Source organism: Nicotiana tabacum, chromosome 6, assembly GCF_000715075.1.
Source record: "Nicotiana tabacum cultivar K326 chromosome 6, ASM71507v2, whole genome shotgun sequence".
NCBI lineage: Eukaryota > Viridiplantae > Streptophyta > Magnoliopsida > Solanales > Solanaceae > Nicotiana > Nicotiana tabacum.
In genome coordinates this window covers 137,582,066-137,644,674 of record NC_134085.1, presented here as the reverse complement: position 1 = coordinate 137,644,674, position 62,609 = coordinate 137,582,066, and the positions used below count along the sequence as shown (strand labels likewise).

Sequence of the window (62,609 nt, the reverse complement as noted above, 5' to 3'; positions counted from 1 at the left end):
GGTTCGATCGAATCATTTTTTTATTTATTAAAAGGAAAAAAACAACCAATAAAAAGAGATGAGATCATGGGATGTGAGAAATGAGAGGGAAGAAAAGAGCATAATCAGAAAGAAAAAAAAGGAAGGAAAATGAGCGAGTTAAGAAGTGAGAGCAAAAAAAAAAGAAAAGAGAAGATTCAAATGGACAAATTGGGATGATGCCAAGTGACCTTATGATCCTCAAAGTCATTCTTGAACCGTTAATTGTTGCAAGGTGCATTGTACGAAATGTGATATTTTTAGCTGTTAAATGCCCTAACGCTATCATGATGACTTCATTTTGTTCCTCTTTATTCTCCTCATTATAGCAGTAGGGTGGTTGGTTTGTGGTTCTTAAGTCACTTATACATACAACACAAGGTCAAAGAGCAAGGTAGCCATGGCTAGCAAAGACTGGGGCATAAGAGTTGTTGACCCGTCGAGGAAGTTTGTGGAGTCGGAGTTCTGAATTGAAAGAGGAGGTCCAAAGGGTGAAACAACAGATGGCAGAAATGTATCAGTCTTGGATCAGAGGGCATCCTCTACCTTCATTCCCTGCTAACTACACTGAAAACCCTGCAACTATCTCACCACTATCCCAAATCCAGATTCTCACTGCTGCTGATATCACCCCACAACCTTTTTACACTCTACCCGCCAAAACCACCTCGTATCCCCCTCCTTTGGCCACTCATGCTCTTGTAGCTCCTCCCCCACCTACTTTTCCTCGATCCTCTAACGAGGCTGTGTTCAAAGTCCCTAATGCCCAACACTATGCTCCAGAACCAACTTTCAAAGTCTCAGATTCATACTCTCCCGCTCCTCATTTTGAGCCTCCCGGTGAAACTGAAAAGCCTGCTAAGACAGTGGAGCAAGATGAGATATCCAGGAAGGTGAAAATCTTAGAGCAGTCTGCAAGAAACATGCAAGGGATAGGGAGCCAGATGAGCGTGGCTTACAAAGACTTGTGCTTGTTTCCTAACGTCCAACTGCTTAATGGGTTTAAGATGCCAAAGTTCGATTTATATGACAGACATGGAGATCCTGTGGCCCATTTGAGAGGCTATTGTAGTAATATGAGAGGCGTCGGTGGGAAAGACAAATTATTGATGGCGTATTTTAGTCAAAGTCTGAGTGGGGAAGATCTGGAGTGGTACACCCGCCAAGATGCTAGTAGGTGGTACACGTGGGATGATATGGTTCAGGCCTTTGCCAGACACTTTCAGTACAATATAGAAATTGTCCCAGATCGCATCTCCCTCGCCAAGATGGAAAAGAAGCCTAATGAAAGCTTTAGGGAATACGGGCTCAGATGGAGAGAGCAAGCTGCCAAAGTCAATCCTCCCATGGAAGAAAAAGAGATGGTTGAGTACTTTCTTCAAGCTCAAGAACCAACTTACTTTGGGCATTTGATCACGGCTGTGGGTAGGTCTTTTAATTATGTGGTAAAAATGGGAGAAATGGTAGAAGATGGGTTGAAGTCTAGCAAGATCATGAGTTATTCTGCTTTAAAAGCCACAACACAAGCAATTCAGAACGAAACAGGAAGCTTGCTAGGTCAGAAGGAACATGATGATTTTGCCATGGTTGTTTTAGAGTCACGATGTGGACCAAAAGGTCCGACTCACCAATATACCCAGCCTCAACTCCAAACCCAAACTTGTCCCCGAGCTCCATATAATCCACCTCAGTATTATCCTCCGAACAATGTCTGGTCATATGTCCAACCACCAGGTCACTCCATATGGCGAGCGCCAGCACCGCATAATGCATTCTTGCCTTCACAACATTTTCGAGCACCCAACAACCCTAGAAAACAGGGACAGGGAAAGGAACAAAGGCAAAGAAATAGTTTCACGACAATTGGGGAGTCCTACACAAGCTTGTTTGAGAGGTTAAAGCATTCTGGCCTGATTGAGCAGCTCCTCGGCTATACTCCAGACCCATATGCAAAAGGCTTTGATCCTACAGTATGATGCATGTACCACTCTAATGTCCAAGGGCATAGCATTGAAGATTGTCGTTCTTTGAAAAGGGAAATAGAAAGAATGATTCAAGAAGGGGTAATTGTGATCAATGACAGTGACAGGGAGCATATGAATCCTCTTGGGAACTTGCTGACTGAAGTTAATGATATTGAAGTTGTTAATGGTTTTGGCAATATTGATGTAGAACCCAGTGGCTAAGATGTCGTGCTTGGTAATTGGAAAGACGCTTCATCTCATGGCTAGCTGGAAAGAAGTTTTGGTGGTTTATTTTGTTGTCATTTCTGTTGTCCGGGTTATTTTCAGGGTTATAATCTGGATATTGTCTTGTTATTCAAACCCTTCTATCCTTTTATTTTGCCTAGTTTATTTTTGTAGTAACTCGTTTAGTGTTGTCTAAGTTTGTTCTAGGGTTGTAACCCAGTTTAGTTTGCTTGTTTTGTTGTTCAAACCCTTTCACCATCTGTCTAATGCAATTTTCTATTTTCTGTTATTTTTAATCATTTTTGTTTAGTTCTCTTTTCCTTTTATAGTCCTTTTCCTGTTGACTCTAGTGACATGACATGCACGCATAATTCTCAGCCTGGTCTTAAAAAGTTAGTTTAGTCATGAAGCAATGAAACAATTTTGAAGATGATAGGGACATTTGAGGAAAAAAAGTAAAGGCATTTTGAGATCACTTCAAGCCCGAATTGTGAAACTGGGGTAGGTAGAACAAAAAGAAATACTATTGAAACGCATCTTGCCGCGTCAGGTTGAAGCTAAAGGCAAGTTTGCCCCAAATTGGTAGGGGTCGTTCATCGTAATGAGAGTGTTGTCCAATGGTGCTTCGTATTTAACAGATATAGAAGGCAATTGTATGGATATGGTTATCAAGTCTGGCGCAATCAAAAGATGTTAAGAATGTTTTCCTTGGTTTATTTAATTGTGTTGTTTGTACTTAGCATGTTTTGAAGATTGGAATGATGAAGACATTCTGTTCTGCTATCTAAACACCTTATCCTTCGTTACCCCTTTTAGCCTTGTTTGTTTTCTTTCATACCCCTCTTTCGGAATCAGTAGCAAAGATCAGAAACACAAGCGTGAAAGATAAGTAAAGGAAAAGGAGAAAAGAAAAGAATGAAAAGGTAGAGAAGAAAAAAAGAGGAAGAAGAAAAGAAAAAAAAAGAAAAAGAGAAGAAGAAAAGAAAAAACAACAAATCAACAAAAAGAAAAAAAAAGAGTAAGAAGATAAGAAAAAAAAGAAGAAAAAGAGAAGAAAAAGGAAAAAAACAACAAAACAACAAAAAGAGAAAAGGAAGAAAGAAAAGAAAAGAAGAGGAAGAGGAAGAAAAGAAAAGAAAAATCACAACAACAAAATAACTTCTATGACATGAACTACGTTCGACCTGATTCCTTTTAAGGATATGTAGGCAGCCTCATGGTTCGGTCTCATCGAAATAAAAATCCAAAGTCCCCAAGCAAGAAACTGGGGCAGAAGTTGTGGGCAGAAATCTGATTCCGAAAGTTGTAATCTTGAACCCATTCGAATTGTTTTGACCCTTTGATATCCTTTCTTTCTCACCCTATCCAAACGCCTGTATTACGGTCCAAAGAAAGACCTTCTGATCAGTCTTCGAGAGATGCAAAGTCAAGCAAAAGGAGGTAATTCATATTAGGGGCAACACTCTGGTCCAAGTAGAAAAATAATGAAAATGAGAGAGTCTTATTGGTGAAAACCGTCACGGGAACCGTAAGGCGACGGGAGCTGAGAGAGATCAAAAATGAGAGAGTCTTATTGGTGAAAACCCTAGTGGGCACCGTAAGGCGACGGTAAGTTGAGAGAAATACCAAAATGAGAGAGGCTTGATGGTGAAAACCCTTCGGGCGCTACAAGTCGAGTAAGGATCGTGAATCAGATTGGAAAATCGGAACATTGAAGCTCAGTTTCATGGCGAAGAGGTACAATAAGAGTTAAACATCAGACTTGCTTGGTAGATTAGGCCATTTAATCCAAAGGTGCATGTCACGGTCATTAGAGTTGGTATCTACATCTGATAAGTGTTTAGTTTTCTTGTTAGGAATCATCTCTTTCCATTGTCCTTACTCTGTTCCTTTTGTTTTGTTTATTTCCCAATCTTGAGTCTATTTGGTTAGAACAAGTGAGAAATGATTTCAAAATTTGCTACCAACTTTCCAATTGTACAAAACGGAATTTGGCTAGCACATCAAAGTGGCATAAGTCAGGAAAGAACAACGTGTGCACTGAGTTATTAACAATCAACATGCTTTGGGATTCATGTGAAATACAAAGGTTTGGTATATATCAATTCACGAACAATGCAACAGATAGAGGATGTTGGGTGAACGGATCAAAGGTATTCTCTGTGATGAGGTTGACAGAGAAAGTGGTTAACCAATGACAAGCAAGGTCTTCCAAGCAGAAATCAAAGTTATCATGGTAAGTGAAGGAGCAATAGGCCTCAAGGCCAAGGCCAGTGGTTTAAGTCAAGAAAGAACAGCATACGCACTGAGTGGGTGACAATTGACGTATTTTGGGATTCATGTGAAACACAAAGGTTTGGTAAATGTCAGTTCATGAGCAATGCAACAGATAGAGGGTTTTGGGTACGAACGGAGAAGAGGTATTTTCTGTGACAAGGGCGACAGAGAAATTGGTTAGTCAATAAGCAAACAATGTCTTTCAAGGTGAAATCAAAGTTGTCATGGCAAGTGAAGGAGCAATCTCCACAAAGTCAAGGCCACAAACCAACCACCATGTTTAAACTCACAAGTTTTCTTTGTCTGAAATAGGGACGGAAACTATGTTCATATCAAATCTTGGAAGTTTGAAATTTCAGGTGTAATGCCCCAATTCTGCTTACGCAAAGGCTATTGAGAAGATCACACATCACCACTAGGAAAAGCATTTCCTAGTTTGGGTTTTCAAGTTATTCTTTTAGGAGACGCACTTCCTAAATTGAGAGTTCATTCAAAGGAAACGCACTTCCTAGTTTGGTTCATTCAAGTTTCACCCCTAGGAGACACACTTCCTAGTTTGGTTCATTTAGGTTTTATTTTTAGCAGACGCATTTGCTAGCCAAATTTTTTGGTTTTACTCATAGGAGACGCACTTCCTAATCAAGACCTTTCAAGTTATTCTTTTAGGAGACGCACTTCCTAAATTGAGAGTTCATTCATAGGAGACGCACTTCATAATTTGGTTCATTCAAGTTTCACCCCTAGGAGACGCACTTCCTAGTTTGGTTCATTCAGGTTTTATTTTTAGCAGACGCATTTGCTAGCCAAAGTTTTTGGTTTTACTCATAGGAGACGCACTTCCTAATCAAGACCTTTCAAGTTATTCTTTTAGGAAACGCACTTCCTAAATTGAGAGTTCATTCATAGGAGACGCACTTCCGAGTTTGGTTCATTCAAGTTTCACCCCTAGGAGACGCACTTCCTAGTTTGGTTCATTCAGATTTTATTTTTAGCAGACGCATTTACCAGCCAAAGTTTTTGGTTTTACTCATAGAAGACGCACATCCTGGTCTAGTCATTAGTTTACTCTCATCATTGCATCAATAGTATAAGTGGTTTATAATATTGCTAACAACTCACAAATCTTCCTAGTAGTCCCAGCTACCAGATATTCCCGAACTACACTGACCTGATTCCTTTATAGCCAAGGATATGTTGGCAACCTCGGAAGCAGGGTGCAGTCAAATCTTTTAAAAAATACTTCCCACGAAGTATTCAAACAGGCAAAAATCGCTCGTATCCGCTCACTTTATCTTTGCTCGAAAACTCTTCGTGTTTTCGAGCAAAGATGGGCAGCTGTGAGCATGTGATTTTTGCCCTACCTGAAAATAACTCCTAAAAATAGACTAAAAATAATATTTTATTGATTTTAGGAATTTTTCATTACTTATTTGCATTTTTAATATTTTTAAATCATAGAGAAAATTCTAAAAATTATCATTTTTACATATTTAACTTTTAATCTTTTAAATTAGCATTTTTTTCTTTAGTTTTAAGTTAACTAGTTGTTTTAATGATAAAAAATCAATAAAGAACTTTAATTTCTACAAAATAGATTAATTTAGGATTTTAATTAATTAAATAAAAGAAAAAAAGAGAAAAGGAAATTAGGAAGAATGTATTTTTGGTCTTGTTTCTTCTCAAATTGGGCCAATTCCTAAAATGACCCAAATTAATTGTTAACCCCAGCCCAATTCAAATACCCATTACCCTTTACCCTACTTCTTACCTATAAAACAAAATTAAAAGACCTAAGTAAAAAAAAAGGGATCAGACCCCTACTATTACGAAACGGCGCTCCTGAACTTCCTCCTCCTCTCTCATTTTTTCCAGAAAACAACAAAGCTCCCATGGTGTCCCCTTCTTCTTCCGTATTCTCTATAGTTTAAGCGTACACACACACACATGGAGACTCATAGAAAGAAGCCATGATTTTTGAATTTCATATTCTAGATCTATAACACAATAAGCTCAAAATCAGAACAAAAACCAAAAGAAGAACGGGATTCAAAAGGGAATTTCATTAAAAAATGTTCTGGGTTCAAACTGTGTTGATTGCTGTTGATTTTCGCCGCTGATTTAGATCATGGTTGAGCTCCAGATTAGCCGTCGAGATCCTTGTTGTTCAGATTTTTTTGAGGTTCTTTTGATTATTGGTGACTAGGTACACATCCGCGAACTTGTATAATTTTTAATTTTAATTCTAGCCTGTTTAATTTTCAGTGCATTTCTATGAAATCTAGATTTGTTTTCTTTTGTTTTATTTTACATGATGACAGTCTTCTGATAAAAAAGGTTTGATTATGATAACCCATTAGTACGTAAGTTTGATTATGAAATTTTCTTAAATCTTGCCACTTACGCGTCCATTGAAGGTTCTTGCTCGCTAATTTGAGTTTTGAGGGGACATCGATTTGGTTTTGTGCAACTTGAGCTAATGGTAAAAACCAGGAGATTTGAATAAGTTGAGGAGAACATTTTTTAATGAAATTCCCTTGTTTGGATTCATAATCTCAATTGTCTTGTTTTGTCTGGTACGTGAAAATGTTGATATTAATGGGTGTTTGTTTGTAGTTTATTTCAGAATGTTGTTGTATATTTACATATCTGTAGCAGTTATTCGTTAACAAATCTATCCATCTATGGTAGTCTTGTGAGAGCACATTTAGATAATTTGAACTACCCCATAAACGGCTTACTTACGCCCGAGAATAGCAATTGTCGAACTGCAAAGTTAATGCAAACACACTGCATATCTAGAAATGCCGAAGGTGACGTGCTTCTGATGACCCACGCCATGTGCAATTGTTATATTTCATGTGTCCCTTATTAATTAGCTTCTTTTCATTTTTATCACATTAGACAATCTCTCGTTTTGGTGCAAAGTACTATCGCAATTACCCACGCTATGCGCGATTGTTACCATGCTGTAGGGATTTGAATCTGTTACTAAATCAATGGCTAACCCCATTTCCACAAATGACTCTCATAATTCATGGCCTTCACAATAATCTCAAGATTAGGAAAATAATTCAAATGTGCTAGTTGCTTTAGGCATGATTAATAAACCATTGTGACTATGGGTACGGTTCCCGTGACATAGTTACGATGTCTAATTCCAAAATTCGGGGTGCATTTCATGTGACCTGATTGTAACGACTTCGAATAATAAAACCCTTTAGGAATAATTCTAGGCGTGCTATGCCAAATAAAATCTCAAAACCCTTGGCCCTCCATTAATTATTTTAACTGTTAGAAATCGAGGTGAGCCATTAGTTGAATTTTCCATGGCCCTTGCAAACTTGAAAGTGAGTAGTTGCTTTCGGTGCGCTATCTTAAAATTACCTTCCTAAACTCGGGTGCTCATTTATGTGACCCAAATCCAAATCTCAACAATGTTAGATAAAATATGTCGAGGACCGCGGGTGCATTTATGTGACGTGGTTCAAGACGTGTTTTAATAACGTTGAAATCTTTCTTAAAAATAATTGAATATAAGCGGTTAAAGTTAAAATGGAACCATATGCTAAAACATGTACTAAAATCAGATAATAGGTCAATTATAATAGTTGAGCGACCGTGCTAGAATCACAGAACTCGGGAATGCCTAACACCTTCTTCCGGGTTAACAAAATTCCTTACCCAAATTTCTGTGTTCGTGGACTGTAAAATAGAGTCAATCTTTTCCTTGATTCGGGATTTGAACCGGTGACTTGGGACACCATAAAATTATCCCAAGTGGCGACTCTGAATTTAATAAATAAATAATCTTGTTTTGATTGTCACTTTAATTGAAAAAACTCCCTATACATCCCTTTACGTGGGTGTAGGAAAGAAGGAGGTGTGACAATGATAATCTTTATTAATTGGGTACCTGGTACCCTTCTTCACCTTACTTCTTTTACTTGCTGCAACTTGCGTCTAACTTTCGATTCCGTTATTCCTTTTTTACCGCAAGAATGGATAAGTATTCTTTCCTAAATACTCCTTATCAAGAACCATGTACCTTTGAGTACACGCATGATCTGCTGAAAACCTCGCATTTACTTATAAGATGCAAAATCGAGTTCCTCTAATTCAACACTTCCACGGTTATATCTCTTATCGATCATCTTTCTGAACATAGGCATCGTCTTATTACGAATAGAATAGAAGTTCGGAATTTGAATTCTTATAAGTGAGCTCTACCACACGGTCTAGAGTAAAAAGAAAGAGTGACAGTCCTAAATGCCATGTAGCCTCTTGCTTATAAGTGTGGTGCATGACACACCTATAAACAAGACTCTACTATACACGGCTTGTATACTCCCTAGGACAGAACTGCTCTGATACCACTTTTGTCACGACCCAAACCGATGGGCTGCGATGGGCATCCGGTACCTTACTCAACCGAGTACCAACATAACGTATCTTTTCATGTCATATTATCATAAATAACTGAGCCAAAGAGGCTGCCGTGAAATAGGTAGAATACAATAGGTAATGTCAACTCATACATAAGATATATGGGCCTCTAAGACCAAAATAACCACTTGAACACTGAACATACACCGACAAGGCCATACAATCTTTTACATACATGACATCTGTCGACAAGCCTCTAAGAATACATAATTTTCATAAAGGTCGGGATAGAGTCCCGCCATACCAAATAATACACATCTAACTCATGCTAACCAGACAAGCAACTCCAAAGCAAATGGAGCGCACCAACATCTTCCGTTGAGCTGATAGCCTATTTGGAGGGCTCTCGACTTGTCTATCGGGACCTGTGGGCATGAAACACAACATCCCCAGGCAAAAAGGGATGTCAGTACGAATAATATACTGAGTATGTAAGGCACATAAATAAGTACATAACAGACGTGAAGGAGATATAGAGTAAATGAATCCACCTGTAAGTCTGAATAATTTTGTAAATCATGAAATAATTATAGCGTCATGCATATGTGTATGAATGTCATGTCGTGCATAGGTACATGTTTCATAACATCATCAGCCTCTGAGGGCATCCCATCATATCATATCGGCCACTGTGGGCAAAATCATCAACGTATATCAGCTGATCAGGTGGTGGTGCGTCTATAATGTCATAACCTTTTCCATATATATATATATATATACATATATAATGCCATCTGGTCACGGGTCAATGCACATATATGCAATGCATGAAAAGTATGTTAATAAAATCTTTTGAATTGTCATAAGACCATTTTGCCTTTGAGTAATATCATAAAATAAACTCTTCTCAACTTTCGTATTTTTTTTAGACCCATGAACAGATGATAAAATATTATGACACATGGAAATTCAAGAAAATAGATATCTCTAATACTTCTATGAATAGAGTCATTTATGGAATTTGTGCATTTGCACATTTCATTCGTATCGTATGGATCATGCCGAAAAGAAAGAAGGGATAGCCTTAACATACCTAGAGTAGGGAAAACTCCATATAATATTCTTGGAGAAGATTGCACCGTACTCTTTTAGACCCGGAAAATTTTACGTTGCTACGATTCTTAAAAATTATCATTGGAACCTTGTAGGAGAATTTGATTGCAAGAATTTTTGTTAATCAAGCGTTTAAATCAGAACTTTGTTGTTGAATAATTATACGTTCTGTTTGTTGTAGAACTTCTTAAATATTCATTCATTTCTAAGTTCAGATTGTAGGAAAGAAGACTAATATTTTGATTTTATCCCTTTTTATTCAAGACATGTTAAAAGCTTTTGTGAAAGTGGATAATTATTTGGTTGATACCTAAGATCATATGACCCTTAGTCATATGTTTGGTTATCTTATTTAATGCCACGTTTTGGGGGTGTTGGTCTTATCCCATAATTTAATAGTTAACTAGGTAATGTCCCTCTATCTGATAATTAACCAATTACCCATATAATTAAGAATTACCTCAAATTACTTAAAATACTACTCACCTTTCACATACCTTATACACCTTACTATCATGGTCATGTGGTACCTTGTACGGCACTAGCCCATAAATACCAAGTATTTTAGCTCAGGCCGTATTTTATCCCAACATGCCAAATTTGGACGAAAATTCATTTTCTTTGACTTGCTTCTCCCGAACCTTCACGAATTTACTCATTACTTGTTTGAAATAACATAATACTTATAATCTCCAAATAATCTTTTTCTTGGACTGATGTCAATTACCTTACGACAAATTCAACGTACAATACTACATGGTGTAACATCATCGTAATTTAGTACTGCGAAGCGTAACATTATCGTAATGTGATAATGCAAAGCGACACATCATCGTAATATAATACTGGGGGACGTATATCGACGTAATATTGCGGGGCATAACATGTAGGCTGCGGGATGGGTAGGATACATTTAGATATAAGAGTGACTACACCTCCCTAAGCATTTTAATAAATATACTTTAACATTCAAACCCCATACTTATGTCAAACCAAACTCCACCTTCACCTCAATGTATATTACCCCATACTTCTTTAAACACAATTACATCAAGAGTCACCACTTATCAAGGAATACTTTTTTTTCACATCAATACAACTATTTTTTTTTAATACGAGTGGCTCTTACTTGTTCAAAACAATGCATCTTTCTCCTTATTTTATTAGTTCCACTCAAAAGTCAAACCAACCACCCCACACTTTAACTTTTACCAAGTTCATAATAATTCAAGTGCTTATAAGAGGTTAAAAGGTTCAAATAGATGGTTAATTCAAACAAATAGGCAAGGCTTATAATATGGTTGCCAAAGAAACAGGATTATAGGCTCAAAGGGGTTAACTACGATACATAACAATTAGGCGGGTAAAATGTACATATCTGACTCAACAAAGAAACGCCTATATCACTTCCCAGACTGAACAAAACTACGATTTTGCTTTGCAAACACACGGGGCAAGTTCTAGGCATCAAATGCAATGCACAGAATAACACCCAAACCTTACACACACATGGCACATAACTCACTCAAGATTAGATTCATCAAGATACTCTAGTCAAAGCAATTAAGTAAAGTTAAAATCATACAATTTAAGGTACTTATACAAGAGTCAAAAGCTAAGCCTAAGCGTCACACCTAAAGTACTCACTATTCTCAAGACATAACAAAGTCAAGAGATATTGCTTCATTTCAAAACACAACACAATGGCTCATATTCCTAAAAAAAAGACTAACTACACCCGGTTCAAATAAAACCATTGGAAAAGAACCGCGGCACAAAGAAAAACCAAAGGGGAATTGCTACACTACCTAACAAAAAAATCTTTTTGTTTTTTTCCTCTTTAGACTTAAATCCCTCAAGAAAATTGTCTAATAGATCCATCGTCGGGAAAAGTTCAATCTTTTCTATTTATAAAAAATATTCAATTAAACTAATATAACTAAAATAGCATAGAAAGTCACCTAGACAATCTCCTCACCCCACACTTAAAATTATGCATTGTCCCCAATGCACACCCATACATACAAGAGGGTAAAAGAAACTCCCTGGTAGGCCAAAGGCCTAAGCACTAGCATCTCATAGGGTACTCAGACGTCTCCCAGGCCTGGTGTCGCGACCCAAATTCCACTAAGGGTCATGATGATGCCGGACACCGCTGTCAGGCAAGCCAACCAAAATACTTAATTAAATTCTCGTTTATATAATTTTGAAAACTATGATTTTTCCTTCAATTTTACCAGTAAAAGATAATCGTTTCAATTCAAATATGAATGTTAAGAAGTTAATACAAGATATCCCATAATCTTCCCAGAACCCGGTGTCACAAGTGCATGAGCATTTACTAGAGAATGCAATAAAATACAGTAACTATCCGGAATACAAGTGGACAGAAATGAAAAACACAGTAAAATACTCTGAAGGGGACTCTGTTGGCTGTGGGTCGTCTCGATAAATGCAGCTCACCTAAGTCTCCATATCAACCATGCCGATATGCCACTAAGCCACTAGCCACACTTGAACTTGTGCAACAAAAATGCACAGCAAGTGTAGTATGAGTACGAAAACAACGTGTACTCAATGAGTATCCCATCTAATCTAGAAGAAGTAGAGACAAGAGGTCGACTTCGACACTTACTAATGGTCCAATGATAATATAGAAAAAGTGTGAGGAATTCATGGTTTCATAAAGCAAAATTAACTCATAAAGCCGAAAAGCAGGTAAATAACTTCTCAAATAATAAAGGATTTCTAAAGGTTTACTTTCCATTATCTTTATCAATTTATCTCTGGCTAGGAAGGGGTAATTATCAACATTTAAAATTCTCAAGCAAGCAATACAAGCATGCGCATATCATGCTGAGGTCGTATGGCCCGATCCAATAATATTTAAACTGTGCACTGCCAAAGGGTTGAATGGCGCGAACCATAGATGCATCTATTTAATCTACCGAGGTGTTTGGCCCGTTCCGAAATTAAACACATACAGACAGTCAATCAAGAAGTCAACAGGGAACAATTATCCAAAGAAAAGCCAATTCTCTTTTAATAATTTCATAAAATAAGATTTAATCCTTTTAGAAAGCATTTACCAATTCGATAGGATTTAAGCAATTCAACTGTCAATAAGATTACAAATATTCCAAGTATAGCATACTTTTGAGTCCTAGACTACCCGGACTTAAATATAATAGTAGCTACGCACGGGCTCTCGTCACCTCGCGTGTACGTAGCCCCCACAAATAGGAGAACAACTCCAATTAATTCACCTATGGGAAAAATTCCCTCTTACAAGGTTAGAAAGGAGACTCACCTCGCTCTGAAGTTCCATAACTGGCATTCCACGCCCTTCCGAAGACTTAAATTGATGCACAACGCTGCAAAACTAGCCAATAATTATGCAAAATCCATTAATATATGTTCAATTACTCATAATAATCCAATTTATAACAATTCCTAACCCCGATCGAAAAGTTAACAAAATTGCCCTCGGGCCCACGTGCCTGGATTCCGAAGTTTTTCGAAGATAAAGTTTACCCACAATCTCACGAACTCAAATACATAATTTACTCCCAATTTTATACCCAAAATTGTGGTCAAAATCCAAGAATATCAATTTTCTTGGTTTTCCCTCAAACCCCAAGTTTCTACCAATTTTCATGCTCAAATCCATGACAAAACCATGTATCTAACTCACAGGGGATGAAATTAACTTACCTCATGTTTGATGATGAAATCCCTCTCTTGAAGCTCTTCAAAAAATCGCCCAAACAAGAGTAAAATGGAGGAAAATGGCCAAGATCCCCTATTTTAAAGAACCTTACTGCCTCCAGCAATTTCGCACATGTGGTCACCTGACCGCTTTTGCGGTTCTGCAGGTGCGAGCTACCATCCACTTATGCGTTCCTCCTCCTAGCCTTAGCTTTCGCATCTGCGCTTCTCCTTTCGCAGGTGCGGTCATGCATCTGCGATAAATCGACCGCATTTTTGATCCCCACTTGGCCGGCCCATTTCCACTTCTGCGACCCAAGCCTCGCAGGTGCGGTTACACCAGAAGGCAGCTGATCTCTTCTTCTTCCAATTCCAAAAACTGATCTATTAACCATCTGGAATTCACCTGGGACCCCCGGAACCCCAACCAATCATACCAACTAATCCCAAAACACATTACGGACTTGTTCGAGGCCTCAAATCATATCAAACAATGCTAAAATCATGAATCACACTCCATTTCAAACTTGAAGAACTTTAGAATTTCAAACTTCAACATTCGATGCTGAAACCGTCAAATCACGTCCGATTTATCTCAAATTTTGCACACAAGTCATATTTGACATTATGGACCTACTCCAACTTCCAGAATCGGAATCTGACCCCGATATCAAAAAGTCAACTCTCGGTCAAACTTCCCAAAAACCTTCAAATTTCTATCTTTACCCAAATGACTCCAAGATGACCTACGGGCCGCTAAATTCACTTTCGATCGCGCTCCCAATAACAGAATCACCATACAGAGCTATTCCTAGACTCGGAATCCCAAACGGGCATTGATAACAATGAAATGCACTTCAACCCAAACTTATGAGATTCTTCCAAAATGCTAACTTCCACAATAGGCGCTGAAACGTTCCCAGATCTACCAAAACCTAGTCTGGACATACGCCCAAGTCCAAATCATCATATGAACCTGCTGAAACCTTCGAATCCTGATTTTGAGGTTGTTTACTCAAAACTCCAACCTTAGTCAATTCTTTCAACTTAAAGCTTCCGAAATGAGAATTCTCTTTCCGAATCAATTCTGAACTTCCCAAAATTCAGTTCCGACCATGCGTACAAATCATAATACCTGAAGTAAAGCTTCTCATGGCCTCAAACTGCTGAACGACGCGCTAGAGATCAAAATGACCGGCCGGGTCGTTGCACCTGGTCCTTCGTGCGGGTACCTTACACTTTGTTCCAAACATCTGGTTTGCTGTTGCATCCTTCTAATAGCTTTGCTTTCCATGCTCCTAGAAAATCAAAAATCGACACTACAAAAATAATATAATAAAAAAACAAAAAAAAAACAAAAAAAAATAAAAGAAAGCAGTAAAGTTGGGTTGCCTCACGAAAAGCGCTTGATTTAACGTCGCGGCACGACATGAATCACTTTTTGCCTCCACTTCGAACTTATAAATTGGACCCCAAGTTTTGATTCTGCTCTGTGATCATGCTCCTGGGGTGGTAGAATGAATCTGACGGGCCCAATAAAATAATGTAGTATTCTGCATTTCTTGGACTTTGGATGAGATGTGTATTCCCGACTTTCTGGCACGAAGAATTCCAGAATGTAGGCATCTTGTTCCTTACTCCTTGAATCCTCAAGTGGCTCGGACGACTCTATTTTCATATCATCATCCATACAAAATGTGGAAAAATTCTTGGAGTGTGGACCAATGCGCTCAACTACACAAACATTGGGATTGTCAACATCCTTAACACTAATGACACTAGAGTCAACTAAATATGTATCCTCAATATCCTTGGTTGACTCTAGTATCTCTTCTACGACATCGGCATCCTCAAAATCTAGTTCGATTGATTGTTGGTGTTCTACTCTGGCCTTCTCCTCTAGCTCATCCTCGTATTTTTTTTTAAATCCTCCAATATAATGGCAATTTCTACAGCCAATCCATACTTATATTGGCTACTATCCACAATGTCAACTTGTTGTGCTTTACAAGGTTCAATTAATTTATTCGCTTGAGCCTCCAAGTTGTGAATAGTTGCCCCTTGCCTTTGTACCCGCAGTTGTATCTCATCATATTGTTCCATAAGGCATTTTAGCATATCCTCAATCTCTTTCAGGTCCTCATACCCGGGTTCTTTATTCCTATTAACTTCACAAAAAAAAAAGAACCATTAAAGTAAGGGGTTGGGGGAAGATAAGAAATATAAGAACAACCATGAAAGTAACCGTCTTGACCACCATACATATAACACACGTTCCACACATAAGATTGAGTTGGTGTACATAACTTGCTCTAGGGAATATTTTGATAATTTTTCCCTACGTGGTTTCCTCCACAATATGCATAACGAGGATCAAAAGTAGAATTACCAACATCAAAGCTCTCATAATTCCAAGATGTCATGTCTTACAGATGAAAAATAAAAAAAAATTAAAAATAAATAAATAATCAAATACACAAAAACAAAAATAACAGTTCAAACTTGCAACCTAGAAATATGTACATCTACAGCTACACCGTTAGTTCCTCGGCAACGACACCAAAATTTGATCACGCCCAACAATGCCTTATAAAAAGGACAAAGCGGTCGTTGCAAATATAATCCAGTTTACAAGTCTGGAGTCGAATCCCACAGAGAACTAAGGCTTAGCTACAGTTGTTCACTATCACCAAGAATACAAGCTTGAACAATTTCTAACTTATAGATAATAAGATTCTTGTGTTTAACTAACTAACTAACAAATTAAAATAATAAATTAACACTAAAGATACTGCAGGTTGGAGAAAAGATTAAGGAGGTCTAGAGTTATGATTTCCCAAATTGTCGGAATCCTTCCCGCTATGTCTTTTATAATTTCGCCTAAGTATTCTCTACTGATCATGAGCGCTCTACGTGTTGTAATTCTCTTCCGAGTAATTATGACAATTTACTAGACATACTCTCCCGAGTTACACTAGCTGGCTTTAATTACAACTCACTTAGATCGCACCCAAGATTTCGCTATCCCTAATCCCACCTTTAAACCCTTGGTTATTGATTCCTCACATACGTCGGGAGTGATGTTGTTAAACAACTACCTAAATATGCACTCTCTCCCGAGTAATACATACTAAATAGGGAAAGCTAATTGAGGGCCCTTCAATCAATCACAAGAATAATATAGTTGAACAAATAGAGAAAATACTACGGCTCAATTATATAAAAACATAACAAGAATTTATCCTACAAAAGGTTCCATCAAAACCCTAGATAACAAATTAACTATTCATAATAGGATGTAAAACTACAATACTAAAAGTTATAACCAACAATGAAAAATATGAAGAGGAAGGAAAAACTCGAAGAAGAATTCCCGCCTTGCTCCTATTGTGTCTCTGCCTCCTTAAGTCAAATCTGTGTCTCAAATCTGTCCAACCTCCTCAAAATACCATTTTTCCATGTACATATACCAAGTAGGGTTAGGCCCAAATAATTAAACCTTCTCCTACGCGAAAAAGGACACATTTTCCAGACAGGACCGCTTGGACCGCACATATCCACTTTGATTCTGTGTGACGAGCGCGGCCTGAGCGCGTATGCGCTATTGACTTGCACTCTTCACCCTGTTCCGTTTGGAATTTGGAAAAACATAAAACAGGAAAGTTGTAGCTCTTTGAGTTACCTTTCCAACCATATATTATGAAGCACAAATGGAGTTTTGAGAAAAACTATATGTGCATTTTATTAGACAGTGCACAATATACCTACTCGAGTCTTCGTTTGTTCTTAACTATCAAATTTGACCCCTGAACACGATCCCGACTTAATTACTTGGGCTTTTACTTAGACTTCAAAGCACCAAATCACTTGAATTCATTCCATATCATTTATATAGCTCAGAATCACTCCTACAAGGCATAAAATACAAAATTAATGCAAGACACTAGCGATTAAAGCGCAAACTCAACTAAAGTGCAGTAAATTAGAGTGTAATAAGCAACTAAAATACGTAATTATAGCCTATCATCAAGTAGCTTACACAACAGCTTCCTTTCTTCTATAAATAAAGGAGATTTCAGTTCATTATGTACATGAATTTGAAGTTGAATAATAAATCTCTCTCTCTACTTGTCTTTGATTTCTTTACTTTAAAGTCTTTATTTTATAACAGACATTAGTTTTTGTTTCTTTTTTATAACTAAACTTTCATGGATCCTTTTTTTTTAAAATAAAATAAGTTTATGTTGGATTTTTGACCATCTCATTCTCTGTTAATCCTGTGTATTTTTGTATTTGGGTTAATCAACAAAAGCAAAGTTGTAACTAAATTTATGTTTTCGGTTTTTTTTTGTTGGACAGATTTTGGTCATGTGATGTGGTTTCATACCTTTGATTTTTTTCTTTATATCATGAAAGCTTATAAGAATCAGATTTTTCTTTGGATAACCATTATCTTGTCAGAATCTTTCTTTACTGTTCTTCAATTAACAACAACAACAACCACCTAGTATAATCCCACTATTGGGGTCTGGGGAGGGTAGTGTGTACGCAGACCTTACCCCTACCCTGGGGTAGAGAGGCTGTTTCCAATAGACCCTCGGTATCCTTCCCTCCAAGAACTTCCCACCTTGCTCTTGGGGTGACTCGAACTCACAACCTCTTGATTGGAAGTGGAGGTTGCTTACCATTAGAGAAACCACCTTGTTCTTCAATTACTATGGCTTTATATATCTTTTGTTTTAGGGTTTTATTTTTTTTGCATGATTTTGGTTATTTTTCATGCCTTGGAATGTTATTTTAGTTATGAAACCTTTTATATATGATATTTTCCTTGAAGAACTGGTATCAGGTCGGGAAATTCATTATTTTAGTTGTTTAGTTAGCCTTATTTTGGTTATTTAGTTTTGTTCATGCGTAATATATTTGTCTCTGTCATGAATCTTAGTGGTAGACTAGCTTTCCGGATCTGTTTATGATGAAGAATTCATCTTGTTATTTATTTATAAAATCTGTATATTTTATGGTCATTTTTTATTTCTATAGGTCAGAGGACCTCTCCTTTTTGCGTTGTTTTTCTAGCTCAATCTTGTTACTTGCCGTATTTTCATGCCTTTGCTTGTTGTCTTTGTCCAGAAATCACGGGGGGTAGGTGGCTTTCCCAGGCCTGTTAGTAATGAAGGATTCTTCCTCAAATTTCATCAATTCTTTCTTTGATAATCATTGTTCAAAATGTGTACTTAATAGGAGAGAGAAACATATGACTATCCAAATTCTAAAAGATTCAAAACGTTGCAAAGTGGTAACAATGTGTACAATAAAATATCAGGTGGGACCCATGTTTCTCTAGAAAAGCAAAGCCCTGGGATAATGTGATGATGAATGATGAGATAAGCAAGGGACAATTTATCCAAGTCACTAAAATATTTATGCGAGAGCTACGATAGGGTTTCTTTTCCCCCTAATCATGCTCCTCTTTTTCACTTGAATTTATCAGAATAGCCTCAAAGTGCCAGACATGCATGTTGATGATACATTCACCTCACTGTTGCTTCTAATATAGGAGAATTTATATTTTTCTGTGGGTATTTTGCTTTCATATGTAATAGATTAAAATCTAAAAAATACCAATTACGAGAAATTCCGATGACGAGGCGTGCCACTTAAGTAATATAAATATTTTTTCTTATTCTCTTTTCCTATTAAAAATTCTAATTTTCCAATTGGTAACAAAAGTTATGCTAAATATATACTCCCTCCGGTCCAAAATAAGTGATTTTTTAGCTATTTTAACACAAATTAAGAAATTCACCTTTTAACATTAATTAGTAATGAAATTGATCCTATCAACCTTTACTATCTTTTCACATAAATACTCCTAACACATACTCCAACACCATTTACTCCAAGGACAAGGAAAAAAATAATTAATTCATTCTTAAAATCTGGAAAAATCACTTATTTTGGACCACAAAAAAATACCAAAAATTACTTATTTTGGACCGGAGAGTATTAAAGATTCTACTTTTCCAATAACTAACAAATTTATGGAAAAGTTTCCATATTACTTTTTGTTTTCCTATAACAGCATTACGTACTTCCCAAATTAAACAACAACTAAAACGAGAGTAAACAAATCTTTTCTGATTCTTGAATGGTAAAAATCTTTTATTCATACACCATGTAACTCTTCTATAAATTATACATCAACAAGTCCTCAATTTACGAAAGCCATAAGAATTAATCTTCTTCTCTCTTCTACCATGAACACTACTAATAACATCGTGAAGAAAACTCAAGGACGGAGAAAAATTGCAATCAAGCCAATAGACAATCAAAACAGTCGGCATATTATCTTTTCCGAAGAGAGTGACACGTGGAACTTAAAGGCCGGTGACAGTTAGAACCAGAGATAATTATCCCATTTGTTATCGGAAGGAATGATGCTCATAAAAATACAATAAATGTTTGCCACCCGAGAGTATTTAATGGAGAATATTCTACAGTACTTAATACATTGGCCGTTTACAAAAGGATATGGCATTCATGTCTGCCGTTACACATTCTTCAATGGCCCTCATAATTGACATTGATGAGGGGCTTGATTCTAGGTCATTATTCGCTAGGTGTAACTATAAATAATATGATCTATTATCATTGTAAGGGGAGGACTTTTTGGGCAAACTTGAATTATTATTGATCAAAAGCTTTATACAATTTTACTTTCTTGTTCTTTAGTTTCATCATTGTTGTGCCCAGAAGCTCTGCCCCTGGAATTACTGTTTTTCGTGATTTCATCTTCATATCAAGGCCAAGTATTGCACATTTTTTTAGTTATTTCATTATTTCAGGATCAAATTAATTCACTTGTCTAGAAACCACGTATAAATTCAATTGTACCGTTTTACAGGTAAACAGTTTGGCACCCACTGTGGGGCCTAGATTATCGTATAATAAAGTTGATCCTTGCCTCTTTACTAATGTGTTTTGATTATTTGTCTTAGAAAAATCATAAGAAATGACAGATAACGGTGTTAACTACACACAAAATCCTCAGGTTAGAGGAGACCAGCCTCATTTCAAGGATTTAATTAGTGACACCTGCAATGAGGGGAACGATGCCACACCAGTACATGACAGGCGATACCCATGACACGTTCGGGAGACAACTCCCGATGATGCTGAAGAGGAACATGTTGTTGATGCGGTAAGGGTCATACAAGAGCAAGAAGCGATTATTCTTGGCCACCTCACATGGTAGGATAAGGTTATCACGGAGTTGAAACAGGCGTTACGGGGGGCTTCCAATAATGCGAATAGACGAGATCCGGTTCCTACCAGTGCTCCCGCAAATCAAACAACACAGAGGGTCGACAACAATACCCCCAGGGGCGAGGTTGGTTCTGATGGGGCTGGGGGGAGCAGATTCGGACCCAATAACAAAAATGATCCCTTCAAGAATGAACTCTTACGATTTATGAGAGAAGTGAATGCTCGCATGGACCAAATCCTGGGTGCATCGCAGGTGATGAAAGGGCTGGACTCAAAGAAGTATACTTAGCTGTCGTACAGACCAAGTGCGACACCAGAATTAAACCCGAAGCGGTTTAAACTGACCGACTTACCAAAGTATGATGGAACTTTAGACCCTTAGGAGAACATTACCACCTATATAACGTCGGTGAAGGGGAATGATTTAGCTCCCCATGAGATTGAATCTATTTTGATGAAAACGTTTGGAGAAACTCTCACGAGGGGAGCCTTGACGTGGTATTTGCTGTTACCCAATCATTTCATAGATTCCTTTGAGATGCTTGCATATTATTTTATTAAGGCTCATGCCAGGGCTAGAAAGGTGCAGGCCCGAAAGGCTGACATATTTAGAATTGCACAAGGAGAATACGAGTTGTTACAAGAGTTCGTTACCCGGTTCCAAAAAGAGAGAATGTTGCTCCCGGTTGTTCTGGACGAATGTGTGGCTGAAGCATTCACCAAGGGCCTGAATCGGCGAACTTCAGACGCTTCCCGAAAACTGAAGGAAAGCTTTCTTGAGTTCTAAGCAACAACTTGGGTGGATGTCCACAGCCGGTACGAGTCAAAGATAAGGATCGAAGATGATCAGGTTGGCTTCCCGTCTTTGGCAAAAGGATGGGAGAAGAATAAAGAAAAATCAAAAGACAATTTCGACACGGACAAACGGTTGTCAAAGGGCCAGGTTTTGCCCTACGAACGGATCGAAGGCCACGACAGAGGCTTCCGGCCAGCAAACAGGTTCGCTACCGATAGAAGTACTGATCGCGATCAGGATATAGATCATTACAGGACAAATAAATGTCAGGTACACGGGATCCTTCCTACCCCAGGCTATCAGAATACAATTTCAATGCCAGTGTAGTAGAGTTGGTATCAGCTTTGAGAAACATCAAAGAAGCATGGTTCCCAAAGCTGATAAGAGTCGATCCCAGCCAAAGGGATCCCAACTTGTGGTGTGAATACTATGGGATGAATGGCCACCGGACTGGGGACAGCCGACATATCCGAAAAGAAGTGGAGATAATATTGAAGAATGGGCATCTCAGAGAATTCTTAAGTGACCAGGCAAAGAACAACTACGGTCACAACCGGGATAACATGAAACCCTCGAAAGCAGGAGAAGATCCCTCGTGCCAGACGATCAAGTCAGCTCCGGAAAGTTGTCGAAGACGACATCACTTTCACAAAAGAGGACGCACATGGATTGCTGCTACCGGACAATGACACACTAGCAATTTCTTTAAATGTGCTAGATTTTAAAATCAAACGTGCTCCAATGGATCCAGGGAGTTCGGCTAATATCATATAATGGAGAGTATTGGAGCAAGATAAAGTCACCGAAAGCATCATTCCGGTCATAAAACTCCTCGCCGGATTCAACCTCGCAAGCGTGACAACCCGATGAGAGATTTTTTTGCCCAAGAATGTCGAATGAGTGATGAAAATGACTCTTTTGAAGTGGTAGATGGTAATATAGGATATAATATTATTCTGGGAAGACCATGGTTGCGCGAGATGAGAGCTATACCATCAACATATCATCAGTTGCTGAAATCTCCAATGCCTGAAAGTATTAGACAGATATAGGGAGACCAACTAACGGAAGGGAGATGAATGCGATTTCGGTTTTTAGTAGCAAAGGGAAGGATCACACAGCATAGCAACTACAAGAACCGTCTCCCACTCCCGAATCGAACAAAGTTAGCTCGAGGTAGAAGCGTCAGAATCTTATTAGGTACCAAGGTATTTCCAGGTACCAGAAAAGACGGATGCAACAAAATCCAAGGCCGAAGAGCTCGAGCAAGTTGCATTGTTCGAAGAGTTCTTAGAAAGGAAGTTCCACTTGGGGACAGGACTGCACCCCGAGCTCAGGTCTGGCTTTATTGAATGACTTAAATATAATGCCGATTGTTTTGCATGGTCACATGTGGATATGACAGGTAACGCAACGGGGGTGGCCATATACAAGTTAAGTTTGGATCCTAACATACCTCCGGTAAGACAAAAGAAATGCCTTATTGAGGGGGCCAGGAATAAATTCGCCAAAGAAGAGGTAATACTTGATATCGGTTAGATCCGAGAGGTAAACTATCCAGACTGGCTAACTAATGTAGTAGTAGTTCCTAAGAAGAACAATAAATTTCGTATGTGCGTATATTATAAGGACTTGAATAAGGCATGACCGAAAGACTTCCCACTGCCAAACATTGATCAAATGATTAATGCGATGGCCAGGCACGAGTTAATGAGTTTCCTCGATGTTTATTCCGAGTACAACCAAATTAAGATGAACCCGGTGGATCAGGAAAAGACTTCGTTCATAATGAATTTCGACACATATTACGATAATGTGATGCCCTTCGGGTTGACGAACACTGGAGCCACTTATCAGCAGCTTGTAAACAAGATGTTTGAAAATCAAATAGGGAAAACTATGAAAGTCTATATAGAAGATATGCTCGTTAAGTCTTAGAATGCAGGATCACCTTAAGCATCTGCAAGAAACTTTTTGACATCCTAAGGAAAAATAACATGAAGCTTAACCCCGAGAAGTGTGCGTTCGGGGTCAGTTCCGGCAAATTTGTAAGATTTTTGGTATCACAAAGAGGGATCGAGATAAACCTCGATAAGATCAAGGCCATCGAAGACATCCCGGACTAGCTGTCAAGCGTGAAAGAAGTCCAAAGGCTCACAGGAAGATTGATTGCTTTGGGCAGGTTCATTTTTCGATTGACAGAGAAATGCCACCATTTTTTCGCACTGTTCAAAAAGAAAAACAACTTCGAATGGACCCCAAAGTGCCAGTAGGCTTTTTGATATTTGAAAAGATACTTGTCAAGCCCTCCATTACTTTCGAAACCAAATAAAGGTGAAACATTGTTGGTCTACCTTGCAGTCTAAAAAAGTAGCGGTATGTGCAGTTTTAGTCCGTGAGAATAAAGGTACGCAATCTCCCATTTATTACGTTAGTAAAATTTTAACGAGAGCAGAAACTCGCTACCCGCATTTGGAGAAGTTGGCCTTAGCTCTCGTACTCGATGCTCGAAAGTTGAGTCCCTACTTTCAATGTTACCCAATATCCGTGGTGACCATACTTCCTCTGTGGAACATCCTTCACAAACCAGAACTCTTGGGTCGGTTGGCTATGTGGGCCGTTGAAATGAGTGAATTTGATATAAAATATAAATCAAGGACTGCGATTAAGTCACAAGTCTTGGCTGACTTTGTGGCCAATTTCAGTCTGGGATTGCTGCCTCTAACGACCAAAGACAGTAATGGTGTCATAATTGACATAGAGTTTGGATCTTATTTATGGATGGAGCCTTCAATGTAAAAGGGGCTGGGCTTGGCATAGTATTAACCACTCCTTTAGGAGAAACCCTAAGGCAAGCCATCAAAATGGTCCATTTAACTAACAATGAAGCAAAGTATGAGGCTTTGATTATAGGACTCGAACTGGCCTGGGGACTAGATTTCGAGGTCATAGAAATCAAGTGCGACTCATAACTGGTGGTAAATCAGGTCTACAAGATCTTCGAAACCAAAGAGGAGCGCATACAACAATACGTGGTAAAGGTCCAGGCTCTGCTGGCTCAATTTCGGGAGTGGTCGATTACTCATATCCCGAGGGAAGAAAATACAGAAGTAGATGCATCGGCTAACCTCAGTTTATCAATAGAAATGAACGAATCAGGTTTTGGGATGGTAGTACAACTGATGCACTCGGTCCTGGATGCAGATAGCTACTACGAGGTAAATACAACTAATTTGGTCTGGGACTAGAAGAATGAGATCATTGATTATCTCAAACACGGGAAATTGCCCAAAGATTCCAAGGCATCCCGGGCTCTACGTTTCAAAGCAGCACGGTATACTATATCAAATGAGGTCAATTGTACAGAAAATCTTTCGAAGGCCCGTTGGCTCGATGTTTGGGAGCATTCGAAGCTAATTATGTTATGCGAGAAGTCCATGAAAGGATATGCGAAAACCATTCGAGTGTAGACTCTTTAGTATTAAAGCTGAAAAGGGCAAGATATTATTGGCCCCGCACAGAACAAGATGCCAACGCTTTCTTATAAAAATGTGATAAGTGCCAACACTACGCACCGCTGGTACATCAATCGGCAGAACCACTACACTCAGTTCTGTCTCCGTGGCCGTTCATGAAATGGAGGATGGACATTGTCAGATTACTGTCGCCGGCTCCCGGTAAGGTAATATTTCTTTTTATTTTAACTGACTATTATTCTAAGTGGGTGGAAGCAGGTCCTTATAAAAAATTTGGCAAATGTGAAGTGGTGGATTTCTTGTGGGAAAACATAATCTGCAGGTTCAGAATACAAAAAGAGATTGCATGCCATGATGAGCCGTAATTTATTAGTGCAAAAATCACAAGCACCTTGAAGATTTGAAAATAAAAAGGATCACATCTTCACCCTACCACCCGAGCGCAAATGGTCAAGCAAAGTCAACGAAAAAAGTGATTATACAAAACCTCAAGAAAAGGTTGGAAGTGGAAAAAGGTAAATGGCCTGAGGAACTACCCAGAGTTTTATGGGCGTACCGAACAACAACCAAATCGAGCACGTGGGAAAATCCCTTTTCTCTTATGTATAGAGCAGAAGCCTTAATTCTGGTAGAAGTAATGGAACCTACAATGAGGTATTTCCAGGCAAGCGAAGAAGCAATGAAGCGATGTTGGTCAACCTGTAGTTACTCCATGAGAGTAGGGACTTAGATCATGTAAGGACGGCGGCACAAAAGCAGAGAATGGAAACATATTATAATCGAAGAGCCAACCTCCGTTATTTCAAAATATAAGACTTGGTCCTAAGGAAAGTAACTCAAAACACCTGAATCTCAATGCAGGGAAGCTAGGTCCAACATGGGAAGCTCCTACTGGGTTTCAGCTGTTACCGGGAAAGGTTCGTACGAATCGGAGAATCAAGATAGAGAAAAGTTGCCTAGCAACTAGAACGTGGCACGCCTCAAAAGATATTATTGCTAATGAACATCACATGTACTGAAAGTATATGTTGTTACCTTTTTACCTTCGTCCAATTTTTGTCACAATTGAGTTTTTCTAGAAAGGTTTTTAACGAGGAAGCAACGGAAAGCATGCTACGAAGAAAGCTTCAACAGCAATAATAAGACCTTCTAATAACAAGGCACACAAGCGAAGAACCACGCGGACGGTTAGTTAATCTTTTGCTCGATAGCAAAATTCCTACTGGGAAGTTAAGTTTGCTACCAAACAAAGGTTACCCAACTGTCCGCAAATGCAAACCACTAAAGGATTGTTAGATAGTCTTTTGCTCGATAGCATAAATTCCTAAGGGGAAGTGAAGTTTGTTACCGAGTTGAATATTGTCTAGCAATTCATTAGTGGGGTCCTTGAAAGTACAAAACTTCCAGTGTTCCAACTCGCATTCTTTGCATTCGAAAACTAGGGGAATGATATAATAATACGACAATAATGACTGCCATGTTGATTGGGAAACGAAAATCGAAAACATAGTTGTATTATCGAGACTGGGGACTGAGCGGCCAGCCCCGTAGAAACAAGCGGTACAAGTTAGCCACAAGTAATGACAATTTATTTTTAGCATTATGTATTTTTTTGAAAATGGAAGGAATAAAGTGAAGTCTTTTTATTTCTATTTTGTTTCTTGTCTGAATGATGAATTGACTTTATTATTTGAAAGTTAAATAAGTGCTTCAAATGCTAGTGTCATAATGAAGATGAGACTTCCTCTTCAAGAACACCGTAAACATAGGAGGGCCCTCTCTTATAAAAACTTTCACGTTAAAGGGTTGATTTCGAAAGAATTTATACCGGAATCCAAATGTCTTCGGGGAAAAATACACCCGAAGCCTTGCACAAAAAGATGCAAATACTGATGAAAACACTCACGTTAAAGGGTTGATTTCGGATGAGTTTATGCCCGAAATACAGATGCTTTAGGGGGAAAAAATACACCCAAGGCCTTACATAATCAGACGCAAACAGTAAAACTTGCGTAAAACACTTAAGCAAAAAAATGCAAAGGTTAAAACTTGCATAAATGTTCAAAACAAAAAACGCAGAAAGACTCATGAAATACTTGAGCAAAAGATTTTTTTTATTGATAATAAACGTGACAAAATAGCACAGATACAAAATTTCGAAAAAGAAAGAAAAATCTAAACTAGTGCATCTTTGGAGCCTGGAGGAAGAGAAGCGTCCGCACCCCTGGGGGAAGTGGATAGATCTGTCGCTGGTTCGATATCTTGACCTTCATCACTTTGGCCCTCAGCATCATCACCTTCTGATTCCACTTCAGTTCCTGAGAATTCAGAACCAGAATAAGAAGAACCAGAAGCATGAGTCCTTGCCGGGAGACCCCTTTTAGCAGCTGACTCAAGCTTACGGGCTTTAGCAATTTCCGCATCAAAGTCAATGATACCCGATTTAGCCTCTTCTAAGGTTTTTCTCCTCATGTTGTACATAACATAAGTTTTCTTAAAACTAAGGGAAGCCACTCGGTGCTTGAGTTCTTCTGTAAGTTGGTTAACTTTGACGAAAAGGTTTTCCCCAGTAGATCTAATGGACTTGAGGCTAACGTCAAGTTCGCGGATAGTACAGCTGAAAATTATAATATGCTTAATGATCTTCTTATACTTCTCCTCCAATTGGGCCTATTTCTTCCCCGCAGCAGCAATCCCTTCAGTCTTGGAATTCAAGGTTGCCTCTAAATGGATCAATCTTTCAGCAGTGGCAGCCTCATGATCGGATGCAACAAGAACGATATTATGAACTTCAGCCCATTTGGCTTTAGCCTATTCAAATTGAACCCTCAATGTGGCAATCTCTTGGCTAAGAGTGTTTGCTTTGCTGCAAACGAGCCTCTAACACAACAACCTCAGCAGCTTTGTTTTCCAGTTTCGAGAGGAGAGTTGCGGCTTATTCCCGCTCAACCAAAAGTTTATCCCTCTCGGAAGTAGTTCCTCCTTTTCCCGAATCATCCTCTGAAGGCCCTCGAAAGCAAGAAAGTTGGCCTACGAAATAAAAGGGGCAAATTCAGGATATTTTCAAGCAAAAACAAAAGAAATAGCAAAGTAAGTAAAGAATGTACCGTTGCGGCGTTGTGCATGGCATTGTTCAATAAGAACTCTTCCGAGAAAGACTATATCTTTTCCCAATCATTTTATGAAGCCAAAGACTTCAGATAGTTAGCTAGTTCTACCGACCAAGATATAAAATTACATCTGGTGGAGATCGAGAGAGTAAAGTTCCTCCTCCTTTACAGATCATCTGAAAGGCATCGTAATTTTTCCCCAATATCCCATGAACTAGGGACTGGGGAAGAGGAACATCTTTTTCTCGGGCGGACGCGGTCGGTAGAGATGATGTAGCACTTAATGACGGAAGAGTTAGTGAAGAAGGTGATAAAGCTGATGGCGTTGAAGGATGAGAAGCAGTTGCGATGAACACAGTGTTGGGTTTTGGTTGCTCATCAACCGAAGACGGCAAGGGCCCGGTACTCAGCCTCATGGTACCAAGCGCAATGACTGGGATTGAGCAACGAGAGTTGGCATTTTCTACCATTTCAAGCTCCCCCCAAAGCGCTGATACATCGTGCTCAGTTAGTGTAACTAACTCAACAGGATGATAATCCTATTGAGATGATAAGGATCGTCACCTTCTATGTAGAGAAGCTACCTCATCACTAGCTTCTCTGTTATCATCAATAACTATAGTATCTATGGCCGGCTCGGGCACGACACTCGACAGCACAACATCTGAAGACGATTTAGGCACGACACTCCTTGCCCTCTTATTTTTTACCTCGGCCACAGAGGAACGTCTCTTTTTTTCTTGCCTGCTTGCACTCTAGGTGGGGACTCCTAAAAGAAACACTTGTACCTGAAGTAGGCCCGGAGATACCTATTCGAGTAAGCACCTCCTGAAGTAGCCTCGCTGCATCAGAAGGATCAACCAAAAGGTCCTTCTCGGGGATGACAATTGAGCCCGTAGGTAGACCATATTTCAAAAAAATGGAGAAGGGATCAATCAATTTCCTCACGTAAAAATCAGAAACGAGATGAGTCTAAGTTACCATGATTTTTGGCCTTCCACCAATATTTGTGGGCTAGTTCTTTTCATGTGTGGGTTTCAGGCATAGTGACGTCCAAGATTTTCTGGACCCACTGGTCCAAGCCATCAAACCTAAGTGGAATCCGTCGAGTTATTGAAACAAGCAAAGGACGAAGGATATATTTGGATATGAAAAAATTTCTATTGAAAGAAATATTAAACAAGGAACTTACGAGTACGTTCCATGATTCTGGAAAGGATGAAACTGTTGCGGGAATAATATCAATATGGCAACTACAACGAACTGTTCTATCCACCCATGGTCATTATCATCATCCATGCTAGATAATAGAGCATGGTGGTCGCGTTTGCTGAAGTTTATCATTTCCCCCAGAAGACTTTGGGGGAATAAAGATTCATCACATGAGCTAAAGATAGCTTCTCCCCGTCTCTTGGCATAAGTGCCGAAGACAAGCAATCGTCCTCCACACAAAAGGACTTACTTGTGCCAAACACACATGGTAGTGGAGGTAGAACTCCGCAATAATGGATTCAAGCTCTCCACATAATGAAAATGCTCCCAAAGTAAAGGGATACGTGTAAAAGTATGTAAACCCTCCTTGGGTAGGGTTACTCGCTCTATTAGATCAGGAGAAATAATGTCCAAATCTTGATAGCGACAATCTTCCTTCACATAAGAAATACTAGAAGGATAGATGGAGGAAGAGTATCTGCCAATGGCCCACGTGTAAGGGTTAATCGAAGGGAATTTCTTTTCAAAATCTTTTGTAGTAACAAGGCTTCTAAGGATAATGGAACCCACTGTTGAAGGAGCAGCATCTTCAGCTTTGCTCTTGTTCTTTCTCTTTCTCTTTGAAAAGCTGGTGTTCTTTGAAGAGGCAGCCATTATATGTTACAGATGAAGGAAAAGTTTTTTCGTTTGAAGGAAGTTGAAGAAAGGTTGAAGAGCAATAAAAAAGGTTTTAGGAAGTTTGGAGAGTTATGGAGTATGAGTGAAGAAGATTGGTGCATATAAGTAAAGTGGCTAAATTCGTGACCATGATTACCTCGATAACCGGTGAAAGCTATGCTGAATTAAGGGATGACGCATGTTCGAGGCATTAAATGCGGAGAGACGTGCGTCTAATCAACCGTCAGAAGATTTTCAGAAGGAATCATAGTAGTTCCTGCCAAAAAGATTGTTTCTACCAACTTTTCGATGATACAAAGTTATGTCACCGGAAAGTAAGGGGACTATCTGTATAAGATAAAATACACTATGGTAAGTGGTCGTTTAAGAAAGTGACGCGTGGAAATTAAGGCGAGGGATAGTTAGAGCTATAGGCAATTATCCCATTTGTTACCGGAAGGAATAATGCTCATAAAAATGAAATAAATGTCTGTCACCCCGTAGCATTTAATGGAGAATATTCTATAACACTTAATACAGTGCCCGTTACAAACGGATATAGCATTCATGCATGTCGCGCCCCTTTTTTCCTCGCGAAGTCCAGGTTTTGACATTCATTGAGAATAACTCATTTCCTTTTGGGAAATTGGGTATTTGAATTTGAAGAGTCGCCACCTAACGGATTTAAGGTGTGTTAGGGCACCTAAAGCAAGTAACTCATAAAAATCTATTTGCATTACCAGAGATTGGGTAAGGGTTCGAAATAACCTTGAGGGAAAGGTGTTAGGCACCCCTCGCGATCCACAACGATGGGTTCCAATCGAACTCAGATTATGTGAATTAGTCTTATAAACAGATAAAGCAAATTAGACAAATTGGTATTACATTTAAAATAAAGGGTAAAAGTGGTCCTATGTTTTTTAGCCTACAGGATCACATCTGTACAATACCCGGTAAACCTTCCTCAACTAGAGGGGTTACACGTGGCATTAGCGCACAGGTCATCATATCCTTTTACTACCCAATTACCCTCCCCTTAGTAGTTATATAAGCGATTTTGATTAAACGAACTCTATGTGTGCATTACCCGTCCCTTCCTTATGGCCCTGGAGGTGTTTAGGACCTCTAATTTAGGCAGTTCTAGACTTTCCTAAGGTACTTAAAGAAGAAATATCTAGGCAACAAACAAGAACAAATAGGATTGTCAAGTAAAAAACAATTAAGGGGCTCACATTTACCTCCACAAATAAGCAGTTAATAGCACATCTCAAACAACAGGATTTCAGATATTTCAAAGGATCCTAGGGCAGAGTATCTGGGTGAGCATGGAAAACAAAATATGCAGCATTGTGTTAAGGCGAGGTAATAGAGACCTAATCAGTTTGCCTACTGATTTTAGGGCCTGCTGAATATGGGCAGTTCACAAATGATTAAGCAAAGCACATTTTACCAATTGCAGGATTTTAATTACCTACAGGCTCGCCTAAGCGTGGATCCGAGATGCCCTATAACGTGATATCTAACTGTTAATCAGAATTTTAATAGCCAGTTTAAAACCAACACTTTGAGTTTATTATGTCATATAGGCATGTTGTCTAGGTGCGAACGTTACAGAATAGTTTTTTATACATATTATCTCTATAGGCATGATACCTAAGTGTGGAGGCTGCTTTTAAACTTACTCTTATAGACGTAGTTGCCACTGAAGAAACTGATTCTGTACGATCGAGATATAGCTATAGTATTTAGGCGAGGGTAAAAAAAAGTCCTAAAGCATGGCTTCTAATGTACATAAGAGAATAGACATGATTATTAGGCATAATTAATAGCAACCTAGTGAAAGGATTTCTAAACAGGCATGACATATGCAGAATTTTGAGAAAGCAGAGGTTTAGAACAAATGATATGATGCACCTATAAACATGCACAAAAAATAATCCTACAAGCATGGTTTCTAATGCAAGTAGATAATCATAATGGTCCTAAGAGCATGATTTCTACTAACAACCCACATATATATATATATATATATATATATATATATATATATATATATATATATATATATATAGTCCCTCCCATTTTACTAATATCCCCAATATCTGTTTACAAAGATTATTATAGACCATAAAATAAATGAATTACAAAATAAACTAAGTTATGCTATAAGGATCCTGAAATATAGACCCAAAGGATAAACCTGGCAAACCAGACCTTTAACCAGTCCAAAAATGCCATAACCTCATAGTGCACCCAATAGTATCCTGGTGTGTCAAAGTTTCCAAGGGCCTCAGGGACCCCGGGCAATGTTCACACTAGAAAACTTTCAAAGTAACCCTTTATGAGCAAGTTTGGAAAGCCAACTCCAGTGTGTCAAAGTTCAGAGGGGTCTTATGGACTCCTAAACAATGCTCACACTGGAGGGGCAAGACCCTTAGTGTTCTAAGAATAGGAGTTGAAAACATGAGATAGTTTCTAAGAAAATTGTTTTTAGATTCTCAGGAAGTAAGGATCAAACAGGGTCATTCAATCATTGTAACTCAAACAAAAGTCCCAGCAGTCAAATAGTATACAGAAACAAGATAACTTAGAGTTTCAGCTTAGTTTACTAACTGTCATTAGGTGAGCATACGGTCACATACAAAGGGATAGTAGGGCTGGGGAGCCATATTATAAGAGGTGAACATTTTAAGAGCATGCTAGTGGAGAAGTAGACATAGGTCCAGTTTAGACATGAGCAAGTATACAGGTTTGCTGAAAGCAGAAGCACTTAGGTCTGGCTAAAACAGGAGTAAACAGGTTGAAAACAAAACACACAAGGTTCAATCAAACAGAAGTAGACATGTTATAGCAGTAAATACATAAATTGAACAGAAATATACATGTTTATTGTAGTAAACACATAGGTTTGCTTAATCAACAGAAAGGCATGCTAATTATTAAGGAAACACACAGGTCAAGTTGAAAAGCAATAAGCATAGAGTCTAGTGAACATCTTGATTGGAACAACAATCATGAAGCACGAGATCTAATGAGATAAGTAAACATGCTGATAACACGGCACATAGTTGAATTAAATAGCAATAGACATGTAGTTATAGGGAAAACATACAGGTTCAGAAGAAAGACATACTGATTTTAAGAAAAACATATAGATTTGATTGAATGGAAATAGTGAGAGCATACCAGTTAAGGAAGTAGAAACAAAAGGTAAAATAGGCAGGATTCAACAGCCTAGCCTCGGCTTTCAGCCGACTAGATAAACAATGAATACAAGTAGCAGAGAGAGAGAGAGATGAGAGAAAGTTTATGTGTGTGTGTGTGTGTTTGAACTATTGTTCGTTGTTTAAGAATCAGAATAAGAGTGTATATATATAGCACTTAGGGAGATGAAACAAATAAGGTAAGAAAGGATTTGGAGTTCATAAATAAAGTAGGTAGATATAATCAATCAGTTAATTGGGGCTAATCCCCATTAATTTACACTAACATATTCGGGAAGATCATATCAGTACAAAGAGAATCCATTACCAGCCCTGATTGGGGCTTAAATAAGGTAACAAATCGTAAATTGTCCATAAATTAACTAATCAGCTAGAATAAAGCAAGTAACACTAATTACAGGCCACAAATAAGGAAAATAAGTAAAAATCCAAAGAATACTGATTTTAACGGGAAGAATTGGTCTGAATCCCTAATACAAATTAATTAAGTAAAAAGAATCCCAAAGAATACTGGTTATAACAGAAAAATTATTCAAAACTAAGAATAGAATCAGTCAACACACTGTCGCACCTCCTTTTCGCCGCGCCCGCAGGGCGCGTGGGGAGTTTTCTCCAATTGAAGGACAGTCGAAACGGGATTTGTTTATTTGTTTTAGAGTCGCCACCTGGGAATTTTAAGGCGTCCCAAGTCACCAATTATAATCCCTGAATCGAGGAGAATATGACTCTGTTTATTATTCTGCGAACCAGAAATCCTGAGTAAGGAATTCTGTTAATCCGGAAGAAGGTGTTAGGCATTTCCGGATTCCGTGGTTCTAGCACGGTCGCTTAACTGTTTTTATTATTGGCTTAATTACCTTGATTTTATTAAATACATTGATGTTACATGTTTTTACTACCGCTTATTGATGACCCTTCTTTGAATCGAATTACGCGTACGTATATTCGTGTTAAAAAAAATTGCGGACTTGTGTCACGCGTACGTGTACACAATAACTTTTTATAATATATTTATTAAGCAATCATTTTTCGAAATTGTGTTGGATCAAGAATATTTGTTTTTCTTGAATAATGAACCGTACATCTCGGGTTTTTATGAAATTGATTTAACGCCTTTTGGAAAAATCCTTTTATTAAATATTCGTTCGAAATTGCGCGTACGCATAATCCGAATTTTTGCTTTTAAAAATATAATCAGGGTACGCGAACGTATCCCTAATTGTGCAAAATATTCGTAATGATATTAGGGATTTTCCACAAATTGTTTATTATATCTATACATTTTTATGTGAAAATCATGATAAATTCCCATTTAAGGTGCCCTTAAATTCTTTGAAAAGAATTTACAATTTATTAAATGTTGACCGTTGATTATATTTTCCGAATATAAGTTATATTCATTCCAACTATTCAATTTCAAAGGACAGAATAAAAATATGATTAATATTATTTAAAAAAAACAAATATGACATATATATATATATATATCAAAGAATAAATTGCATATAAAACTGAAAATGAATGATTCATAAAGGAAGGAAATATTTTCCAAAAAAAAATTCATGATTTATTTAATGCAAATTCTATTTCTAATTACCATTGATATCAAGTGTTGCAATTGGTACTTATACATCTCGTTTCATTCTCATATACTCGCTTTTAATCTAATAAGCCTAATTATTTGATCAATTTGTCTTATGAAGGTAGATAGGTATCGAGTTTATAAGAAAGGAATTATTATACAAGTTAATTCAATAAAATTACCTTACATGCAACTTAACTGTATATCGTAAATATTCATAACATTTTAACATTGTAACAAGCTACATCATATCACCTTTCGCCAACGTTTATACACACATCTATTATCTTATAAAAATATACCAACAACACCATCTTAACCTTATTTAACAATAAATATCACTACTGTAATTTTCTTGGCACTTCTACATCACTTCTTACTTAACTAACAACAAAATTAAATAATGACCAACATTCATGCCATATTCCCTACTTTGACAATTTAATATGATTAAACTAATGAGATAATGAGCTAATATTATTACAAATCTTTATACGAACTTTCAAAGTAAGACAATTAGCTCATAGCTATCAAATTGAATTCACTACTAATTAACTAACATAAAACAAAAATGAAATTTAAATTGATGAACTTGGACAAATAGAAAACAGAATTTCAATTCAAACTTCATTGATGAGTCATGTTGAATCTCTTTCCAACTTAAAATTTAAAAGACATGTACCTGGTATTGGAAAACAAGAGAAGATGAAGCTGAGAAGCAGCAACAGTAGTAACAATGTAGCACAACAACGACAGTCCAGCAACACAGGAATAGACCAGTAACAGTAGGAATAGTAGTAAACCCAGGAGACTATAAACGACTCCAAGTATAGAGAAGAAGTAAAAGGCATGAAGGTTCTGACTATTTCAGATCTTAAGCGAGGCAATGAAACAGTAACTATTCTTTTCAACTTCAAAACTCTCCAAAATGAATTCTGTCTCTGTATATTCAGTGTATCCAGAATGTATATCGGGTGTATACTTCTCACTCCGCCCCCTCTTTTTTTCTTCTCTCTATCTAGTTTTTCCTCTTTTTTTCTTCTCTCTATCTAGTTTTTCCTCTTTTTTTCCCCCCTTCTTCCTAAATTTTCTCTTCTATTTATAGCAAAATTTTCGAAATTTTCAGATTTATTTTTTTATTATTTTATTATTTTTTTAATTAAAAGAAATCCCACTTACAAATTGCTTTTATTTTTTTAGAAAAAGAAATCCCACCTTTATTTACTTTTATTTTTAAAATTCCAACTTTAATTACTTTATCTTATTTAAAATCCCACTTTTTATTTTTTTTTAAAAGAGAATCTCACTTTATTTAACTTTTCTTTAAAAAACAAACCACTATCTTTTCTTTTTCTTTTAAAAATGCTACTTTCAATTACTTTAAATTTTTTTAAATTTTCAGATACCTTTATATTTATTTTTTAATTCCAACCTTCTTTTACTTTTAAATTTTTTTTTTAAAACTTTTTATTTTTTTTAAAAAAATTTCTACATTCTTTTACTTTTTTAAAAAAAATCATTCCCGAAATTATTATATATGTTTTTTTTAAAAAAAAAATAAAAAAAAATATTTTCGGATTTTTTTTATATATAAAAAAACAAAAAATAAAACTATTAATAGTGATAATTCACCTTTTATTTTTTTATTTTTTTGGTTTTGTTTTGTGTTGGACAAAAATGAAGATGGGGTGTTGGGTTAATGGAGCGGACCGGGTCGACCCGGTTTGAAACGGACCGGGTCATGGGGAAAGTTGGGCAATTATTTGGGCCTGTGGTTTGAAATTGAAGAAGTGGCCCAATCCGATTTTTCTTTGTATTTTTGTTCTCTTTTCTTCTTTTATTTTTCTAAAACTAAATTATAAAAGTACTTAAATTATTATTAAGAACTAAATTAAGTTATAAAAGCGCAAATTAACTTCCAATAACAATTAACGCACAATTAAGTAATAATTAAGCATAAAATTGTTCATTTGGACATTAAATGCTAAAAATGCAAAAGATGCCTATTTTTGTATTTTTTTATTAATTTAACAAATAAACATGTATAGACAAACATACAAATAGTTACACAAAATATCACAAAAATTGCACACCAAGAAAAATTATTTTATTTTTTGAATTTTTTGGGAGTAATTCTCATATAGGGCAAAAATCACGTGCTTACAGCTGCCCCTCTTTGCCCGAAGACACGAAGGGTTTTCGTGCAAAGATAAAGCGAGCGATTTTTGCCCATCCGAGTACTCAGTGTGAAGCATTTTTTTTATTTTTATTTTTTGAAAAAGATTTGACCGAACCTTTGCTTCAAAGGTTTCCTACATATCCTGGGCTAAACAGGAATCAGGTCAATGTAGTTCGGGAAGTTTTGGTAGCTGGGACTACCGTGGGACTGTGATGTTACTGCTGCTTCGTGCTGTTTTTACTGCTTGCTGACCTCCTTATTACACCTTACTGTAAAGGAAATACAAAATTAAACTAGACTATGGTACATGAATTATAAAATCTTATCTAGATCATGCTCTCGCGTTTCTTGTTGTCTTGATATCTTGGTGACTCTTGGGCATTGGTCTTATTCCGTATTCCTTTTGGAACTCTTGTTGTTTCTTGTTGGGGATCTTGTTGGACTCCTCTGTTTTATTGATTCTAAGTGTGCTCCTTTTTCATATGAGCGGGCTTTTGATTTCAACACTTCAATTGCATTTCCTCGTTCTTCAGGTGGGTGCCTCGACTGCTTCTTTTCTTTCTTCATCCTCATTTTCCAGGTGGACGCCTGACTTCTTTAATTCTTTCATCCTCATTCTCCAGGTGGACGCCTGACTTCTTCAATTCTCATCCTCATTCTCCAGGTGGACGCCTGACTTCTTTTTTTTCTCATCCTCATTCTCCAGGTGGACGCCTGATTTCTTTTAATTCTCATCCTCATTCTCCAGGTGGACGCCTGACTTCTTCTTTTTCTCATCCTCATTCTCCAGGTGGACGCCTGACTTCTTTAATTCTCATCCTCATTCTCCAGGTGGACGCCTGATTTCTTCTTTTCTCATCCTCATTCTCCAGGTGGACGCCTGACTTCTTTAATTCTCATCCTCATTCTCCAGGTGGACGCCTGACTTCTTCTTTTTCTCATCCTCATTCTCCAGGTGGACGCCTGACTTCTTTAATTCTCATCCTCATTCTCCAGGTGGACGCCTGATTTCTTTAATTCTCATCCTCATTCTCCAGGTGGACGCCTGACTTCTTCTTTTCTCATCCTCATTCTCCAGGTGGACGCCTGATTTCTTCTTTTCTCATCCTCATTCTCCAGGTGGACGCCTGACTTCTTTAATTCTCATCCTCATTCTCCAGGTGGACGCCTGACTTCTTTTAATTCTCATCCTCATTCTCCAGGTGGACGCCTGACTTCTTTAATTCTCATCCTCATTCTCCAGGTGGACGCCTGACTTCTTCTTTTTCTCATCCTCATTCTCCAGGTGGACGCCTGACTTCTTTAATTCTCATCCTCATTCTCCAGGTGGACGCCTGATTTCTTCTTTTCTCATCCTCATTCTCCAGGTGGACGCCTGACTTCGTTAATTCTCATCCTCATTCTCCAGGTGGACGCCTGACTTCTTTTAATTCTCATCCTCATTCTCCAGGTGGACGCCTGACTTCTTCTTTTTCTCATCCTCATTTTCCAGGTGGACGCCTGACTTCTTCTTTTCTCATCCTCATTCTCCAGGTGGACGCCTGACTTCTTTAATTCTCATCCTCATTCTCCAGGTGGACGCCTGATTTCTTCTTTTCTCATCCTCATTCTCCAGGTGGACGCCTGACTTCGTTAATTCTCATCCTCATTCTCCAGGTGGACGCCTGACTTCTTTTAATTCTCATCCTCATTCTCCAGGTGGACGCCTGACTTCTTCTTTTTCTCATCCTCATTTTCCAGGTGGACGCCTGACTTCTTCTTTTCTCATCCTCATTCTCCATACAAATATTGTTTTTGCCCCTGTTTTAAATCAAAGAAAACTTCGTTAGTTTAAAGCAGGGTGGTTGGCTGTGGTATTCTTGCAGATGGTGATGTTTCTCTTCGTCTCTCTTTATTGCCTTGGAATGATTGAAAAGACTGTTTTGTCTTTGTAATTGATCCTTGACTATAGGATTCCCCTCTGTGTGTTTTCCTTCAAAACCTTTCAACTGTAATCATGTGCCTCTTCTGACTTTGCTGACCCACTTTTGATTTCATCTTTCTTACACCCGTATTTTATCTCCCACCTTTCGTGGCTGTATTTTGTAATCTTGAATCTTGGTAGTATACCTTGACATTCCTTCTTATTTGTTTGGAATAAAACTTATCTCAAAGCTTGGAGAAAGTAAGACTATTAGTAACGAAATACGCTGATTTCGACAATTATAGAATGAAAAGAAAAATCCAATTTTTTGGATGACTGTTGGAAAAGGAATAAAGGACTTATCTGATTGGAATTACTGGCACCAATGATCAGGGTATGCATTTCGGATTAATCAACCCAGTCTTTTAATCCATCTCCTCTCAATTGTCTCAAGGAGTTTTCACCGATAAATTTTCCTCGTTTTTCACTTCTTCACTTCCTTTTCGCCTTATGGTGCCTGTGTGGGTTTTTACCTATAAGACTCTCTCATTTTACTTTTCTCTCAACCTCCGTCGCCTTATGGTGCCCGTGTGGGTTTTCACCTATAAGACTCTCTCATTTTACTTTCTTTCCTTGTTTGTACCAGAGTGTTATGAACCACTTCATTTGCTTGCCTCAGCATTTTTCTAAGATTGATCGAAAGGTCTTTTTGGTATTAAGGTTAGGAATGGAAAAGGTATTAAAAGCTAAATAGCTTTGGTATGGGTTTAAAATTACAACTCTTGGAATCTTTTCTTATTTCCAATACAATTCCTACCCCAGTTTCTTGATTGGGGTCTCTTAATATTTCTTTTCCGTGCACATTGTGCATGTTGTGCACCCTATGACCGAGCTGTGAGGCGCCTACGTATCCTTCTTTGAGGAATCAGGTCAAACGTAGTTCACTACATAATAGTGAAGATTTTGATCTTTTTTTTTTATTGATTCCAAGAGAGGGTAGGAAAGAAACAAGTATGGCTCAAAGGGGAAGCAAATGGTATAGTGTTTGGATAGCAGAATAAATTGCCTTTGTCATTTCAATCTTCGAAATAGTGCTAAATACAAACATTCAAAAAGTTATGCATAATATCTCTTTACCGCATCAGAATTGATCGCCATATCTATGCATTTGCCTTCAATATCTGTTAAACATAGTGCACCATTCGATAATACTCTGGTCATAATGAATGGTCCTTGCCAATTCGGAGCAAATTTGCCTCTTGCTTCAACCTGATGTGGAAGAATACGCTTCAGCACATGCTGACCTACTTCAAACTTCCGGGGACGCACCTTTTTGTTGTATGCTCTTTCTATTCTTCTTTGATATAATTGACCATGGCATACTGCGGTCAATCGTTTTTCGTCAATCAAGTTTAACTGTTCTAGACGGGTTTTGACCCATTCATCATCATCAATCTTTGCTTCGGCGATGATCCGAAGGGAAGGAATCTCAATTTCTGCAGGAATTACTGCTTCAGTGCCGTATACCAACAAATAAGGAGTTGCTCCTACTGAAGTGCGAATAGTAGTGCGGTATCCCAATAATGCAAATGGTAATTTTTCATGCCATTGTTTTGAACCTTCTACCATTTTCCGAAGTATCTTCTTTATGTTTTTGTCGGCTGCTTCTACTGCTCCATTCGCCTTGGGCCGATATGAGGTAGAGTTACGATGTGTAATCTTAAACTGTTGACATACTTCTTTTATTAAGTTGCTGTTGAGATTAGCACCGTTATCTGTGATGATCACCTTCGGGATTCCGAATCGACATATGATATTTGAGTGGACAAAATCGACCACAGCTTTCTTGGTTACTGATTTGAATGTCTTGGCCTCAACCCATTTGGTAAAATAATCAATGGCTACCAGAATGAATCTGTGTCCATTAGATGCTGCCGGCTCAATTGGACCAATCACATCCATGCCCCAAGCAACGAAAGGCCATGGTGCCGACATTGTGTGCAACTCGGATGGTGGAAAATGAATCAAATCTCCGTGTATTTGGCATTGATGACACTTGCGTACAAAACTGATACAATCTCTCTCCATGGTAAGCCAATAGTAACCAGCTCGGAGGATTTTCTTTGCCAACACATATCCACTCATGTGGGGTCCGCAAACTCCTGAATGTACTTCAGACATGACAGTTGTAGCTTGTCTGGCATCTATGCATCTTAACAATCCAAGATCTGGTGTTCTTTTATACAAAACTCCTCCGCTCAAGAAGAATCCATTTGCTAATCGCCTAATGGTCCTCTTTTGATCTCTTGTGGCTTGTGCGGGATATATTCCCATTCTGATATACTCCTTGATGTCGTGGAACCATGGTTCACCATCAAATTCTTCTTCAACCATATTGCAATAAGCGTGTTGATCGTGGACTTGAATATGTATCGGATCTACATAAGCTTTGTCCGGATGGTGCAACATTGATGCCAGGGTAGCCAATGCATCGGCTACCTCATTATGGATTCTTGGAATATGTCGGAATTCCACTGATTGAAACCGCTGACAAAGATCATGTAGACATTGTCGGTATGGTATGAGCTTCAAGTCTCGGGTTTCCCATTCTCCTTGAATTTGATGTACCAAAAGATCCGAATCTCCCATGACTAAGATTTCTCGGATACCCATGTCTGCAGCTAGCCTTAACCCCAAAATGCAAGCTTCATATTCAGCCATATTATTGGTGCAATAAAATCGCAATTGAGCCGTAACAGGATAGTGACGCCCTGTTTCAGAAATGATTACAGCTCCTATTCCGACTCCTTTCATGTTGGCGGCTCCATCAAAGAAAAGTTTCCAGCCAGGTTTTTCGATTTGTTCCACCTCGTCGATATGCATTGTTTCTTCATCAGGAAAATAAGTCTTCAACGGCTCATATTCCTCATCGACCGGGTTTTCGGCTAAATGATCGGCCAGTGCTTGAGCCTTCATTGCAGTTCTAGTCACATAGATGATGTCGAATTCCGTGAGCAATATCTGCCACTTTGCAAGTCTTCCCGTTGGCATAGGCTTTTGAAAAATGTATTTCAAGGGATCCAAACGAGAAATGAGGTAAGTAGTGTAGGATGACAAATAGTGTTTCAATTTTTGAGCTACCCATGTTAGGGCGCAACATGTCTTTTCCAGATGAGTATACTTAACCTCATAAGCTGTGAACTTCTTGCTAAGGTAGTAGATGGCCTGTTCTTTTCTGCCAGTGAGGTCATGCTGCCCCAATACACAACCAAATGAATTTTCCAAAACCATCAAGTAAAGAATCAAAGGTCTTCCTGGCTCTGGCGGGACCAACACGGGTGGGTTTGATAAGTACCCTTTTATTTTATCGAACGCTTCCTGACACTCATCGGTCCATTTGACTGCAGCATCCTTTTTTAACAATTTGAAAATTGGCTCGCAGGTTGTTGTGAGCTGAGCAATAAACCTGCTGATATAATTTAACCTTCCCAACAAACTCATTACTTCAGTTTTGTTACTTGGGGGTGGCAGTTCTTGGATGGCTTTGATCTTTGACGGATCTAGCTCAATGCCTCGTCGACTGACTATGAATCCTAGCAACTTTCCGGATGGAACTCCAAATGCGCACTTGGCAGGGTTAAGCTTGAGGTTGTACCTGCGAAGTCTTAATAAGAACTTCCTCAAATTCTCAACGTGGTCGGCTGATGCTTTGATTTTATGATCACATCGTCCACGTATACCTCAATCTCCTTGTGTATCATATCATGAAACACTGTGGTCATTGCTCTCATATAGGTTGCTCCGGCGTTTTTTAAACCGAATGGCATTACCCGGTAGCAATAAGTTCCCCATGGTGTGATGAATGCCGTCTTTTCTGCATCTTCTTCATCCATTAGAATTTGATGATATCCGGCATAACAATCCACGAAAGACCCTATATCATGCTTGGCACAATTGTCGATCAAAATATGGATATTGGGTAATGGGAAATTATCCTTTGGACTTGCTTTGTTGAGATTGCGATAGTCGACGCATACTCTAATTTTGCCGTCTTTCTTTGGTACAGGAACGATATTAGCCAACCAAACAGGATATCGAGTGACTCGAATGACCTTTGCTTCCAATTGTTTGGTGATTTCTTCCTTAATTCTCATACTCATCTCAGGCTTGAATTTTCTCAGCCTCTGCTTGACAGGAGGCACTGTTGGATCGGTGGGCAATTTGTGGACCACTAAATCAGTGCTCAAGCCCGGCATGTCGTCATACGACCATGCAAAAACATCTTTGAATTCTATGAGTGCTTTAATTAACTCCTCTCGGATCTTTGGCTCCAGATGGACACTTATTTTAGTTTCTCGGATATTACTCGTGTCCCCTATATTGATGTCCTCGGTATCACTCAAGTTAGGTTTGATTTTTTCCTCAAAGTGAATTAACTCTTTACTAATCTCTTCAAAAACCTCATCTTCATCATATTCTGATTCATAATCACAATATATTTCTTGAATTATTATTTCGGAACCAGATTGATTTTTAAGACTGGGCTGAGGATTCCTCATGCATGCCATATCACTAGAGCCAGCGTAAAAGGAACTGTATAGGAAAGAAGAAAAAGAAAAGAAAACTATCAGGAACGATAATAAAAAGGAAACTGCTTTTTATTGGATGATGAAAGATAACAAGGTTTGCACACTTCAAACAAACTGTAAGATAAACTTTGGGATTACAACCTTGAAATAACCCAAACAAACTGAAAGAAAATCAAAATAAACTACCAAGACTCCTTTCGAATTGGGAGAGGAGTGGCTTTTCAATTATTGAGCTTTGTTTCTGGTCCAACGAATTGAACTTCTGCGTTGCTACACCCTTCTCCGCCTTCCAACATATTCACATCACTAAACAATTTCTCGAACCTTTCAATTAATTCTTCCTCAGGATTGACCTGGGATTTAGGAATTGTTGTTATCGGGCGATTTTTAGCACCGGTCTTGACAAAAGACTTCGACAGCTGTGGTACTGGTTTTGGAAGAAACCATGCTTGGTGTTTCAACTTCCTGGCCCTTATCACGTCATTGGCGGTAGGTGTGAACCCTAAACCGAATGTTCCCCAGTTCTCGGGGAGAGATACTGGTTGTACAATTCCTTGCAGAGATAAGCCCAGACCTTTGCCGGGTATAAAGCCATTCTTCAGCATTTCATAAGCTACCATGACTGATGCAGAGTATATCTTTGGATTCGAAAGGTGTTTCCCCTATGGAATTTTCTCTACCGACACCGTGTCGGACACTTGGTATACCCATGGTCCTTGGTCAATTTCTGTTCTCTCGACCGGTACAATGGTGCTGTTGTGAGCATTTAAACTTTCTTCTCCATACACGACTACTTCTTGATGATCCCATTCAAACTTGACAGCCTGATGTAGTGTTGACGGGACTGCTTTAGCAGCATGGATCCATGGTCGACCCAACAACAAGTTGTAAGAAACAGTCATGTCCAACACTTGAAATTCCATGGTGAATTCAACTGGCCCTATAGTTAGTTCCAATACTATGTCGCCAAATGAATCTCTGCTTCCACCGTCAAATCCTCGTACGCAGATACTATTCTTTTGGATCCTCTCCTCTTTAATTTTTAATTTGTTTAAAGTGGAGAGAGGGCATATGTTTGCACTGGACCCATTGTCAACCAATACCCGGGTTACTACAGAGTTTTCACATTTCACGGTGAGGTAAAGAGCTCTATTATGCTCGGTACCTTCCGCAGGCAATTCATCATCGGCAAATGTAATTCTGTTTGTCTCAAAGATTCTGTTGGCTATTTTTCCCAAATGATTTACAGAGATCTTTTCAGGAACATGAGCTTCATTCAGGATTTTCATCAACGCCAGACGGTGTTCCTCTGAATGGATTAGTAAGGACAATAATGAAATTTGAGCGGGGGTCTTCTTTAATTTATCCACCACAGAATAATCATGGAGTTTCATTTTTCTTAAAAACTCCTCCGCCTCTTCTTCCGTCACAGCTCTCTTTGTTGGCATTGGATTGTTTTTAGTTTTTCTCAACTCTTCGGGAGTAAAACATCTTCCCGAACGAGTCAAGCCTTGCACCTCACACACTTCTTCCTTGATTTCTTTGCCCTTGTACATTACGGTCATCCGTTCATAGTTCCATGGGATGGTTTTGTTGTTGATGATCGGCAGCTGGATTACAGGTGCAATAATAACCTGATCTGTACGTGCTCCTTCCACGAATACAACGGGTTTGTTAGCAACCCCTGGTACTATCACTTTTGGCCTTTCTTGTTTTGCGGCAACTTTGCTCGATGATCCCTCATCAACTATCATAGACGGTTCATCACCATTTTTGTTCTGCTTAGACACCGGCTTCTCCTCCATTAACTGCTTATCTGGCTTGGTTTCATGAGACTTGATCATCATGACAGTTTGTGACGGCTTCTTTGTCTCCCCATTAGCTTGTATGATTTCTATCATGTTAGCCTCTTGATGGGCTGGCATTGGATTTCTATTGATATTTGGAGCTTCGGGGTTTTGAACCTCGATTTTATTAGCATCAATCAGCTCTTGTATTGCATTTTTCAAATGCCAACATTTCTCCGTATCATGGCCTGGTGCACCGGAGCAATATTCACAGCTAATGGTGTAATCCAGATTCTTTGGAGGAGGATTGGGTAGTTTGGATTGTATTGGTCTCAGCATGTCTAGCTGTCTCAGCCTGTGGAACAGACTAGTGTAAGACTCTCCCAATGGAGTGTAAGTTTTCTTTTTCTGTTCCCTTTCTCCCCTGAATGCCGGCCTAGGCCTGAAACCTGGTCCGGGATAGGCTCGTGGGTAAGTATTTGGTGTGACAGGAGCACGCCAATTGGTGTGAACAGGTGGCTGATTGTATGCTTGAGCATGGTTAATGGCAAAATGAGGCTCTGAAGAGTGATAGTAGTGTTGGGATGAATCATGGTGGTAAGCTGATTGGCGAGGTCGTTGTTGATTATAGTAAAGCGGTGAACCTCTGGGTCCCGGCCAAATTCCTGAATCAACTACGGTTGCCTCCTCCCTCTTCTTTCTTCCGATTCCTCCTACCCCGCCTTGAATAGCTTGAGTAGTTGCCTTAATTGCTGAATAGCTCATGATTTTATTTGTCTTGAGGCCTTCTTCCACCATACCTCCCATCTTCACTACCTCGTTGAATGATTTTCCAACCGTTGAAACCAAGTGGGCATAGTAAGTTGGTTCCAAGGCTTGGAGGAAGTAGTCTACCATTTCGCTCTCCTTCATAGGAGGATCCACTCTTGCTGCCTGTTCTCTCCACCGAAAACCATACTCTCTGAAACTTTCATTGTGTTTCTTCTCAAATTTGGTCAAAGATAATCGATCTGGGATGATTTCCAGATTGTATTGGAAATGGTATGCGAATGCCTGTGCCAGGTCATCCCAGGTGTACCATCTTCCATGGTCCTGGCGTGTATACCACTCCAAAGCTGATCCACTTAGACTTTGACTGAAGTAAGCCATCAATAATTCATCCTTTCCCCCAGCTCCTCGCATCTTGCTATAGAAACCCCTTAAGTGGGCTACTGGGTCGTCGTGCCCGCTGTATAGGTCAAATTTGGGCATCTTGAAGCCAACTGGCAATTGTACATTAGGGAATAAGCATAAATCTTTGTATGCTACACTGACTTGCCCACCTAATCCCCGCATGTCTCGGAACGACTGTTCTAGACTTTTGACCTTCCTGAACATCTCTTCTTGTTCAGCATTTTTGGCTGGCTTGTCAATTTCGGTTGGGAGATCAAACCGAGGAGCAGTTGAATTGATTTCGGAGGCTTTGAAGGTGGGCTCAGGGGGGTAATATTGGTTGTCTTGGGCCTGAAATGTCGGCTCACTAGGAGATTTGTGAAATGTAGCAGGGGGAGGTGCTACGAAAATAGGAGTCATAGGTGGAGGAAGGTACGGAACTGATTTTGGAGGTGGAGACTGTGGTGTCTGAGAGGTGGTGCCTCGGTAGTGCTGATAAATGGGGAAACTTGGGGATAATTCAGTGGTGATATTATCCCGAGTTTGGATCATTGATGGAGCTGGGTTATTTGGGTAAGATGGGGGTAACTGTCCTGTAGACCAAGCTTGGTACATTTCAGCCATTTGCTGCTTGAGCTTAAGCATCTCTTCTTTCATTTTCCCGACATCCATCTCTTCTATCTCCATACCTGTGTCAACATCTGGGATAGACATACTTTCGGGTATTGGTCCTTTTGATCTTGTGTGATAGTGATAATATGCCAGTATACTCTTTAGAAAAACTAACTGGTTGAATTCTGAAAATGAACAAACTTGTTAGTCTTGAGAGTTTAACACATATATAATCACATGTTGAGATGCAATGCTCCTAGACAAATAATTCCTTTCTATTATGCATTCGCTTGGTTGCTTGTGTCGTCCCAGCTTTCTTGAAATTGAAAAATTGTCATTCGCTTTTATTTACTACATATATCTTTATCGTGGTGGTCGAATCTTAGAGATTGCCTACGTATCATGCTGAACATGAATCAGACCTTGCGTAGTTTAGAATAAAGTCAATCACGTTTATTTATTACACAACGATGGAATTACATTTGAAAACTTTAAGAAAATAGCTTGAAACACACACACTTAAATCAAAATAAAAGATACAATTCATAACATCTCACAACATGCCCCACTTTCCACTTTTGTTCTCTAATATTGGATTATCTGCTCAATGTGGGGCTTGACCTGGATGGCCTCCCAGCGTACGATACATCCTTTCCAACTCCATTGCTAGATGACGAGCAAAAGTGGGCGCATGCTCTGTAAACCTTTCATAATCCATTCCTTGGCAGTTTACATAACTTTGAGATGTGAAGACTGCCAGGTCGTGGATTTGTGCCCTGAAACCTTGGAGACGTTGGTCTTGATCTTGCAATTGCTGCTGACGAGTGGTGGCTATATCTCTGACACGGTTCTCACGATCTAGAGCTGATTCTAACAAAGCTCGGAGTCTGGCCTGCTCTAATCTTGCTTGCGCTCTTTCCTTGTCGAGGTCTGCTTGTTGGTGTTCTTTGTTGCATCTTCTTGCCTCTTCTAGTTGTGCACGAAGCTGGTCTTCTGATCGCATCCAATAGTCTTTTTCCTTATTGAATTGTGCCTTGTCTTTTTCGGACTGCCTATCTTGGCGTTCCTTGTTAGATCTGGCTTCTTCGTTTAATTGTTGGATCTTTTCTTTTGCTTTGCTCAATGCCCTTTCATTTTCCGCAAGAATGAAATCATAATCTTGCATTCTTTCAAAGAGATTGGCGATGGTTTTTTGATCCTTCCAGCTCCTCTTTGGCGTTTCAGAAATCCTTTTCATTTTTTGGAATCGAGCATGAAGATTTTCATTCTCACAAGATAGACTCTTTTTCTCGCCCTCGGCTTCTTGTTCTTGCAAATCTTTCTCCAAACTGAGGCTTCTTATATTTTCTTTTAGGGCATGGATAGTTGCTTTGTACCCTTTTTCTTTTTCTCCCCAGATCAACCGCTCTTGGATTTTATCATTGAAGTTTTGAACATGGGGTCTTTTTGTTGGCCTTTTTAGCTCAGGTTCTGGTACATCATCCACGCGAGACCGTTTTTCGAACCACCTTGCATATCCAGGATTCATCTCACCCTTTGTAGTGTCTGGGACTTGAGTATCACTTTTCAAGTATCGACATCCATTCCACATCTGCTGAATTAGAGCTTCGGGAATAGTGGCTTCTGGGTGTAATTCGATTACTTGCATACTCAAATCTTCATCATCAGGAACTATTTGATATCTCCCTAGTTGCCTTAAGACTCTTAGTGGTGCATATGGCTGAATGCTTCTTAATCCCAATAGTAGTAGATAACTATTTGAGGTTGACATATGTATTACTTCCCTCATCGGGAGCCATCCCAGAGTCCATTCAATTTGATTTGCCGTTAAAGCCTTTAGATGAGATACCCATGCTTCTATCCCTTCTGGAGCTTGATAATTTTTTGTTCTTTCCTCATAGCTCTCGATGCAATTATCATTTTTTGACCCATATTGTATGATCTTGGGATGTTGTTGGAGATGCTCCATCACCCACATTTGCAACAAAATTTTGCATCCTTCGAAGACCGTTGCTCCTGATTTACATAAAGTCAGAGCCCGATAAATATCTGATAGAATGATGGGGACAAGGGTGTGATTTTCTTTGGTGGTAAGGATTTGCACAATTTTTGCGGTGCGAATATCAATTGTTCGCTCTTTATTTGGGAAAACCATGACTCCTAGAAAAGCCACCATGAAAGCAAATCGACGGTGAATCTGCCAAGTGTCTTTGTTTTGTTTATTAGTAAGGCCTTTTTCATGAATTTCAAACCCATCTGACTTTCCGAACCTTGAATACAAAAAGTTGAAGGAACAACATCCATTGATGACATTGCTTTTCCTGATTTGACTGATGATGTTCAAAAGACCGAAGAATCGATGTACTGAAGGAGCCTTTGTGAATATCAAGCTTTGATTTCTTAAACTTCCGTCAAAACCAACATAGCCAGCTATCTCCTCTAATGTAGGAGTAAGCTCGAAGTCAGAGAAACGAAAAACATTGTGAACAGGATCCCAGAAAATTACTAATGCCTTAATCAGATCATCCCTAGGCTCAACTTTCATAATGTCCGTGAGATTTCCCAAATGTTTGACGACCCATCTTTGACCGTCTTCGCCTAAATCATACCACCACATTTGAAGCTGACATAGAAATTCCTCCGTACTTGTGGATGAGGGGCTTTGTGTAGTGCTCATTTTGTATCTGAAATTTAATTTTAATAAAGTCAAAATTTATTTTGGAAAAATTTATACTAAAAATCATTTTCGAAATTTTTTCTTTTATTTATTAAATATCTTTATTTCAAAACTATATTTTTTCGAAATTTTTAAAGCAACCCATTTTATTCCTTTCTTCTTACCAAGCTTTTATTTAAGCTGGTCAACAAGCATGTTTGAGGCGAATAAATGCACAAATAACAAGTAGGATGCATCATGATGGTCTTTTAATTTTGGGTTCACCTGTCCTAGACAGACCCAACCCCTGTGTTGAGTCTCCAAGGCCAAATGCATATGATGCAAATATTTGTTCCTACTAGGGATCCGGTACATGGCTGAGTTATTCTAAGTGTAAAACCTTAGGTTGATTGTTCTAAACCTGGCTTACCCAAACGGACAGTTTGAGCCGAAGTGGGGTAACGTACCGGGAGCACGAAAGTCTGCCCGGCCTAGTTACTTGTCCCAACTCCGTCTTATTTGGTATGACTTTAACAGAAAGGTGGGTCACGCGCACGTGTACACCATAAATTCAGAAGACTCAGAAAGAAGGGGGTTTCGTAGCAGTTGTATATATTCACAATTCAAATAATATTAAAGCGGTAAAAAAAACATTTAGCATATTAGCATATAAACAGTTGAAAATTATATAGTAAGTAAAGCCAATAAAAACAGATATTTTAAGCTCGAATTCTTTAAACCCTGAACCAATGGTTCTGGGTTCGTTCCCCAGCAGAGTCGCCAGAGCTGTCGCACCTCCTTTTCGCCGCGCCCGCAGGGCGCGTGGGGAGTTTTCTCCAATTGAAGGACAGTCGAAACGGGATTTGTTTATTTGTTTTAGAGTCGCCACCTGGGAATTTTAAGGCGTCCCAAGTCACCAATTATAATCCCTGAATCGAGGAGAATATGACTCTGTTTATTATTCTGCGAACCAGAAATCCTGAGTAAGGAATTCTGTTAATCCGGAAGAAGGTGTTAGGCATTTCCGGATTCCGTGGTTCTAGCACGGTCGCTTAACTGTTTTTATTATTGGCTTAATTACCTTGATTTTATTAAATACATTGATGTTACATGTTTTTACTACCGCTTATTGATGACCCTTCTTTGAATCGAATTACGCGTACGTATATTCGTGTTAAAAAAAATTGCGGACTTGTGTCACGCGTACGTGTACACAATAACTTTTTATAATATATTTATTAAGCAATCATTTTTCAAAATTGTGTTGGATCAAGAATATTTGTTTTTCTTGAATAATGAACCGTACATCTCGGGTTTTTATGAAATTGATTTAACGCCTTTTGGAAAAATCCTTTTATTAAATATTCGTTCGAAATTGCGCGTACGCATAATCCGAATTTTTGCTTTTAAAAATATAATCAGGGTACGCGAACGTATCCCTAATTGTGCAAAATATTCGTAATGATATTAGGGATTTTCCACAAATTGTTTATTATATCTATACATTTTTATGTGAAAATCATGATAAATTCCCATTTAAGGTGCCCTTAAATTCTTTGAAAAGAATTTACAATTTATTAAATGTTGACCGTTGATTATATTTTCCGAATATAAGTTATATTCATTCCAACTATTCAATTTCAAAGGACAGAATAAAAATATGATTAATATTATTTAAAAAAAAACAAATATGACATATATATATATATATATATATATATATATATATATATATATATATATATATATATATATATATATATATATATATATATATATCAAAGAATAAATTGCATATAAAACTGAAAATGAATGATTCATAAAGGAAGGAAATATTTTCCAAAAAAAAAATTCATGATTTATTTAATGCAAATTCTATTTCTAATTACCATTGATATCAAGTGTTGCAATTGGTACTTATACATCTCGTTTCATTCTCATATACTCGCTTTTAATCTAATAAGCCTAATTATTTGATCAATTTGTCTTATGAAGGTAGATAGGTATCGAGTTTATAAGAAAGGAATTATTATACAAGTTAATTCAATAAAATTACCTTACATGCAACTTAACTGTATATCGTAAACATTCATAACATTTTAACATTGTAACAAGCTACATCATATCACCTTTCGCCGACGTTTATACACACATCTATTATCTTATAAAAATATACCAACAACACCATCTTAACCTTATTTAACAATAAATATCACTACTGTAATTTTCTTGGCACTTCTACATCACTTCTTACTTAACTAACAACAAAATTAAATAATGACCAACATTCATGCCATATTCCCTACTTTGACAATTTAATATGATTAAACTAATGAGATAATGAGCTAATATTATTACAAATCTTTATACGAACTTTCAAAGTAAGACAATTAGCTCATAGCTATCAAATTGAATTCACTACTAATTAACTAACATAAAACAAAAATGAAATTTAAATTGATGAACTTGGACAAATAGAAAACAGAATTTCAATTCAAACTTCATTGATGAGTCATGTTGAATCTCTTTCCAACTTAAAATTTAAAAGACATGTACCTGGTATTGGAAAACAAGAGAAGATGAAGCTGAGAAGCAGCAACAGTAGTAACAATGTAGCACAACAACGACAGTCCAGCAACACAGGAATAGACCAGTAACAGTAGGAATAGTAGTAAACCCAGGAGACTATAAACGACTCCAAGTATAGAGAAGAAGTAAAAGGCAGGAAGGTTCTGACTATTTCAGATCTTAAGCGAGGCAATGAAACAGTAACTATTCTTTTCAACTTCAAAACTCTCCAAAATGAATTCTGTCCCTGTATATTCAGTGTATCCAGAATGTATATCGGGTGTATACTTCTCACTCCGCCCCCTCTTTTTTCTTCTCTCTATCTAGTTTTTCCTCTTTTTTTCCACCCTTCTTCCTAAATTTTCTCTTCTATTTATAGCAAAATTTTCGAAATTTTCAGATTTATTTTTTTATTATTTTATTATTTTTTTAATTAAAAGAAATCCCACTTACAAATTGCTTTTATTTTTTTAGAAAAAGAAATCCCACCTTTATTTACTTTTATTTTTAAAATTCCAACTTTAATTACTTTATCTTATTTAAAATCCCACTTTTTATTTTTTTTTAAAAGAGAATCTCACTTTATTTAACTTTTCTTTAAAAAACAAACCACTATCTTTTCTTTTTCTTTTAAAAATGCTACTTTCAATTACTTTAAATTTTTTAAATTTTCAGATACCTTTATATTTATTTTTTAATTCCAACCTTATTTTACTTTTAATTTTTTAAAACTTTTTATTTTTTTTTAAAATTTTCTACATTCTTTTACTTTTTTTTTTAAAATCATTCCCGAAATTATTATATATGTTTTTTTAAAAAAAAATAAAAAATAAAAAAATAAAATAAAATATTTTCGGATTTTTTTTATATATAAAAAAACAAAAAATAAAACTATTAATAGTGATAATTCACCTTTTATTTTTTATTTTTTTGGTTTTGTTTTGTGTTGGACAAAAATGAAGATGGGGTGTTGGGTTAATGGAGCGGACCGGGTCGACCCGGTTTGAAACGGACCGGGTCATGGGGAAAGTTGGGCAATTATTTGGGCCTGTGGTTTGAAATTGAAGAAGTGGCCCAATCCGATTTTTCTTTGTATTTTTGTTCTCTTTTCTTCTTTTATTTTTCTAAAACTAAATTATAAAAGTACTTAAATTATTATTAAGAACTAAATTAAGTTATAAAAGCGCAAATTAACTTCCAATAACAATTAACGCACAATTAAGTAATAATTAAGCATAAAATTGTTCATTTGGACATTAAATGCTAAAAATGCAAAAGATGCCTATTTTTGTATTTTTTTATTAATTTAACAAATAAACATGTATAGACAAACATACAAATAGTTACACAAAATATCACAAAAATTGCACACCAAGAAAAATTAATTTATTTTTTGAATTTTTTGGGAGTAATTCTCATATAGGGCAAAAATCACGTGCTTACACACACAATAACGGAAAAGTTGAAGAAATCAGTGTCACAAACAGGAACATCTAGGGTTTAAACATATACACAAAAGTTAATCAAACATGTAAAGAAAATATTAGTTTAAACACTAAAAGGTTTAGAAAAATCTTTGAAGAATAGTCTGGCATGAACCCTAATTTCATAAAGGGTAAACGAAGTCGAAACAATTAATTAAACCAAGAGATTTTTCAAAGAAAACACCCAATAATACTTGAATAACTTTAGATCTACAAAGATCTGAGAAGATTCGAACAGTAGTGAAACTAGAATTTTCAGAAAAGAGTAGAGATGAAGAGAATCGATCGAAAACCTATGGATTCGTACTAGAAGCTAAAGGAAATCCATACTCACAAACGAAAGTGGCCTGAGATAGGCCGGTAAACAACTTTCAAGCCAGAACAGGTTGGATTTCCATAAGATCTTCTCAAGGACTCATGAAATCAAACAGCCAGAGAGTATAGGGGACCGGTGGTGGTCGGAGAATGCACAGAAACACCATGGAAGGGAGGTCTCCGCCGGTGACGGCGATTAGGGTTAGTGGTAAGTTTAGAGAGAGTTGGAGAGGTTAGGGAACGAAGGGCAGCAGAGTATAACAAATGGGCTAGGTTAAGGGGGTCGTTTGAGTTAAAAATGATAAGGGTTAATGTGGATCGTGATCTAAAAGATCAACGGCCACAATTGAAGAGGGTTTATTGGGTCGGGTAGGCATATTTGGGCCTGGGGATGAATTGGGTTAAGTTTTAAAGGGGTTTGGGCTGGTTTAGGTCTAGAAACTAGAGGAATTAAAGGGGTTATTTGTTAAATACTCATTTTACTAAATAAAATAAGTTTAAAAATAACTAATTAAATGATAAAAATAATTTTCATGCATGAAGATGATTTAAAATAATTATTTAATATTATAAAATATAAAAAGTTATTTTTTGTGTAGATAAAGTAGTTATGCATATGTATGGGCCATTATTGCAAAATATGTACTTATAGCCTTAAAAATGCAAATGTAATTGTAAAAATTTCAATTAGAATATTTAAACACTCATATGAGCATAAATGATGAATTTAGATGACTAAATCATTGTAAAGTAATATGAGGGATAATTATTGAACATTTATATAATTAAAAATGCATGAATAAATTGATTTAGGGACTTTAAAAATTATAGAAAAATTGTAAAAACAATTGTGCATGTTTGTAAATGCATGTACAATATTTTGAAAGTGTTTATGCATATTTAAAAATATATGAGAAAAAAATTGGGTATCAACTATCCATGTAGTTACACATTCTTCAATAGCCCTCATACTTGAAGATGAGCTTGATCATAGGTCCTTATTCCCTAGGTATAACTATAAATAGTAAGCTCTATTACCATTGTAAGGGGAGGACTTTTCAGGCAAACTTGCGCTTTAATTGATTAAAAGCTTTATATAATTTTACTTTTTTGTTCTTTAGTTTCATCATTGTTGTGCTCGGAAGCTCTGCCCCCGGAATTACTGTTTTTTGTGATTTCATCTTCATTTCAAGGCTAAGTATTGCACATTTGTTTAGTTATTTCATTATTTCAGGATCAAATTAATTCACTTGTCTAGAAATTACGTATAAATTCAGTTGTACCATTTTACGGGTAAATAACTAGCGAACTTTGCATTTTAAGCGGTACAGAAATTGTTATTCTCGTTCAATCTTTAAAACGACATCGTCTTTTTGCTTTCGGTCATCCCAACGCTGACACCGTTATTGACATTTATCTCACCGAAAAGTTATCCTCCTCCTCCTCCTCCTCATCCACCGTCGATCAATTCAAGGTGCAACAAAACAATCAAGACTATTCTCAAATCCGCAGAGAATTGGAGGCCGAGAAGGAAAAAAAAGGAGATTATTGAAAATTCAAAGAATATGGTAATAATAACAAAAATTAGGGATTTTGGTGGAATGAACCAATTGATTGATGATATGTGAATCCAGGAACTTGAAGAATTTATGGCTGCATTGGAAGAGTTGAAGAAGAAAGTAATAATAAGAGCTGATGAATTCAGTATGATTAATGGTTCTTCAGTACTGCCAACTACTTCAATTATGAATAAAAATAATATTGCTAGATTTGGAGTTAGAGAATCAATTCTTGAATCAGACCGTTGTCGACTATTGTTCTTCAATTGTTCCTTACCAATTCAATCACTCGGTAGATGGCCAATCTGAAGCGATTATTAATCATGTTTAAGCATGATTAGTTGAGTATTAATTAAGTAGCATATTGATTCCTTCTAGTTGGTGTAGGCCGTAGGGTATGACGTTCTATCAGAACAAAAACCTTTAATAAGTTTTTGCTATATCTAAATTTAAAATAAAGTACATTTCAATCTAACAATTTACAGTAATTTTATTTCGATGATTTTGAGCGTCAAATTATGAGGACATGTACATTTACTTTGTAATTAATATTATTTATATAGATAAATAACCATAAAATATTAATAATGAGATATATTAATTAAATCACCAAATAAAGAGAGAGAGCTTGTATTGACGTCAATGATGAGGCTAGTTTGGTCCATACTAAGGGATAGTTTGGTAAATGATGAGGATTCTTTTTGAGCAAGAAAAAGGAATATCAAGTTGATTCCGAGGAAATGAAATCAATTAATATGTACTGATCCTTGAAATATTTGTTAGTGTATTTAATTAGGTTGGATCTTTTTTTTTTTTAAACTAACCAAACTTTTATTAACGAGTGGAAAGAGCTGCTACATTTGGGAAAGGGGGGCATTCACCTGACCCTTTCGTATCCTTTGTGAGCTTGGTGCACAAGCTCTGTTGCTACAAAGTGCAGGAAAAAAAGAAAGAACCAACCTCCTACATAGACTACTATCTAGCAGCACGCCTTAAGGTGGTTCAAAATATATCTATGAAGCTTTCATTTGTGTGATTCGGAAGGACGCCATTTCCCATCTATCCAGCCGAAGCAACCCTCTGATTTGTCTCGGCAATCCAGTAAAGTCCGAAAATACAATGGCCTGCTTGTGGAGAGGGCTTATTGGCTAGTTTGTCTACGACTTTATTCGCTTCTCTGTAGCAGTGCTTTACTGCTGCTCCTTTTTCACTTACAATCTGCTTGATTTTATCCACAATTTGCAGCAGCCTCTATGGTGTGCTTGATTTTTCATTGACAGCAGAAACTAACACCTTTGAATCAGCTTCCACTATTAGTTTATCCAATCCTCTCGATATACAATGCTGTAGTCCCAAGAGCATGGCATGTCCTTCTGCCCAATTGCTCTTCCCTTGACCTAAGTATACTGAGTACGCCATGACAAGTATTCCATTGCAATGTCTTATTCCACCAGCTCCACAAGCCCCTTCCACACAACTTCCATCAATGATAAGCTTCTAGTAGAAAGGAGGAGGTCTAGACCACTTCACCACTTTGTACATTCTCTGAGTAATAGGTTGGTCAACAATGCGTTGGAGCTTTTCCCATGTTGTTTCCATCTGTAACTATCCGAATTTCCGTTGAACCAAACACGAGAGATTGAAAGAGATCATAGCCATAGATCTTTGGATAGAAGAGAGCTCAGAGCCGTACTTGCTGGCACACCTTGACCTCCACAATTCCCACATAATTATTTGCGGCAATATCTTGGCTGTAGAAGAAGCTACTATGTTCATAACTCTAAGGTTCCATCAGGAGTGTAGTAGTTGTAACAAGTGAGTATCCCTGCAAGAAATACCAAATGGATTATTTTTGCCAAAGTTCCCGAGCAAAATAAATGCTCAGTCTTTTCAGGGGTTGGTGATACGCAACAGTAACATCTTGCCACCAAAGAAATACCCATCCTGGATACTCTATCATCCATAGATAGTCTATCATGAATTGCTCTCCATATGAGAAAGGCCATTTTAAAAGGGACTGACTTATGCCAAATCCTAATATCCATAGTAGAAGGTCCCTTTCTCTGTCTAAATATGTTTCATGCTGATGATGTCGTGAAGGTTCCTCTGCTATCTGGTACCCATATTGGTTTGTCCGGCTTGTCAGGACATAGGACCAAATCCATATTTTGAACGACATTCTTTAAGGATTCTGGCCAAGTCAATCCAATGTTGTTCTCATTCAATTCACCATTTATGAAGATGTCCCTCAACTTTATGTCTTTGGGTCTCGCTTCATCTCCCAGATACTTGAAAAGTGGTCCCAGTGAAGTCCAATTATCATACCAAAACGATACTTCTCCATTTCCCACTAACCATATCATGTGCTCCTCTACTTTATGTTTGATCTTACACGTCTGTTTCCAACTATATGATGTCCCCGTGCTAGGTTTTTTGGCTACTGGGTGGTACCTTCTGCAGTATTTGGCTAGCATAAAGTCCCTCCATAAATAGTTGCCCGTTCTTAGATTCCACCATATTTTGGATAAGAGTGCTTTACATATACCTTGTAAGCTCCTGAAATTCGCACCCCCTCCGCATATGGATAACATAAATTAGACCATGAGGCCCAGTGGTGTTTACCTGTGGCATATGTAGAACTCCAAAAAAATTTTGCCAGTAGTTTCTTTATTTGAACAAGAACACCCTTAGGAGGTTGTAAGGCTGAAATCAGGTGCAGAGGGAGGGCAAGAAGAATATGTCTGATCAAAATAGCTTTACCCCCTGGAGACAATAACCTAGAGTGCCAGCCTCTTATCCTGCTAGTTACTTTAGTGATTATCTCTGAGTAATATGCAATCCGTTGCCTTCCAACAAACAAATGGCAACCTAAGTATTTGATTGGAAAGCTTTGTTGTTGCATTCGAGTCCATCGTGCAATCCTGTTGCCCTCACTGTCTGAAGTACCAGGTGTCGTTAAGAAACAATTCTTAGTCTTGTTTACTAACTGACCGGTTACAGCTTCATAGGCGGTCAAGGTATTCATCACTAGCTTGATTGTTCTCTTCCTTCCACTACAAAAAAGAATAAGATCATCTGCAAATGCAAGGTAATTTATTTGAGGCCCCATCTAGACATAGAGAAACCAGTGAAGTCTCTATTGTTGTGCAGGTTTTTTACTTTTTAGCATAATAGACTGGAATTCAACACATATAACAAATAATGAAGGTGAGATGGGATCTCCCTGTCATAGCCCATTCTCTGATTTGAAAAAACTGTGTCGCTGACCATTCACAATGATAGAGTACCAGTTACATGAGATATGCCTTCGAATCAAATCTACCCATTGCTCTGAGAAGCCTAACTTCCTCACCACATGATAAAGATACAACCAGGCTACTCTATAAGATGCCTTGGCCATATCTAATTTCATGACTACATTACTCAATTTCTTTGATTTTGGGATTTCATTTATGATCTCCTAGGCTAGAATTATGTTCTCTGAAATCAGTCTCCCCTTAATAAAGCCTGACTGGTTTCCTGAGATGATCTTGGGCAATATTGAGCCAACCTAGCATTCAGTACCTTGGATATTATCTTACTTGACACATTGCATAAACTGATTGGTCTGAGCTATAACAATTTCTGTGGAAACTCTACCTTTGGCAGCATGACCAGACAAATGTGAGAGAAGAATCTAGGAATGGTGGCACCCACGAAGAAGGCCAAAACTGTATTGTGTACATCATCAGCAATAATAGTCCAACATTTTTGAAAAAATAGAGCATTTAACCCATTTGGACCTGGGACACTAGTCGGATCAATTGAAAAAACACTTTCTCTGATTTCCTCCAAGGTGGGCAAGGCAGTTAACATCTCATTTTCTTCATCTTTCACTCTTGGATTGATACACTCTAATGCAGAGAAGTCATTGAACCAGCACCGTGATTAAAAAATTTCTGGAAATGATTTATAGCGCTTGTGCAATTTCACCCTCCCCTTCTTTCCATTGTCCGTTTTCATCTTGTATCTTTTGTATTGATAATCTTCTCCTTCTTCCTTTTATGACACTATGAAAGTATGCGATGTTTTTATCTCCTTCCTCAAGCCAATGCGCTTTTGCTTTCTGTCTCAATACCTCATATTGTATTTTTAGAAACTGCACATTGCCTTTGTTTTTATTCAATTCAGACCTATGCGCAGATATACTATCAACAATATGTAGTTCTTCCAAGTCCTTTTTCTTCTTTTTAAGACTTTTTGATTCTTCATATATATCACCAAATGCTTCTCTCAACCAAGAACTCAATCTTTTAGTGACCTTCTTTAATTTCTGATGTAAAATCCATAGAGCATTACCACGTACAGGTTCCTGCCACCCCTCTTGAACTACGGAAAGAAAATCTTCATATTTAGTCCAGAAGTCTAGAAATTTAAAATATTTTGGATAGGTTGTGGTTACTTTTCTCATGTTGAGTAGCAGAGGTGCATGATCCGAACAAACTCTAGCCAGATGTTCCACTGAAGTTTCTGAGAATTCATCAGACCATTCCATATTAAACAACAATCTATCTAGCCTCTTCCATATACTATTAGGGGGTCCTCTATTGTCGCTCCATGTGTACATAGAACCATAAAAACCTGCATCTTGAAGCCCACAATCATCAATACAAGATAAAAAATCAACACTTTTTTCTAATCTATAAGGTCTGCCACCTTTCTTCTCTGTACAATCGGTGATCATATTGAAGTCAACAACCACTCCCCAAGCACCTTGAATTTGCTTGATATACCTCTGAACTCTTCCCATAACTGCAGTCCCTCTCTTCCAGATCCTCGCTTCTATGAGCCAAATCACTCTCCTCGGGAGTTCTCTCCTTGACTACACCCTCCTCGGCTTTGTTACCCAAACACTCATCCGGAGCAATCTCTTCCGGTTCAGTAGTGTCCAGATCTGGCATCTTTGCCTCTTCTTGTTCAGGGTCCTCTGTAAGTGAGCCCTGCACTTTGCATACACTACTGTCAAATACAATGGCATGAACTCATGTGTTGACTAATCTGGCACGTTACCTGTTGTTCAGTATCTTCCACAATATTCATTACGTGGTCATCTATCCAAAAAAGCCATATTTTATTATTGCAGTTAAAAAACTATGTTGAACCGCAAGTTGTGTCTGATAACGTCTTATCTTAGAGACCTTGTCATGGGTTCTTGTAATGCAATAAATGTAAGATGATGTTGAAGTATGAGAGTTTTTAAGTCTCTCAGAAGCTTTTTGGGCCTTCATGCCCCTAATATTCAATGATAATAAACTAATCATGGGAAATATCAGGGGTTAAAATGTTTGTCTTCTTCTTATTTGTTTTTGGGGCCTTAGGTGAAGGCCATGTAGGAATTGCTCCACCATCCCCTCGCTCCTCTCGGAGAAAGATTGTTAAACTTTGCTATCCTATCTTGTACACTCTGTGAAGAGTCTTCATCTTCAAAATTTAATAATCCATGAGGTCTTCTTGCATATTCATCATCTGACCTGACCTTGACTTCTACATCCTGTAGTTGGAGCATATCTTCATTTAGATTATCTATGTTTCTTCTTTCATCAACTTGTGTCAACATTGTTTTTTGCACCATATCATCAATTGGCACAATAGATCCCAACTTTGAGTACATAAAGGAGTCTCTGCCTGGACGCATGTTCTATTTCTATATTCAACATGCATATCTGACCCTCACCCAGAGATTTTCTACACTCCAAATTCAATACAGGAAAAGCCATATCTCCACCATTATGCTTCGGTAGGTCAGATTCAGGCAGTTCTTGTAAGGTGGCCTTGGACTTGAACTTCTGCCTTTTTTTTTTTGGAAGTTAACTTTCTGGTTTGATGCTCAGATATAGTAACCAATTCTTGCCCTATTGCTTGCAATTATTCTTCCATCTGTTCAGGCGCTTGAGTACTCCTCTTCCTTCTTTTTATGACTTTTTAATCGAAGAAGTCTTTTATTCCCCGTTCTTATTCTTCTTTCTTTTATTATGTTTGTTCCTGGCCAAACCATCACTATTTCTACCAATTATCAGTGAAGCAGGGACATCTAAAAATTCATGTCCCATATGCATAGTTTTGCATTATCATCAATTAGGCTTCCGCTGTTTCCTTATCTCCTTGCATTGGCGTATCTTCACTAATCACTTGATTTTCTGAATCGATGACCTCCATGGGACTGAAATCATTGCTAAGTTTTAGTGAAGTTACTGCATTATGTTGAGTTCCTTTTGCCTTTATAGTGTGTGTATTGTCACTTTCTTTTTCCTGATTCTGCTTCTCTTACTAGAAGAATTATTTTTAGAGTTCGTAACTTCCACCCATTCTTCTTTCTTTTTATTATCATGCTGCACAACTTCCTTTAGCTTTCCTTCCTTAGACGGACCTTGTAAAGCATCTTTGGGCAGTTGTATCCTATACTCATTGTCTGAGTGTCCTTGTATTTTGCAGAAGAAGCAAAAGTCCAGAACTTGCTCGTACTCAACTGGTTGAAGGAAGTTTTGAATCTCTCCTGTATTATCAATCAATGCGACTTCAACCTTGTTAATCCTAGGTCGAGTCAAGTCAACTTCAATTCGAGCTTTTGCCGTTGTCGGTCTAGTACGAGCAAGCGTAGCTTTGTCCAAGGCAATTAGAGTTCCAATTGGGTCTAGAATTCTCTCTAATGCTGGCCAATCATGGTAATGCCATGGGAGGTCTAGTAGTGTCAACCATATCGGTGTCAAGGTGGATTCCATGTCCGCCTTGGAATCACGCATCCATCTCCTAAC

At 37.9% G+C, this 62,609-nt stretch overlaps 1 pseudogene; it reads left to right on the top strand.

Moving 5' to 3' along the window:
* The first annotated feature begins 19,948 nt into the window (after nucleotides 1–19,948).
* LOC142182070 (agamous-like MADS-box protein AGL62) lies at nucleotides 19,949–56,149 on the top strand (annotated as a pseudogene).
* Nucleotides 56,150–62,609: the final 6,460 nt, after the last annotated feature.